The sequence below is a fragment of the Panicum hallii genome, chromosome 3 (assembly GCF_002211085.1).
Source record: "Panicum hallii strain FIL2 chromosome 3, PHallii_v3.1, whole genome shotgun sequence".
Taxonomy (NCBI): Eukaryota; Viridiplantae; Streptophyta; class Magnoliopsida; order Poales; family Poaceae; genus Panicum; species Panicum hallii.
The window spans coordinates 17,357,319-17,424,843 of NC_038044.1; the positions used below are offsets into that span (position 1 = coordinate 17,357,319).

At 51.3% G+C, this 67,525-nt stretch overlaps 10 protein-coding genes and 1 long non-coding RNA gene across 11 annotated transcripts; 7 read left to right on the forward strand and 4 right to left on the reverse strand.

The window, feature by feature from the left end:
* Positions 1-5,629: 5,629 nt before the first annotated feature.
* LOC112883972 (U-box domain-containing protein 29-like) lies at positions 5,630-7,306 on the reverse strand. The gene has a single exon (XM_025949252.1). It carries the CDS (start codon positions 7,277-7,279, stop codon positions 5,921-5,923), a length of 1,359 nt encoding a protein of 452 aa, XP_025805037.1. The 5' UTR covers positions 7,280-7,306; the 3' UTR covers positions 5,630-5,920.
* Positions 7,307-13,098: 5,792 nt separating this feature from the next.
* On the forward strand, positions 13,099-15,265 carry LOC112887248 (pentatricopeptide repeat-containing protein At2g20540). Its single transcript, XM_025953372.1, has 2 exons — positions 13,099-14,767; positions 14,879-15,265. Exon 1 carries the CDS (start codon positions 13,100-13,102, stop codon positions 14,747-14,749), a length of 1,650 nt encoding a protein of 549 aa, XP_025809157.1. The 5' UTR covers position 13,099; the 3' UTR covers positions 14,750-14,767; positions 14,879-15,265.
* Positions 15,266-25,205: 9,940 nt separating this feature from the next.
* Positions 25,206-26,220, forward strand: LOC112887038 (RING-H2 finger protein ATL72-like). The gene has a single exon (XM_025953112.1). The coding sequence runs from the start codon at positions 25,238-25,240 to the stop codon at positions 25,946-25,948; it is 711 nt and encodes a 236-aa protein (XP_025808897.1). The 5' UTR covers positions 25,206-25,237; the 3' UTR covers positions 25,949-26,220.
* Positions 26,221-28,161: 1,941 nt separating this feature from the next.
* LOC112887036 (actin-1) lies at positions 28,162-31,250 on the forward strand. The gene is made up of 5 exons (XM_025953110.1): positions 28,162-28,404; positions 29,195-29,262; positions 29,345-29,738; positions 29,830-30,443; positions 30,946-31,250. Exons 2-5 carry the CDS (start codon positions 29,206-29,208, stop codon positions 31,009-31,011), a joined length of 1,131 nt encoding a protein of 376 aa, XP_025808895.1. The 5' UTR covers positions 28,162-28,404; positions 29,195-29,205; the 3' UTR covers positions 31,012-31,250.
* Positions 31,251-31,776: 526 nt separating this feature from the next.
* Positions 31,777-32,450, forward strand: LOC112887039 (histone H3.2). The gene has a single exon (XM_025953113.1). It carries the CDS (start codon positions 31,893-31,895, stop codon positions 32,301-32,303), a length of 411 nt encoding a protein of 136 aa, XP_025808898.1. The 5' UTR covers positions 31,777-31,892; the 3' UTR covers positions 32,304-32,450.
* A 2,337-nt stretch (positions 32,451-34,787) lies between these two features.
* On the forward strand, positions 34,788-38,058 carry LOC112887037 (fructose-1,6-bisphosphatase, cytosolic-like). Its single transcript, XM_025953111.1, has 11 exons — positions 34,788-35,483; positions 35,826-35,900; positions 36,046-36,107; positions 36,195-36,261; positions 36,598-36,711; positions 36,799-36,885; positions 36,987-37,057; positions 37,133-37,198; positions 37,354-37,440; positions 37,542-37,617; positions 37,779-38,058. The coding sequence occupies exons 1-11, from the start codon at positions 35,277-35,279 to the stop codon at positions 37,890-37,892; spliced, it is 1,026 nt and encodes a 341-aa protein (XP_025808896.1). The 5' UTR covers positions 34,788-35,276; the 3' UTR covers positions 37,893-38,058.
* On the reverse strand, positions 37,920-39,283 carry LOC112887040. Its single transcript, XR_003227476.1, has 2 exons — positions 38,645-39,283; positions 37,920-38,252 (listed from the first exon to the last, which is right to left on the reverse strand). It is a non-coding gene; the product is annotated as an uncharacterized LOC112887040 (long non-coding RNA).
* A 710-nt stretch (positions 39,284-39,993) lies between these two features.
* LOC112886576 (soluble inorganic pyrophosphatase-like) lies at positions 39,994-41,818 on the reverse strand. Its single transcript, XM_025952523.1, has 7 exons — positions 41,534-41,818; positions 41,359-41,387; positions 41,044-41,217; positions 40,847-40,912; positions 40,608-40,728; positions 40,429-40,510; positions 39,994-40,309 (listed from the first exon to the last, which is right to left on the reverse strand). Exons 1-7 carry the CDS (start codon positions 41,691-41,693, stop codon positions 40,267-40,269), a joined length of 675 nt encoding a protein of 224 aa, XP_025808308.1. The 5' UTR covers positions 41,694-41,818; the 3' UTR covers positions 39,994-40,266.
* Positions 41,819-42,575: 757 nt separating this feature from the next.
* On the reverse strand, positions 42,576-45,856 carry LOC112886577 (sm-like protein LSM3B). The gene is made up of 3 exons (XM_025952524.1): positions 45,612-45,856; positions 44,776-44,871; positions 42,576-43,002 (listed from the first exon to the last, which is right to left on the reverse strand). Exons 1-3 carry the CDS (start codon positions 45,726-45,728, stop codon positions 42,922-42,924), a joined length of 294 nt encoding a protein of 97 aa, XP_025808309.1. The 5' UTR covers positions 45,729-45,856; the 3' UTR covers positions 42,576-42,921.
* A 4,351-nt stretch (positions 45,857-50,207) lies between these two features.
* On the forward strand, positions 50,208-51,509 carry LOC112886246 (protein phosphatase 1 regulatory subunit 37-like). Its single transcript, XM_025952074.1, has 2 exons — positions 50,208-50,495; positions 51,052-51,509. The coding sequence occupies exons 1-2, from the start codon at positions 50,334-50,336 to the stop codon at positions 51,208-51,210; spliced, it is 321 nt and encodes a 106-aa protein (XP_025807859.1). The 5' UTR covers positions 50,208-50,333; the 3' UTR covers positions 51,211-51,509.
* Positions 51,510-53,701: 2,192 nt separating this feature from the next.
* On the forward strand, positions 53,702-56,924 carry LOC112886245 (tubby-like F-box protein 8). Its single transcript, XM_025952073.1, has 5 exons — positions 53,702-53,987; positions 54,607-55,160; positions 55,314-55,401; positions 55,665-55,797; positions 55,892-56,924. Exons 2-5 carry the CDS (start codon positions 54,795-54,797, stop codon positions 56,661-56,663), a joined length of 1,359 nt encoding a protein of 452 aa, XP_025807858.1. The 5' UTR covers positions 53,702-53,987; positions 54,607-54,794; the 3' UTR covers positions 56,664-56,924.
* Positions 56,925-67,525: the final 10,601 nt, after the last annotated feature.

The window sequence follows — 67,525 nt, forward strand, 5'->3', positions numbered from 1 at the left end:
TTATATCTCTATCTCCATATATCTATCTATTATTTTTAAAGCAAGCAATGATTCCTTATCCGTCAATCAGAATCCTAATCGGAACTCGGACAAATCAATTGGAATTCAAACCGGAATCCAATCAAATCAATCAGAACCCGGATAATCAATACCTTGCACGGTCATGGCATAGCCTGTATACGGAGTGAAAGAGCACAAAGTTGGTGGTTTATATTACCAGTAGCAACGCACGGGCACCGTGCTAGTGTTATTATAAAATATAGTTTTTATATGCTAATCAATATATTTATATAGCTTCCCGTAACAACTCACGAGCATATTTTCTAGTTAAATTAAAGATGAGACACGTCCTTGTTCATCCCTATTTGTTTAGTATTCTATAATTAGGTTTAGATCATGCACATTTTTCTTTGTTAGCTACTAGAAATGAAGCCAGCGAAATGCATTATTTGGAGTCATGTGTTTATATATGCATGTGCATGCTTCTCTCCCTTTAAAATTTATTTAGGTTTTTAGGTTGTTTTTTTATAATTTTTCTAGGTTATTTTTTCTGGTTTTCAGGCTTTTTTATTTTCTTCATATTTATTAAAATTTGTGTTGGCTTATTTAATACGACCATGGTCAAACCAAAATCCCTAGATCCTTCCAAATGATTGAATTAAGAATTTCCCCCACGTGGAAGGCCGAAGTGGGATCCGTGTAGATCAACCTAGTCTATACATTAGTGAGATCTTCCATGGGTGATTTTCATCTCACGCTGGACAAATTTGAAGGGGAATCCGTGTAGATCAACCCAGTTTACACCTTCGAACTGTTAAAAAAAATAATTTTCAACTTTGAACTACAAAATCGGGTGACGAGGATCATCCAACTGTTTAAACCGGGCAAATTTGGCCTTGAGTGGTTTTAAAGGTAGTTTTATTTTTTGTAAAAATTAAAAATATTTAAGTGTAAATAAAAAGAATTATGAGTAATTCATTTTAAATTAGAAAAACATGAAACATGTGCCAATATTTCTCTAAACATGTAACCTATCTATTGGCACTTTACTTGTCAGGCATTCGAATTTTTTTTTTCATATTCCTAATATTTGCTTTTACTATAGTTATGCATATTATTTTTAAATAAATAAGATTCAAATAGTGCACCAGCCGATATGTTATATTTTTAGAAATTTTTTTGTACCAATTTATTATTTTTCTGATATAAAATGAGTTAGTTTTATTTTTTAAATCTAACTAAAACTTTTTAATATTTTAAAAATATAAAACCACTTTGTTCGGTTTTAACAGTTGGATAGCCTCTCTCCATTATCCAGTTTGGTAGTTAAAGGTTGAAAATCAAACTATTGGGCTATTTCAAGGCTGAAAGTTAGTCTTTTTCCCTTTTTCAGAAACACCAGCACATAAGAGCTTCCGCGAGCGTTGAGCCATCAAACATTGTCCGGAGAATTATAGGATGCATTTTGCCATCGCTTGGCTGGCTCTGAAAGCCCATCGATCAAAGATGTTGATGGCGTTATGTGCGCGTACACCATCAGCACTGCCAGGCAAGATAACATGTCAGCAGCAAGGAACAACGAATGCTGTTTCCTCTCGCTCTCGCGGCATAAATGCGGGCGCAATTCGACGATGGGCGCGCGAAAGCGAACTCTCGGCGTCGCAAGGCGGGCCGGCGGACGGCGACGCGACCTAGGTCGTCCTATGATACCTTCCTTAAGAAGCAACCGGGGCATTCAAGCCAAGCTTCGGCAAACCGCCTAAGAGATGATCGGCCATCGACGGACGCTTCCCTTAATCGAGATCGCCGCGCCAGCAAACAATCAAGACGGGCATTAACACGTACGGCGTGGACGATCTTTTCCCGCGTGATCGCAACCCTGGGGCCTGGGCAGTGTCCGTCCTCGACCTCGTCGGAGCTTCGTCGGCACGCTCGCCGGCCTGAGCCAGCGGAGGGAGGAGTGGCGTGCAGTGCTGCTCTACAACCAGGGAGGGAGGGCCAGGGCGCCAGGCTAGCTAGCAGACGCCGTCGAGGACCACGAGCATGTCGTGCGGACAACGCGCGGGTCGTCGTTGGCGAATCGGCGGGCGCCATTGGCCGATGGCCGGTACGGTTGGTGGGGAGGCGGCCGTCGGGCTACTGGCCGTGCCGGGGCCACGGGTTGGTGGTCGTGCTCCCGGCACGATGGCGAGGGGGCCGCCGTTCTCGTGCGGCCGCCGGCCAGGGCATCGGACGCGCGCGCCCACATCCGCTTCGCTTCACACGCTGACACGCAGCCGCGGGGTCACACTGCCCCGGTGAATAATGGTGGTGGTGCGGTGGGGATTCGATGTACATGTCCGACGCTAAGCGGCTACGAACCTGCAGCTGGTCCTGTGGCCTGTGCCTGCTTGTGGTGGTGGCGACGGGCGACGTTTGGCACGCCACACGCTTGCTCATCCGCTGACCTGGGCTCTGGCAGCCTGCCGAGGCTGGCAAGTTCGTCCGTCGCTGAAGCTGTAAGCCCCGTGGTTTTGGACGAGGGTTTCAGCCTTTGAGGCCGCGGCGGCTCACCTGCCGTCGGCATCGATCCAGGGCGCCATGCAAGCAGCCTACCGGGCTCTGCTGGCCGGCGCGGCCGTGGGCCGAGAGATGCAACCTCCGGAGCAAAATGGAAACCCACACCGAGAGAGACGAGTACAAAATTCTCTGAAATTAACAGATGCTCCATGCCAGGCGACTGGTCTCTTGGGCCAGGTAAAATCTAACAAAACATAACATGAGTCGAGACGGCTTCCATGTGGTTGGATTCATTTCCCCACATCAATCTCCATAGTACGGGCGCCCACGAGACGGCCCTCCGTCGGACGTTCGCTGCTTGCTGTCACGCCGGCGCTCGTAGGGCTCACGACAGGCTTGGCCGCTGCCGCCCTTGCTCCTATCGAGCGCGCCGCCGTCCCGTGCATAGGGTTTGTACGGCCGGTCGGGGAAGTACTCACGGCCACGAGGCGCCTTCCTTTGCCGATACGCACCGCCGTTGACGGGTTCTCGCGGAGGGCTCTGCCGTCCGCCGGATGAGCCGTCCCCGCCGTGCGCTCCGGAGGACGGCCTGAGGCTGGGCGCTTCCCTGCTGTGCTGATGATACCCACCAATCTTCGGGGGTTCTTGTGGACCGTAAGAAGAATAGCCCATGTTTGGCACATCTGGGCCACGAGGCCCATGATGACCCTGATGGACCTGCGGCCTTTCCTGGCCTCGAAGGCCCTGCGGCTTTTCCCAGCCGCGACCCTGCTGTTTCTGAAAGGGGCCCGGGTACTGGTACTCGTGCTGCGGCCTCTGCGGCCGCCGCCGCCGCCGGCGGCGGTTCCTCGGAGGCGCGCCCGGCGGGCCATGCGCATGCCTTCCACCACCTGGCTCGTACTGAGGCGGGGAGGCGAGCTCCGAGCGCTCGTACTGACGCGGGGAACCGGGTTCCGAGCGGCGGCTCCCGCACCGGGACGACCCGGCGTCCTCGTCGTAGTAGACGACGCGACGTAGTTTGGAGATCGCGCCGTCGTCGCGGGGGGCGTACGAGTGCGGCCTGCGCCGCGACCAGCGGGGAGGCGCCGTGCCGCTCGCCGGCCTGGAGGGGCCACGCCGCGCCGGATCCTCGGGCGACGAGAGCCGCGCCGCGTCACCGAACGGCTCCCGCGACGTTCTCCCGCCGCGGCGGCTCGGGGCGAGCGGAAGCTCGCGAGGCGTGTCGACGCTGGACGACGACAGCGCAGGCGCCCCGCCAACGGACAGGCCGAACGGAGGCAGAGGCGGGGGCGGGGGCAGGTCCGCCTCGTCGCAGTCGTAGTCGTCGTCGTCGAGAGAAGACAATGGCGCCTCCAGGTCTAACACCGGCGACGGCAGATGCGGAGGATCGCGCGGCGACGGCTCAGGAGCCGGTGATGGCCGCGGATCGTGCGGCCAGGACTCGGGCACGGGCGGCAGCAGCGGATCGTGCGCCGACAGCTCGGGCGCCGGCGGAGGCAACGAATCCTCGTGCTGTGGCGAGGGCAGCGTCTCTTGCGGCAGCGGAGGCAGCAGATCGCGCGGCGAGGGCTCGTGCACCGGCTCCGGCGCCCGTGCTGGGGAGGCGCCGTTGGCCCCGTCGTCCTCGGGCGGCGGCTCGTTGAGGTCGAAGTCGAAGGGCGGCCCGCATCGTGCCATCCTCGCCTCCCTGTCGCGGCGGCGGCGGCGCGGGAGGATCGATTGTAGCCCTAAACAGGAGAGGAACAGGGACCTATTCTGGGACCGTGTAGGGTTTAGGCTTGGACTTATATTGACGCGCAGAGTCCCCGATCCGGGAAGAAACACGAGGAGGTTTTTCGAGCCAGCGCGGAAGGGCGAGGCTGCCGATTCGAGCCCGGCCGGGATCGAGCAGAGATCCGGTCCCAAATCCGAAGCAGATCGCCATGAGCTGTGACCAGATCATCCATGCGGAGCGCATGCTGCGACCAGACTGTGATCCGGGAGCGCGAGCACAGGTTGTGACCAGGGTCACTTGATCGAACACCTCGGTCTCTCCTCGCCGAATCCCAAAACTTGGAGTTGACCGCGGGCTATAGTTCGTCCCCGAGCCTCGGTCGCCCGGCGGCACGAGCGCCTGAGTCATCAGGCGGTGACCGTCTGCTACCACCGCACAGCCGTGAAAGCGAAGCGGCTGTCCCCGTCCGTTCGAGTCTCCAAGATAACAAGGGGGCGCGCCATGGTTGGACGGAACGAGTTGTCCACCGGGTACGAACTGCTCCTCAACGGATTTTGTCCTGCACCACGGGCGTTCAACCTTGCTAGCGACGTCTTCACACGGAAGTCCACGTTGGCTGGCTGCAGCTTCCCGAGTTTTTATACCATGAAAGGGAAGTCTTTAGGTTGACCCGGAGACTTGTACTGAAGTGAGTTAGAGCCACAGAGTAGTACGGACTGTACAGTTCTGCAAGAATCGAAAGAGCAGAAGCAGCGAGCTCATGAAACGCTCGTTCATAGTACGCCCTCAAATGGGCGGCAAAGTAGCTCTTGCCCTGTTGCCCAAGTGGGGAAGACGGGGCCCAAGTTGGTGGTTCCACTGGCCACTGGGTGCCTCAGCTCCGATCCCGTGACCCGCAGTCCACTGTCACAGATACAAATCATGCAAATAAGGAACTCTACGATGAATCACGAATGCCTGTGCCAGGTTACCGATGGCAGACAATCGGACGCGTGCGCCAGATTTGCCTGATTTAGACTGCCGTCTAATGCCGTTGAGGTCGATTGCATCTACTCTAACAAACACGCTCCAGAGAAAAGCATCCCAATCACTCATATTCCGAACAACACTACTGCCAAAATGCCAATTCAGAGGGAACAAAAGGCAGCATTCTGCTCCGACATGAGCACAGATCAGAATCTCATGTGCAAAAACGCTACTGCCATTCTGTCTTCCTTTTGACTATGTGCTCTCGTCCCAAGCCAGCTAGAATCCGGCGGAAATACTAGACAGTCAAATCATCATATAAGGTGGAATATCTTTTTTATATTGTTGGAATAATTGTTCCAGTTTAAAAAAATTATTCCGCGTTCAAAAAGATATTCTTAAAAAATCATCCAAGTATGATCTTTTGAAAATTTCATTGCAAAGAACACAGTAGTGAAGTCAAATTTTAATTTGAATATACAGTTTTAGAAAATATGATTACGTGACACCTTGGCTGCTAGTCATGACTCATGATGTCCTCCGAATCCGGCACACCTGCCTGCGCGATGAAGTTCTCCTTCTTATTTGAGTTTCTACAACGATTTCCTCATCAGATTCGAGCAGCATATTTGCAAAGCGGATGGTGATCTCATTCCGATCGATCCTTTACATACTACACCACTACGACTGCATTACAGCTGCGAGCTAGGCGCAGGGCGACGGCGTTCCCCGCCGGGCCGATCAGTATGGCATGACATGGATGGTGCGGCTGTCGTAGGCGGCGGCCATGCCCTTGCGCTCCTGCTCCAGCCGCACCGCCCGCAGCAGCTCGCCGGCCATCCGCGAGGTGGTCGGGGCGCAGTCCCCCTGCATCACCACCAGCAGCTTCCCCACGGCCTCGGGCGCGGACGCCACGGCCTCCCGCACCCGCCGCTCCCCGCCGCCCGCGCAGCACGACAGCCACAGCGCCACCACTGCGGCCTCCCGCCCCGCCGGGCCCACCCGGATCATCCGCCCCATCACGGCGGCCGCCACCTCGGCCGCGTCGGCCGCGATGGCCGCCTTCCCGTCGCCGCACCGGGCAGCCTCCGCCAGCAGCCGCAGCGCGGACTCCGCGGCCGCCGTGGGCGCGGCCGCCACGGCCAGCGCCAGCGCGGGGATGGCCCCGGCCCGCACCATCGACGCGCGCGCCGGGCGCCCGCGGACCTGCACCGCCGCGGCCATGCACCGGATGGCCGCCGGCGACGCTGCGTCCCGGAGGATCCTCACGAGGTCTGGGAACAACTCCGGCAGGTCGGCGATGGCGGTCTTGGCGTCGGCGTCCGCCGCGGGGGACGTCAGGATCGCCTCCAGCACCGCGGCGCCGTTGGCGCCCGCGCCGAGCAGCGTCGTCACGACGCGGCCCAGGTCCTCGGCGACGAGAGCAGCGACGAGCGCATCCTTCGCCTCTTCCGCAACTCCGTCCGCGGACAAGACGGCGGCCAGGGCCTCCACCGCCATGTTGACCCTCCCGCGCTTCTCCGTCACATCCCCCGTGAGATAAGCGACCAGCTCCTGGGCCACGGTAGCCAGGATCCTCACGGCGTCCACGCGCGCGTCGGCGCCCGCCCCGCCCTTCGCGAAGGAGAGGAGCGCCGGCACCGCGGAGTCGAGATCGGCGGCGACGGCGGACGCGACGGACTCCCGCTTCCCTTTCTCCGGCGCGATCTTGGCCGCGAGCGAGCGCACGGCCTTCTCCGCCGCCGCGGGCTCCCCGTCCGCGGCCGCGAGCTGCGACAGCACCTGCTCGGGCGACGGCGAAGGCGGCAGCGTGGCGGCGTGCAGGTGGATGAGGCGGCGCAGGAGCAGGTTGGGGACCAGGTCGGTGGACGCCAGCGGCAGCCGCGTGGCGGGGCAGGTGCGGTGGCCGGAATCGAGCCACCGCTGTATGGACGCGCGGTCGTACGTGGCGCCGGTGGGGAGGCTGACCGGCGACCGCATCACCTCCAGCGAGATCGGGCACCGGAACGCGGCCGGCGTCGGCGGCGCTGCGGCCATCACGAGCGGTTCCGGCGGCCGGATCCGGCGCCTCTCCTGCTGCGCGGCGACGGCTGCGTCCATGGCGAGCGACCGGATGAGAGCTGTTGGGTGGGACGGGGGGAGGTGAGAGAGAGAGTGGCGGGCCTTAAGAATGGTGGGAGTGACGTCGGCGAGTCAACGGTCAAAGTCAAGTGGCGTGGGTGGTGGTGGTGTTGACGTTTTCTTTTGGAAGGATGGCCCCCGCGCCGGTGCCATCATGGACAAGCGCCGCGGGGATGGAAGGTGGGTGGGCCGAAGATGCCAGTATACTCCAGATTTTTTTTCTGCGCGTGGGTCCCACTCCAGTGCTCCGTTCCGGTTGGATTTTTGGATTTGAGTACGCATACAAATTTCGGATGGAAATGGAAATTGTTCTGGATGATCCGTGCGCTCAATTTGATGGTTTTCTTGTGGGAGCACGACATGATAATTTGGATGTGTGAAGAAAAAGACCTTACACATATAGCCAGAATTTCTTTTTTGGAAAAATAGGACTTTCGCACGATTTTCATGTATGACTCGCACCCAATTTGCACCAGCAACTCAACCAAAACTGCTCCACCAAAAATGTGTAGCAAATAATCTTAGTACACGGCAGCATTCTACGGGACCAAAGAATAGGAAGGTCAAGCTTTTACAAGATAAGAATCTACTTTGGAAGAGAGAGAGAAAAGATCTTTTTATAAAGTGTGTGAGAGAGATATCATATATATCAAGATACCAAAGTTAGAAACTGCAGGGAGAAACATTCAAAGGGACATTAGTCATCACAGAAAACACCACAAAAGAGAAGCTAGAGACACGTTTTCCTCCAACACGTAGTACTCTGCAATCGGCAGATGCATGCATGCAAAAGCGACGAGCCAAAGCTAACCACACTCCGCACCAGCCTTTACCTGACTCCGAAACTCAATTCAAAGTAGCCATTTTTCTTTTCCTCCCCCGCCTCGGAGCCGCATCAGCTGGAATCCGTGATTTTGACACCGGGGTGGGGCGGCAGGCCACAAGAACGCTGGAAATGTGGCCACTTCTTTCCCGAAAAGCGCCACGCCGACGAATCCCACAAAGCCGGCATGATTGGGCAATGGGCAGCCGGCGACACGCGCGAAAGCGAAACAAAGGCGCGGGGGCGGAGGGCACATATCCTTCTCTCTCGCGGCCTCGCCCTCGCCGGCGGCGGCGAGGCAGCCCCAGGCTTGACGATCGGGGAATCGCGATCCTCCTCCTTTTTGGCGCTCGCAGTCCACGTTAGGAGAAAAGGGATGGAGATCTAAAACTGCCGCACGAGGTTAATCGACCATTTGGGGGCGATGTTATGGCTCGGATACCTTTGTTTGGGCCTGCGAAATTGAGGATCCGGCCGGGGAATAACCTGCCTTTTGACGGAGGATAGCGTCACGGGGAGAAGAAAGTGGAGTCAAGAAGAGGGATATGGAAGGGGGAAAGCAAATATGCTTGGCTTGGGTTGTGCTGAAACGCGGCTGCTTTTCTAGTTCTTTATCACGAACCAGGATGTGACTAGCACAAGTCATTCTGTTTTTTTTTTTGGCCCCCTTGGTTCTTGATAACAATCGTTCAGATGGAAATTAACTATGAAAAATAGAGCAGCTAGATTTCTGTCTCATTTGGATGGGCTATAACGATTAGTGCTTCGGCAGGGGACGTTTCTTCTTTCCTGAGATCTTTGACGAGCTTCAAAGTCAAAGTGGCTTGGACCGGGATTAATTAACTGGTTCCAACCAATTTAGCATAGCAGGGTGGATCTTGGAATTTTAGAGCAGTAGCTTTCTTTAATATACGAGATAATCGTGAAATTGGTGTTTCAAGATATGTACCCAAGTCCATTGGTGTGACAGAACAACAGTGATTGTGGATCCGCTCCTAAGAAACGCCGATGATAGGGCAACTGTGTGGTAAGGTAATAGTGGTGTTGTTGACCATAGCTCGAAGTTGTACGATGTGAAATGTATATCAACTTAGACGTAAATGGTTTTGTAAACCAATTGTATATCTAGTGGAGTAGATCATGTATTGCAATAGAGCAACTTCAGCAAAGTCTCTACTTGAACCTCTACTTAAAAATAAAGACCAGGAGCAAAAAAAAAATATATACTTCAGCAGGATCCCTGCTTGAGTTCCTAGAGTAGGGAGGACCCCAAATCCACCTCTTCTCCCACGGGTGGCTAGGGAGGCCTCTACTTTTTCCCTACTGTTTCTCTCCCTCGCGCCACGCCGCTGCCACCCCGCGTCACCGCCGCCCCGAGCTCGAGCACCCCCGCCTCCCGAGGTGCAGCTCCAGCGTCGCCGCCGTCGCCCCTAAGCTCGAGCACACCACCGCTCCCCAAGCTGCACAACCCGTGCCGCTGCAACCCCTGACCTCGAGCACCCCGTTGTTCCCCGAGCTGCAGCACCACCACCGCCACCCCAAAGCACCGGTACTCCCTCTCCTGATGCGTGGTCCCGCCGCGTCGGGGCCCTCTCGCCCCGTCCCGACCCGGCTGGCGCCTTGTCGGGGAGTTGTCCCGCCGTTGGTCACTTGCCTCACCGAGCTCAACGCCCTCTCCTTTCCCGCCCCCGGGCTCCACAGCGAGATTCCTTAGGATCTCAAGCCGGACCAGCGCCGCCGAGTTGAGTCTGCTGGCCACTGGGGAGCTCGAGTGTTGCCACTTGGATCCGCTCTGAGCTTGATTCGCTGCGCCTCGACCTCGATTCGCCGTGGCCCGAGCTTGATTTGCCGCGTCGCCCCCTCCTTCACCCCGGTGCTCGAGCTTCCGCTGTGGCAGACATGGATTAGCTGTGGCGCCCCTCTTGATCTGCCCGTGGAAGGCCAGATCCCACCGACCCGAGCTGTTGCAGCCGCACCCCTCCTCTCGCACTGAATTTGCCTTGCCCGTGGCCTCACAGCACTACCGGAAAAAAGATCTTTGCCGAGTGTTAAGTATTTTGCCGAGTGTTTTTTTCGGGCACTCGGCAAAGAGCGTCTTTGCCGAGTGCCGAAAACGACACTCGGCAAAGACGTCTTTGCCGAGTGCCTTTTTCAGACACTCGGCAAAGAGCTTCTTGCCGAGTGCCTTTTTCAGACACTCGGCAAAGAAGCTGACAGGCACTCGGTAAAGAGGTACCTTTTTCAGACACTCGGCAAAGATAATTTTCAAATCATATTTTGAAGTAGTAAATTAATTCAAATAAAAATATTTTCAACTACAAAGTTGTATAACTCGTCAAGATGCACAATTCTTGTTTTGGATATTTTTTTCATTTGACAAAATAAATGTAAATTTGTTCACAAAATATATATATATCTCTCTCGTAGTTTATGAAACTATAAGAGAGATATATAAGATTTGTGAACAATATTAGAATTATCATGTCAGATGAAGAAATAACAAAACAACCAAAATAAACTTTGTAGATCTTGAGAAGTTATAAGATTTTACAGTTGGCAACATTTTAATTTGAAGTCATCTTATCAACAAAAACTACATCTGAATATAGAAAATTTAAAATTTGAATTTTGCAAATGATCTTGAATGGAAAAACTATCAAAATTAAAGTTGTTGATCTCAAAAAGTTATGAAAGTTTGTAGTTGACAACTTTTTGATTTGAAATCATTGTATCATATTAAAATACGTTTGAAGTTTTCAAATTTGAAATTCAAATTTTGTAAACGATCTCGGATGAAGAAACTACCAAAATAAAAGTTGTAGATCTCGAAAAGTTATGCCACTTTTTAGTTAACAATTTTTTCATTTAAATTTAGTTACTATCTCAAACAAATAATTTACACTTGGTTAATTATAATACGTGGAGAATAAAAATGTAATGTTGACACGTGGTTCAATGGTGCAGTGGTAGAGGGAGTTGTTTGTGTGCAGGAGGTCGTGAGTTCGAATCCTATCATTGACAACTTATGGAAAATTGCTGAAAAAAATATGCAACCTATTAGATGGGTCACTAGCTGGCTGTGCATGCCTCCCATAATAATTTTTTTTCCCGTTTCATCTTTGGATTTTTTCCGATTTACATTTTGCCGAGTGCTTCTCTTTGCCGAATGCTTTTTGGCACTCGGCAAAGCCTTTGCCGAGTGCCCGACAAAAGGCACTCGGCAAAGATGTCTTTGCCGACGAAATCTTTGCCGAGTACCCTTTGCCGAGTGTTACACTCGGCAAAGCCTTTGGCGAGTGTAATCGGGCTTTGCCGAGTGTCAGACACTCGGCAAAGCCCCTGAATCCGGTAGTGCTGGTGAAAGAGCATGCCGCCCTGGTGCTGCGAAATCTGCGATACAAAGGAAGGAGAGAGAAGAGAAAGAGGAGGAGATAAGCTTTGACTACAAGCCCCATATGTCATAATGGAAATGGTGGATGAGAGACTGACACGTAGCTCCCACTTGTCATAATAGGAGTAGGGGGCTGAGCAGTAGGGGCTGTTGTTGGAGTTGATGAAAAAAAAACATACCCTAGAAAGTTGGGGCAGGCTCTACTCAATACTTAATAAAGTAGGTGCCGGAAGTACGAGCTGTTGCTACTAGAGATGCTCTAAGAGTTGAGAATAAAGGTATGAAATGATGATATAACAACTAAGACCACCCGATCCAATCTCGTATGCTCATTTTGTCTCTTTTTTGTTTTTTCTTGCATAAAGTTTTGTTCAACCTCAATTTTTGTATGAACATAAATCCTTGCATCGTCTATCCATCCGCATTTTTTGGTTAAATTTATCATTTACTTTTTGGTGAGTTATTTTTGTATGATCTTTACTTATCCTTTTCCTCCTTTATACCCAGCATAAGTGTATCCTGAATTTGATATTTGTTGGTCAGATTTTGGAGGGTTTTCATTTACTCACTTTGTAAAATCTAGCTTTAGGAAATAGAAGTTTGATACTTAGTGCAAAGTATCTATTGGCTACTAAGTATTGGGAGAGGAGATAAATGGTTCTCGGTAAGCATTGTAGAATTTTGGAGGACTTCAAGAGGATATGCCGCATCATTGACTCTTTTGGTTGTTTGATTTGCATTATCAAATGTTATCGTAGTGTTAGCACAGGCATTATACTAGTATACGAAGGGTGAGAAGCACGAGAAGTGTTCTCTCGGAGATGGACATATGCCTCGTAGGGCCATATAGGCCGAATGCCATTTTATTTTACTGAACGGTAAGATTATCTTCAATAATAACATCTAAAATGCAAGATTCATTTCACGGTTTGCATAGCGCTGCAGGCAAAGGATTCAATATCTATTTTTGGTCTTCTCCAACAATAGATAAAAAATCCTTTCTGCAAATGGATCTTCAGGGGAGAGGATACTCAGATTTAGGTTGTGACTCTTCTAGCACGCAAAATGGGTCTCCTATATAGTTACTCTGTTGGAGACTAAAACAGTACCGTAAGGATCTATTTTGGATCTAGATGCCTTTATGGATCACCTGCTGGAGACAGTCTAAAATGCTGTGGTTTGCAGCGTCCGTGTACGAGGGGAGCTTGCAAACTAACCCTTTATGGTCTCAAAGGCGAAGCAAAAGTGGAGGGACTCAAACAAGGACAAACAGGAATGTGAAATGGCAATAGTACAATGCCAACATAATCAATGGACGGCTATTTTAGATAAAAGCAAGATCATTTTGTTCGAATGTAGGTTAGAATGGCGCCAGGATTGCTACTAAGAAATGTGATCAACGATGCACATTTCTAATTTCATTGACTTTGTGGTGCTATGGCTATCCAAACCCTTCACATCTCGTTTACTAGATTTGCCCCTTGTCTAATGCCAAACGCAGCAAAATCTGAATCTTCCCGCGGAAAGGCTCACAAAAGTACCCCCTGGACGGCCAATTCCTCAAACACCTTTGCTTGTCTATGCCATGGCGGCGCCGTCTCCCGCGGTGCGACAGCTGGAGGACGCGGTCATCGCGAGGCTCCGTGCCTGCGCCACGTTCCGGGACCTCCTCCGCGCGCACGGCCACGCCGTGCGGCTGTGCCTCTCCCGGAGCAGCTATGTCGCCACCCAGATCGTCCACCTCTGCAACGCCCACGGCCGCGCCGCGCACGCCGCGCGGGTTTTCGCCCAGGTCCCCGACCCGAACCTCCACCTCCACAACGCCATGATCAAGGCCTACGTGCAGAACCACCTCCACCGCGACGCGGTCGAGATGTACGTCCGCTTGCTCAGGTGCACCCCGCTTCCTTTGGGCGGCGGATTCTCTGCCGGCGACCGGTTCACGTACCCGTTCCTGCTCAAAGCCTGCGGTGGCCTGGCGGCGGTCGAGCTGGGAAATCAGGTGCACGCGCACGTGGTGAGGTCCGGGTGCGAGGCACACGACATCGTGCAGAACTCCCTGATCGAGATGTACACGAGCTGCGGCGACCTGTCGCTCGCGCGCAAGGTGTTCGATGAAATGCGGAACAAGGACGTGGTGTCCTGGAACACGCTCATCTCAGCGCACGCGAGGCTGAGGCAGATGAGGAGGGCACGGGCGTTGTTCGATTCAATGCCTGATAAGACGGTGGTTTCCTGGACCGCGTTGGTGTCCGGGTACACGGCAGTCGGCGACTTCGCCGGTGCAGTCGAGGTGTTCAGGCTGATGCAGATGGAAGGCTTCGAGCCAGACGACGTGAGCATCGTCGCGGTGCTGCCGGCCTGTGCCCAACTCGGCGCCCTGGAGCTAGGCAGGTGGATATATGCCTACTGCAACAAGCACGGCATGCTGCGCAAGACATACATCTGCAACGCGCTGATGGAGATGTACGCGAAGTGCGGGTGCATCGACCAAGCGCTGCAGCTGTTCCACGGCATGCCCGAGAAGGACGTCATCTCGTGGAGCACGGCGATCGGCGGCCTCGCGGCTCACGGGAGGGCGCGCGAGGCGGTCAGGTTGTTCGAGGCCATGGATGGAGAAGGAAGGGTGCGGCCAAACGGCGTCACTTTCGTGGGGCTTTTGTCGGCCTGCTCCCACGCCGGGCTCCTGGACGAAGGCCTGCGCTACTTCCAGCGCATGAAGGACGCCTACGGCGTCGAACCCGGCGTCGAGCACTACGGCTGCCTAGTCGATCTCCTCGGCCGGTCAGGGCGAATCCAGCGCGCGCTGGACACCGTACGGGGCATGCCGGTCCCCGCCGACGCCAAGATCTGGGGGTCGCTGCTCAGCGCGTGCCGCAGCCACGGGGACGTGGACACTGCCGTGGTGGCGGCCGAGCGGCTGGTCGCGCTGGAGCCGGGCGACGTTGGTAACCTCGTGATGCTGGCCAACGTGTACGCCACGGCGGAGCGGTGGGGCGACGTGGCGAGCACAAGGAAGGAGATAAGGAGACGGAGCACGAGGAAGACGCCGGGGTGCAGCATGATCGAGGTGGACAACGTGGTGAGGGAGTTCATCGCCGGGGAGGACCTGGGGCCTGAGCTGGGAGGCCTTGCTGCTGTGCTGGATATCCTGGCCTCGCAGCTTGCTGCCGATGATGAAGAATTCGCTAATTCAGATTGCTGGGTTAATGCGAATGTGTTTACCGGCGACTGATCATTGCCAAAATGAGAGGTAACCAGGCTCATTTCAGCGAGCAGTGATTTTGGCTTGTCAGCTTTTGTAACCCTTTTTTTTGGAGATTTGATTCCTGAGAATTCTGACATGCGCATTTGAGGTGTCCAGGTTTCAGAAATACTCCTCTATTCACGAGAAAACAATTCGGAGATTGTGAATGAGTTAATTATAGGGGAATGGGATGTGCAACTACTACATGAAACTTTTTGGCCGGAGGATGTTACTGAAATCCTCAGGATACCAATTGATGATCAGGAGGAGGACTGGCCGGCATGCCACTTCGATGCAAAGGGACTCTTTTATGTAAAATCAGCATCCAAGGTGGCACTGGCAAACAGAGATGCAAGTGCTAGCTGCGATGCCTCTGGATCTGATGTCTCTGGCTCCAGGTGACGTGAGTTTGAATCGCACAAATTTGGCAACTAGAAGTCCCCAACAAAGTTAAGATGTTTAAATGGAGATTACAATAGTCTCCCGGCGAGAAAGAATGTGCCAAGGCGTTGGGGTTTTCTGGACGCTATATGTCCAGTGTGCAAGTGCAGCAAACAATATTGGCGCATATTGGACTTGGAACATATCAGAATTGAGCTGGTAAAATGCTGACCAGGGAAAGAATTTCTGAACATGGTATGCTACTATATAAGAAAGAGCAACTGAAAGTGATCATCCTTCTACGGAAATGGTGGTCGGCTAGGAGCAAAGCTAATGAAGGTGGTGTTAGCTAACTTAAGCCTTGACACGTAGATTAGCTGCATGCATTAGTGGTCACGTTTCTGTTTCCTGCATGCACGCGTGAGCTCCGGATTGTGGACGCTGTGCACGCCGTGGCGAGGATAGCTCGCGCACGCCAGGGCTTGCGGGAAAGGAGCGTCGTGCGAGCGTGGGGATGAACGCGAAGTACCGCACGACGCGAGCCAATTTTGGGCGCTCTGTTAGTTCTTCTTTTCCCAGCATGGTTCCCTTCTATAAATGAGAGAAGAAAAACCCGAAAACGCTGCAGCTTCATCTCAGCACAAAATCCACTTGTGTTCGAGCCCAGTTCGCGTTGTGTTGAGTTTGTTCGTGTGGCGTTTGGCCGTTCTCCGGCATTCCGGAAGGTCCAACAAGTGGTACCAGAGCCAGGACAGAGACGTCCGGTGCGCAGACGTGGGCCAACATGCCTCGGCCACGGTCATCTTCTCCACCTTCACGCTCTGGCGGCCGCTTCATGGCGAGTGGTAGCAGCGAGGGCGATCGCGGGCTGGTTGTGTACCGCGTAGTCAAGGAAGCAGGAGGAGGCGGATCGGTGAACTACCCCACGCTAACCAAGACGAACTACAACGACTGGGCATTGCTGATGAAGATCAAACTGCAAGCGCGGAATCTCTGGTGCGCCGTCGAGTCCACCAGCGACGTCGACATGCAGCTGGATCGAATGGCACTCGATGCCATATGCAGCGCCATCCTGCCGGAGATGATCTCCACGATCGCGGTCAAGGCGTTTGCGAAGGAGGCGTGGGAGAGCATCAAGGTCATGTGGATCGGTGACGACCCCATCAGGAAGACGAGCGCGCAATGACTGCGGCACCAGTACGAGCAACTGGCGTTCCGGGACGGCGAGGGCATCGAGGATTTCGCTCTGCGTCTCACGGGCATCGTCAACCAGCTGGCCACCCTCGGCGATCCAGAGCCTGATATCAAGGTCATCGAGAAGTACTTAGCGCATCGCGCGTGGCAAGTATAAGCAACTAGTGATTTCCATGGAGACTTTGCTCGACACCTCCACACTCTCTGTTCAAGAGATCACCGGTCGTCTGGCAGCGTCGGAGGACGACGGTGAGCCAACGTCAGCTTCCGATGGCGGGAAACTGTACCTCACGGAGGAACAGTGGCTGGAGCACTACAAGCAGAAGGAGCCGGAGGGCTCGCACGCCGGCGGTGGATCCGGTACTCGCGGCAAGGGACGCGGTCCGAAGAACAAGGCGCGAGACGGATCGGGCAGGACGACAGCTCGCAAAGGCGACAAGTGCCGCTATTGCGGCAAACTTGGCCACTGGGCCAAGGAATGCAGGAGCAAGAAGCGGGACAAGCAGGCTCAGGCTCAGGCCCATGTGGCCTAGGACGATGAGCCCAGTCTCATGTTGATTCAAACCAGCGCTGCAACGGTCACTTCGCCGCCACCACAGTCCAGCTCCGGGTAGTGCCGACAGCACCGGTCGTCGTTCCCGATCCCAATCCTGAGGTAACGGCTCCAACTGAGACACCACATCCATTGGCGATCGTGAAGCAGGTGGACCTGGTGGAGGCCAAGGTGTTCGCGACCCTCGACGGCCCGGAGGCTAGGGACACACGGCGGTGGATCTTCGACACCGGGGCCACCAATCACATGATGGGGTCCCGGGCGGCGTTCTCCGACCTCGACACCGGCATCACCGGGTGCGTGCGCTTCGGAGATGGCTCCGCGGTGCGGATCGAGGGATGTGGCATGGTACTCTTCGCATGCAAGAACGGCGAGCACCGCACCCTCTCCAACACCTACTACATTCCGCGCCTCACCGCCAACATCGTCAGCTGCGGCTAGCTGGAGGAAGGCGGGTTCCAGATCCTGATTGAGGACGGACTGATGCGGGTCAGGGATGAGCAACGGCGGCTCCTCGCCAAGATTCGTCGGAGTGCGTCGCGGCTGTACGTGCTCGACCTCGACATCGTGCAGCCGGTGTGCCTTGCTTCCCGGACTGGAGAAGACGCCTGGCGTTGGCACGCCAGGTTCGGGCACGTCAACTTCGCCGCGCTGCGGAAGATGGGGCGCGAGGGGCTCATTCGAGGTCTACCTCTACTGACGCAAGTGGAGCAGGTGTGCGAGGCGTGCCTCGCCGGCAAGCATCGTCGGATGCCATTCCCGCACCAAGTCGACCGCCGTTCCACTAAAGTTCTGCAGCTGATACATGGCGATCTCTGCAGCCCAATTTCCCTGGTGACGCCCAGCGGCAAGCGGTATTTTTTCCTTCTCGTTGATGATTACTCACGGTTCATGTGGGTGGCGCTGTTGTCCACCAAGGATGCCGCGCCGGACGCCATCAAGCGCATCCAAGCCGCGGCAGAGCGCAAGAGTGGGAAGAAGGTGCGCGCTCTGAGGATGGATCGGGGAGGCGAGTTCACGGCGGCGGACTTCGACAGCTACTGCGCCGAGCTGGGGGTATGGCGCGAGCTGTCAGCGCCGTATACGCCTCAGCAGAACGGCGCCGTCGAGCGGCACAATCAGACGGTGGTCAGGACTGCGAGGTCCATGCTCAAGGCCAAGGGACTCCCGGGCATGTTCTGGGGGGAGGCGATCAACACGGCGGTGTACATCCTCAATCGCACCACGACGAAGGGCACTGCGGCAAGACGCCATACGAGCTCTGGAACGGCAAGGCGCCGGGCGTGCATCATCTGCGGACTTTCGGCTGCGTCGCGCACGTCAAGATCACCGCACCCCACCTCAAGAAGCTTGACGACCGTAGCCGGCCGATGATCTTCGTCGGTTATGAGGCTGGCTCTAAGGCGTACCGCGTCTACGACCTGGCAACAAAGCGGCTGCACATTAGCCGTGACGTCATCTTCGACGAGGAGGCCCAGTGGGACTAGGGCGGTGATCAAACTGAAGACGAGTTCTCCATCAAGTACACTACCGTGGCACAGTCTGAGATGATCATCATGACCAGACGGGAGATGGGGGCCGGCACGCCGCCGGTCCCACCTGCGGCACCACCATCCGCACCGCGACAAGAAGGAGGGTCGCCCACGCCGAACCAGGAGCGCAACCATGTGGAGTTCGCCACACCTTCGTCAGAAGCAGAGGAGGGCCTGGATGCAGAGCACGACGATGACGTCCCTCTTCGGTTCCGCACCATCGACAACCTCTATGGTCCATCGACGCCGGTCGGGCTTGTGAGGCGGAACTTGGCTGGGGAGCCGCTCCTAACAAGCGCCGGCAAGACAGCAACCTTCGACCAAGCCAAAGAGCACGAGTGCTGGAGGCTGGCCATGCTCGACGAGATGACATCGATCGAGTCCAACGGCACCTGGGAGCTGGTCGACGCGCCGCCTGGAGTGCGGCCGATCGGGCTCAAATGGGTGTTCAAGACGAAGAGGGACGCCACGGGGATCGTCACCAAGCACAAAGCCAGGCTCGTGGCGAAAGGCTACGTTCAGCGACAAGGGATTGACTTCGACGAGGTCTTCGCGCCGGTGGCAAGGCTTGAGTCCGTGTGGCTCTTGCTTGCGCTCGCGGCGAGCGAGGGCTGGGCCGTCCATCATATGGATGTCAAGTCGGCCTTCCTGAACAGGGAGCTGCGGGAGGAGGTGTTCATCGCTCAACCGCCTGGGTTTGTGGTCGCCGGCAAGGAACAGAAGGTACTGCGCCTGATAAAGGCGCTCTACGGTCTTCGACAAGCCCCGCGCGCCTGGTACGCCAAGTTGGATGCCTCCCTGGCGTTGCTCGGGTTCCAGCGCAGCGCCTCTGAACACGCGGTCTACGTCCGTGGCACGAGCGCGCGTCGACTGATCGTGGGGGTGTACATCGACGACCTCGTCATCACCGGGGGGAACGCCGCCGAGCTCAGTCAATTCAAGGAGCAGATGAAGTCCACGTTCTAGATGAGTGACCTCGGGTTGCTCAGCTATGAAAGCATCTAGGCCCCTAATTCGAGTTTTGGTAATTAATGACAACGGTTTGTGGATTAACAATTCCTTTTGAGAAAATGAGTATAGGTTGATCCACGGATGAATGAGTGTTATTTGTGAACGTGTGGATTTTTGGAGACGATGAACAAAGCTTGAGCTCAAGGCAAAGGTATAAAATAGGGTCTTTTGAATTTTACCGGTCACAAGGTGTTTAGTGGATGAAAAGTGACCGGATTTGTTGGATAGATAGCCGTACTATCAAGAGGGGTCATGTACTCGTGCTTGACGGGTTTCTAGTGCTATTTTGCTCAAAATATCTAGATGCATGCATGAGGGCTAACAACACTTTGTTAGGTTTTGAAAAAGAATAAGTTAGAGAGCTAACTGCTCAAGAGCGGACGATCCGCTACCGTTACAGAAGGTCTGGTGGAAATCTTATGTGGCTGGCGGACGGTCCGGTCCTCATGGGCGGACGGTCCGGCCCTCATGGGCGGACGGTCCGCCACTCTAACTCTCTTCGTTCCAGTAAGGGTGCTCTCTGGTCAGGCTTGTGGTCTGGTCTGCGGACGGTCCACCGCTAGGGCGCGGACAGTCCGCAGGCTTTTTTTTGATAAATTGAACCAGAAACATTGTTGTCTCTGTTTGTTCTTCTAGGATGAACTGCGGACGGTCCGCTCTTTGGGAGCGGACAGTCCGCTGGCTAATTTCAGTGTTGTTCCAGAGACTTTTTCGTCTCTGGAGTTGTGGAACTTTTATCTGCGGACGGTCCGCTAATTGTGCGCGGATAGTCCGGCAGGGCTGTAACAGCTAGTTCTGACACGCATTTATTGCACTCTGTCTCTCTGGCTTATAACGGCGGACGGTCCGGTTTTTGAAATCGGACGGTCCGCGATCTCGCAGAATAGACTGTAACGGCTAGTTTTTGATGGGATGTCTATATACCCAATGCCCGGCCATTGGGTCTCTCTCTTGGCCATTTGGACTGCATTCTTGACACTCTAGAGCTAAGACATCCCTCTCTCACACACACTTGGTAAGGATTTGTATTTTTGAGAGTGAGAGAGCTTCCTAGTGCATTGCATCAAGAGTTTGAGCTTTGGGGCACTAAGGAATCTTCAAGCAAGAATCATTGGCTTGTTACTCTTAGGAGTTGCCGCTCCCTAGGCGGCTTGGAGAAGGTGATTTCGTGGAGCTTCTTGAAGGAGATTGTTGAGAAGCCCCGATTTCGGTTGTGAGAGATTTTGTGCTCACCTTGCCGGAGTGGTGAAGAGCAAGTCTAGTGAAATCGAGGTGTGGAGCGGTTCCTTAGTTCAAGCCAGCTCATGATCAAGAGGTTCTTGATAGAGGAGCGGTTGATTCTTGTAATCCACCTCAACGTGGATTAGGGGTGACCGGCAAGTCATCGACACCACGGGATAAATTTGTGTGTCAAGCTTGGTTATCTCTCTTGCTCACTTTAATTATTGTTTTATTTTGAGCAATTTATTTTACTAGAGCTTGAATTGTATCTTGTCACCCTAGGTTGCAAACCTCTCTAGAGATAGTAGTAGCATGACATAGGATTTTCTTTTGTTACTAATTAAATTTCTCTAGTATTGTTGGTTTTAGTTTTAAACCGCCTATTCACCCCCCCTCTAGTCGGTGTTCTTGATCCTACAAGCTACTATCTGGGGCTGGAGGTGAAGCAGAACGACGAAGGCATCACCATCAGCCAGGGCGCCTACGCAAAGAAGATTGTGGAGGCCGCGGGACTGGCAAACTGCAACACCTGTCTCACGCCCATGGAGTCGCGTCTCAAACTCAGTAAGTTCAGCACTCACCCAGCTGTTGATCCTATCGAGTACAGGCGGATCGTGGGCGCACTTCGATACTTGGTGAACACAAGGCCGGACATAGCCTTCGCCATGGGCTACGTGTCGCGGTTCATGGAGAAGCCGACGACAGAGCATCTGGTGGCCGTCAAGTGCATACTGCGCTATGTCGCAGGGACGGTTCACTTGGGCTGCAACTACCGGAGGAAAAAAAGGATCGTCGCACTACTCGGCTACAGCGATAACGATCACGGCGCGGACGTCGATGGCCGGAAGAGCACTTCGGGAGTCCTGTACTTCTGCGGCGACAATGCAATCACGTGGCAGTCTCAGAAGCAGAAGGTGGTGGCGCTATCCAGCTGCGAGGCAGAGTACATCGCCGCCGCGACGGCATCGTGCCAGGGCATCTGGCTGGCTCGTCTTCTGGCGGAGCTCAAGGGAGAGAAGCCGAGCACCATCACACTCAAGATCGACAACCAGTCCGCGATCCAGCTGAGTAAGAACCCTGTCTTCCACGACCGCAGCAAGAGGATGCGTCAAGGAGGGCAGGGTGAACATCGAGCCAGTCGACACCAAGCTTCAGCTGGCGGACATCTTAACGAAGGCTCTTGGGCGGGATCAATTCTTGCTTCTACGGTCCAAGCTCGGCCTGGTAGAGTGCAAGGCTTGGGGGGAGATTTGTTAGCTAATTTAAGCCTTGACACGTAGATTAGCTGCATGCATTAGTGGTCACGTTTCTGTTTCCTGCATGCGCGCGCGAGCTCCGGATTGTGGACGCCATGCACGCCGTGGCGAGGATAGCTCGCGCCCGCCAGGGCTTGCGGAAAAGGAGCGTCGTGCGAGCGTGGGGATGAACGCGAAGTACCACACGACGCGAGCCAATCTCGGGCGCTCTGTTAGTTCTTCATTTCCCAGCATGGTTCCCTTCTATAAATGAGAGAAGAAAAACCCGAAAACGCTGCAGCTTCATCGCAGCACAAAATCCACTTGTGTTCGAGCCCAGTTTGCGTTGTGTTGAGTTCGTCCGTGCGGCGTTTGGCCGTTCTCCGGCGTTCCGGCGTTCGTCAGGTCCAACAGGTGGGAGGATGGCAGGTGCAACAGAAATTCAGAGCTCGGTGTTGTATTTTTCTACTGAATTTGGAAAGCTGGAAGCAGCTGAGCAAAAATGTCAGGTACCTTCCAAAGTAAAATGGGAGAGGCGCCACCAGAGGACTTCTTACACGACCAACATCACGGAGCTTTCTTTCCAGAGACCAAAGGGGGAGGATTGGGTTTTGTTGTCCGGGATAAAAATGGAGATGTGCTGGCGGTGGTGGGCTGGAGATATTAGATGTGCAGCATCGACGTTTCAAACAGAGTCGATTGTGGCTCACAGTCACAGAAGCATTCAGCGAGCATCCGAATTGGACATGACAGGGATCATTTTGGAAACTGACGGTATTGGCAGGCGCCCTAAACTCAAAGGAGATTGGTTGAAGTCCCATCGGCTGTTTAGTGCATCAGATTAGAGACGTCATGTGATCTGATTTGTTGTATGTAATGTCTCTGTCTATTGTAGTTGTTTAGCTGCCCATGGAGCGTGTGTGTTGGCCTCTGACTTCCATATGTTTATGAATCAAGACCCGGAATTTATAGCGAACTGGTATCCGGCAATTTGCCGTCTAATGGAATCAAGAATTCCCCTAAAAACATCGGAGATTGTGAAGAGGGCTGTGATGGTGAACCACTGAACCTTTACAGTAGAGGCCCAGTTTGGTGCTGGCCGGACATATTGTTCCAAAGGTACTAATTGTCATCGGATGATCTGACATACTTCTAACATTATTATCCTTCTTCTTTGGAGTAAGATTCCACAGTACACCAACAAGTTCTTAATCTCTTTCTTATGAAAAAGCAAAACAGTATATACTTCATGGTAAATTTGCTTATCCTATACCTGTCTCAAAGCGTTAAGTTTTATTCACAGTGTACCAAGGCCTCTGACCTCAGTTTCTCCGTAGAAAACAAGATCAAGGTGGTGATAAACATCAGTATGGACTAGGATTCTTTGGCGGCATTATAAGCAAGTTTGGATTAAACTAAGAAACTTAGCTGCGGCTAAGCAAATGCATCTTTGCACTCCCTTCCTCACTTGCATGCGCAGATCAACTTCGTCTTCCACTTTTTCCCTCCTTCGAATATAAAATGCATGTCGACTTGGAGATGTGCTTGGCTAGCCGGCCAGGGAATATGATCGACATGGTCCAAATGAATATTTCTTGTGCACAGGGGGTTTGGTTTTGTGCGCTCCACGCTGTTCCGCAATGCCACTGGACAGCGCCGACGTGTCTGTGTACGGGAGGTTACCGCGGGTCGTGTAGGCTCAGGCGCCCAGCTGACATGGCATAGCCGTGATCAAACACGCAATCTGATTCAGATTCAAGAATGTCCGCATGGAGCGAAGGCTCCCTAAGTCCAACAAGTCTGCAACCGCCTGATCATGCCATCACCAATGAACCATCACCGGTGGGACCAAATTGTGTAGTCCAATGAAGATTGACGCTGAAACATTCTTCTATTATCTAAAATATATTACCAGTAGGACTTGAAGATTTTTTTTTCTTTTTGCGGGGGACTTGAAGAAAATCTGACACAATTCAGATATTTATCTAGTTATCTATGTGTTGTTAATTCTGATAGTGCAAAGCTTAAACCTTCTTTTATTTCACGAGTGCACTGAATATTTTCGCTCAGGTAGCGAATCCAATGTATTTCGTTGCAAAATGTAAGAAGTTTTAGTTCAGTTCTAAGTCAAACTTTACTCTCATTCACTCTTCTTACATTTGGAAGTGATGGAGTATCAACCAAATGATGGTTGAACCGTTAGAATATCTGGTTGTAGCTCAACTGGTTTTGGGTGCTGCTTTTTTAAAACTAAACTGTTCATTTTGAGTTGCAATTCAAATTTTGTTATCCGACTTCGCTTCTCCGTGTATCAACCACAGTCCATAGGCCCCGTAGTCGTGTATGCCAAGTTCCACGCCGCCAGAACAGCCCGGCCCACTTAGGCCCGCAGATTCAAAAAGCTGCCGCATCGCCCGCCGGCGGGCGAGACAGGGAGCCGCGAAACCCCCCAGGTACAGACACGTCGGACTCCACGCAGGCCGACATGGCCGGAAGGAGCCACTCAGCCGTTGACAAGCCACCGCCGGCCTGTCCGCCGCCCCGGCCACGTGCGGCCCCGCCGTGCGCCGACGAGTCGCGGTTCGTGGCGGGGCCCCGGGATCCCCGAACGCTGGCTCCCCAGGGGTTCTTCTGGTCGCGGAATGACGGAACCGATTGGGTGCGGGCTCCGGAGATTGATGACCCCTGCGAGTTGGTGCAAGCTCCCGTCGTTGTTGGCGCATTGGGAAATGGGGGTGGTGCAGACCTGGCCCCGGAAATTCTAGTTTAAGCGGGGTCGCTTTGCGGATATGCTCGCTGTTCTGTCATGCGTCCGGGGACACTCGTTTGACATTTGTATCAGCTGCAGGCAAAATAGGCCTGATTTCTCGGATTCAGATTAACCGGTTATGATTCAGTTCTGTACCTGTGTTCCTGAGTGAACCTTGCTTCGCTGACGATATGAGCTAGTTCTGGGTTCTTCTCTTCCATCAGATGGTCCAACGGGGCTTCTCTCTGACTGCCTTCATGATCCACGGTCACCTGGTCCGTCAGTTCGTGCACCTTTGCGTGCGTTGGTTCCCTTCTCCTTCGTGCGTCTTATCCTGCGCGCACACTGATAGCAGCACAGCATTAAGGCCGTCCCCAATTTGCAGCTCGCCGACTAATCAATCACGCCAAAGATAGCGACTTCAGTCAGATATGCGGACTAGTTTATCCCATCCGGCCCTCCCGGTCTAGCACGAACCCACATCGTAACCTCCTCATACATGCCCCCCTCGCGGTGTATATATACGCCTCCCATGAGATCACAAGTTCAGGAACTCTCTCACTGCACGCGCTGGCTTCTCGGAGAGAGCTCGACCCGGCCATGGAAGCCCGGCTGCACTACTCCAGGCCGCTTCTCCTGCAGCTGCAGGGACCGGCCGTTAGCCCGGCGCCCGCCCCCGCGACGGCCGGCGCCGCCGTTCCGGACGCTCGATCAGTTCCGGTCCCGGCCTCGGCCGACGCCTTCACCTTCCTCAACGCCAACGCGATCCTCGTCCTCGCGCTCCTCGTCTGCGGCCTCGTCGCGTCGCTCGCGCTCCGCGCCGTGCTCCAGTGCGCGCTCCGCGTCACGCGCCAAGCGTTCCGGTCCCGCAGCGGAGGAGCCGGCGGCGCCCCGGAGCAGGACGACCCCGGGCAGGGCGCGGGGCAAGCGGCGAGGGGCGGCGGGAAGCAGCCGCAGCGGCCGCCGCGGCGGGTGACGAGGCTGGTGCGGGTGCTGCCGTGCCTTGCCTACTCGGCGGGGCTGGCGCAGGAGCTGGCCGGGTCGTCGCGGTCGGAGTGCGCCATCTGCCTCGCGGCGTTCGCGCGCGGGGAGGCCGTGCGCGTGCTGCCGCGCTGCGGCCACGGGTTCCACGCGCGCTGCATCGACCGGTGGCTCGCGGCGCGGCCGACGTGCCCCACCTGCAGGCAGGCGCCGTTCGACCAGACCACCGCGCTCCTGCAGCCGGCGGACGGCCCCGGGCCGGCCGTCGTCGCGCCGCTGGTGCGCGTGGTCGTAGTCGGCGATCGCGTGGCCCGCCTTGTGGAGCCGTAGCACTCGCGCTCGCGGGACCGTTAGAGGTAGTGCCTGTACATTTGCAAAACCGTGTAAGCGCCTAGCGGAATATAGGCCTGGCACTTTGGACATGTCACGCGTACTGGGGAATTGATATGGGATACTGCGATTAAGGTGTTCATTTCCCTAGTTTTTTCTTTCCTTTTCTCTCTTCCCGCTTTATTGTTTGCGTCGAAGTCGTCATTCAGGGACTAGCTGGTATTGCACATGCAGGAGACGCTGGCACGAAGCTGAACATGTTCTCTTTTATACTGAAGTTGCATAAACTGTGACGTAAGTGGCCTCTGTAATCCTTTTTTAAAACAGACAAAAAGGATTACAGAGAGCAGACGCTATTTATTTCAAAAAAAGAGAGCAGACGTTATTACAGCACGAAAGGCAGGGAAAGCAAAATTCTGAGCCAGCTAGCCGTACCAAAGCAAATTCAGACGAGGTGTAAATTAAGGCCGTAACAGAGTGAGGTCGGTCCGTGACGGCCTTCCAAAGCCCGCGCTGAAAGCCGGACTGAGCTGGGTAGAAGAAAATTCAGTGAGCACAACTGAAGCCCATTTCTTCATCAGGCCATCCTACCAATCAACCTCCGGGCTCCCACTGTCCCAATCGTCGTTACTGGTAGTTTGTCAGACGTCCCTGACCGAGACTCACTGATCATTCTTCCTGTTTCAGGGTTTTCCCGGACTTTTCCTGCCTTGGTGAAAAATTGCCATGATCACAGCTTCACGTTAACAGACCAAGACACGAATTCAGCTACTCAATTTTGCCTCATATAGATTTTGCTGTCCGATTTATGGTTGTAATGACCATACGAGCTAGTGTCCAGTCCCATTCCCATCCCTCCGTTCTAAATTACAGTTCGTTTTAGTAAATCTAGATACATAATTTTTAATATTTATTTAGACATAGTGTATATCTAAATACATAACAAAATCTATAAATCTAAATTTGGCAAAACAATCTATAATTTGGAATGAAGGAAGTACAACAGAGTAAAACTATCATTGAGATTTCTCCTACAAACAGCAATGGTGATCCTATCCCGAGTGCCGTACGTGGCGATAGGTAGGATGTATAATTCAACCAGTTAGGCGTGGATGATAAATTCTATACGTAGGTGCGGGTACATTCCCATATTCCACTAGCGGACGACTGAAATACGACTATCCATTATAATGGTAGTGTAGCCTACCGATGTCACAATTGATAGATACGAGTCGTAAAAGAATATACTTTAAGAACGGAGTTTTTATTTTATAAAATTTTAAGCTAAAAAAAATACATGAACTGGATTGTCAAGATAAGGTGTAAAATTCTGCCCTTGGGAGCCAATGAATCGTGGGCAAATTTTTCATCCATCTGCATTTTATCTGGCGTTTTGCCATCCCCATATGTATGTGCTAGTTTTGTTCTCTTTAGCACTAGAGAAATATGAAGGACATTGTTCACAGCCAACCATCATTAAAATTTTATTTGTTAAAGATAAAAGAAGAGTAATCCGGCTTCAACCATATCTGTAGAGAAGGAATAGGTCCACACTTATTCCAGCAGTAGCCTGCTGCTACACCTACACGAATAATATTTTATAAAAATTAATCAAAATTTCACTTAGCCTTCTTTGCAGTAACTGCAGAGGCACCCTGCCACTGCCACGTGGATGGCACGAGTCCTTCCGTAGCTACTGCAGAGGAGATCCGTGCTCAGCACAAGCCCACCTTGTCGGCCCATGTGCTAAGTGCTAAGCCCAAACCCCCGTGCTGCGCGAGAAACTCCCCGACAAAGTTTTGGGAAAAACTGTGCAGTGCGGCCGGCGTCAGGCGCAAGCGACGGGCCGGAAGCCGGCGGCCGCCGCTTGGCGCCGGCGTCGGGGGCCCTACCCAGCAGCCAAAATTCTCCGCTGGCGCCGACGTGGTTGTTCCGGCTTTGGGCACCGAAAGTTCCTCGCGACGGCGACGGCCCGACCGGACCGGCGGCGCCTTTCGGGCCCTTATTTTCTGCCGGCCCCCCGTACCAGCAGGCCGGACCGGCCCCAGGGACAGAGACAAGCTAGCCCTGCACGTCTCAACTCTGCGGCGGTACACAGTACGCTCGGACGTGTCCACGGGGAGCGACACGTGCCGATCCGGTAGCGTTACGTGGAATACAAGCGGCTGGGGATCGGAGCAAAATAAAAAGGTTCGGGACGACGAGCCCCCGGCCGTTTTCTACGGGCGGTGCGTGTAGCGCACCCTTGTTTTTTGTCTTCGAGAAGACGGCGGAGGCGGCGTGTTGTATAAACCCCGAGCCCGGCGCCCCCGCCCGTCACGCCGCCCCTCCGTGCGTTTTCCTTCCTCTGTCTCTTGCTCGCTTGCTCGCGAGGCTTTGCGTCCTCTCGCCGATCGAGTTCTCCAGACTCCACCAGCCTCCAGAGGCCGAGGCGATCGGCGCGCAGCCTTGCACAGGTGATTCTCCTCTCCCTCGGCTTGTTCGGTCTCAGATTCTCAACTCCCGCTGCTCGATCGTAGTGGTTCTCCTCCGACGGATCGCCTCACCAGGTCTGGATTGGCGGTCTCTGGTGATTTTTGTTTTGGGGGATTCCGCGTCCGGCGCTGCTGATTTATCGTTGGTTTATTTGGTGCGCGGCCGATTCCCTTGCAGGGCGTAGAAATTCGCTGGGATATTTAGCAGGCCCATCTGTTGCCAGTCATGAGCTAGTAATTAAACTTTTTTACCGAAAAGAAAGAATCTAGGAATTAACTTCGAGCAGAAACTGCTGCTGTGGAGCTTTTCGGTTCCTGCTGATCTCTAGTTGCCAGGGGTAGTACTGAGTGTATTGCTGTGCAGTAATTATTTGATGAATACATACAGCAGCAGCTAGGCCAAACTGCGCATGGATAATTCTTCGCTGTTTTGACGAATACCCCCAGACGATGTTCTGAGTTCCTTGTGAACCCTGATGTTCGGTGGATGATGATATCTGCTTACTTTAGAAAACTAAGATCACCCGAGAGTAGAATTTATCTGACTCTGCATCTGTGTATACACGCGAGTACTTTTAGGTATTTGGTACTTCAGGGCTCAGGCTGTTATACTCCGTCCTGTACAGAGGTCACAAGTAAAACAGGATAATTGTAGGAAGTTTCCTTCTAAATACGGGTAGAACAGTTATTTTGATTACTGGTCCAGTATACCACTACGCAAAGTTACTGCAGTTTACTCTGAATATGTACTGAACATTGATCTCTGTTACAGAGTACTAGAGAATGGCCGATGAGGATATTCAGCCTATTGTGTGTGACAATGGCACTGGAATGGTCAAGGTTGTTATCCCACACAAAATTCTTCAGTAAAGCAACTCTACTACCATCAACTAATTGTGGATCAACTCCTTGATATTAACAGGCGGGTTTCGCCGGTGATGATGCACCAAGAGCTGTCTTCCCCAGCATTGTGGGAAGGCCACGCCATACTGGCGTCATGGTTGGCATGGGCCAGAAGGATGCCTATGTGGGCGATGAAGCTCAGGCGAAGAGAGGTATCCTGACACTGAAGTACCCGATTGAGCACGGCATCGTCAACAACTGGGATGACATGGAGAAGATCTGGCATCACACCTTCTACAACGAGCTCCGGGTTGCGCCTGAAGACCACCCTGTACTGCTGACTGAGGCCCCTCTCAACCCTAAGGCCAACAGAGAGAAGATGACCCAGATCATGTTTGAGACCTTTGAATGTCCGGCAATGTACGTTGCAATCCAGGCCGTTCTTTCCTTGTATGCTAGTGGGCGAACAACCGGTAAGATTGTTGTCATCTGGGAAATGGAATATTTACTACAAAGACCACAGGGTAGGAGTAGCGCTGACTCCATTTCTCTCTGTGTGTTCAGGTATTGTGCTGGACTCTGGTGATGGTGTGAGCCACACTGTTCCGATCTATGAAGGATACACACTTCCTCATGCTATTCTCCGTTTGGACCTCGCCGGCCGTGACCTAACTGATCACCTAATGAAGATCCTCACAGAGAGAGGGTACTCCCTCACGACAAGTGCAGAGCGTGAAATTGTCAGGGACATCAAAGAGAAGCTTGCCTATGTTGCGCTTGATTACGAGCAGGAGCTGGAAACTGCCAGGAGCAGCTCCTCTGTTGAGAAGAGCTACGAGATGCCTGATGGCCAGGTTATCACCATTGGGTCAGAAAGGTTCAGGTGCCCTGAGGTTCTGTTCCAGCCCTCTCTCGTTGGCATGGAATCTCCTGGCATACATGAAGCTACGTACAACTCCATCATGAAGTGCGATGTCGATATCAGGAAGGATTTGTATGGTAATGTTGTGCTTAGTGGAGGATCTACCATGTTCCCTGGGATTGCTGATCGTATGAGCAAAGAGATCACGTCCCTGGCTCCTAGCAGCATGAAGGTTAAAGTGATTGCGCCACCTGAAAGGAAATACAGTGTCTGGATTGGTGGCTCTATACTGGCCTCTCTTAGCACTTTTCAGCAGGTAGTGTTCTCATAGTTTCTCATCAAAATTTATAAAAGTTTGGTTAGAGAAAAAATTATAGCAGCTTGCCCCCCAACATCTTCCTTTTCCTTCTTGTGGGCTAAATAGAAACAATCAGTGATGCATCAATTCCATGCAGTTCATACTTGTAGGTTATGCTTTGTCCGATTTTCATTAATTCACCTTGCATACACATGTCCATGGTATATATGATTTCCTCATAAGTTGTAATGATAGATGTTCTCACCCTGGGCATTTTAGATATTGCTCTATCCTAGGTTAGTCAGAGAAGTAGTGAAGTGCCATCTGAGTAGAAACTAAATGTACGAGTTGAACATGGTCATTGCTACCGCTTGTTTTTGCAATAGACATTAAGCAGAAAGTGGAGTATAACACAATTAAATATTGTGATAGTGCTGTACATTTTTCTTGCAGTGTATTCCTTTCCTTCATCTATTCATATACTTCAAATCAGCTCTGACTCTGGGTAATTTTTTGACAGATGTGGATCTCCAAGGCAGAGTATGACGAAACCGGCCCCGGCATTGTCCACATGAAGTGCTTCTAAGTTTCTGGGAGAAGCTTGACATGGCTCATCCAAGAAGGTTGCAGCCTTGTCAGTCCGTTGCCCTGAAGCAATACAGAAGAGGCAGACGCAGAGTATAAAGTGGACAGAAATAAACAGTAGCCGTGTACCCTAGGTCGTTGAAGTGAATGGATTGTTCATATATTTGGTTTGCTGTTTCCTACTACCTAGTTTACGTTTTGGTTCCGGCTGATATCTATGCGATCCTGAGATAATAATTAGCATCTGCATCCTTTTTTTTTTGAAAAATCCTGTGCCTTCTTTTCATGTCGTACAGTCTCATGTTATGTATCAAAATTTCATCTAGTTGATGCATCAGATGCTATGATCATCATCTGTACATCGCACTTGCAGTCTCTGTTATTTTTTCTGAAATATAATTGAAGTCGGCAAGTCGCAGTCTTGCAGAACACTAAATTTTCAGTTGTCCAGCGGTCGGCCCCATAAAGGATCTAACCACAGTGGGCCTCTAGGCCCAGAAGATGCGAACCAACAGTAGCCAGCCCACGCCACACGGCCGCGTGGGGCCCTCGACTCCCATCGCGGAACAGCAACCAACCAGAACGCAAGAAATCCCCGCCCACGGATCACCCCCCACGATCCGCGTGCCTCCCACCGAAACAAATCCAAGCCATCTATTCTCTCCAAATCCAACGCTTCAAACCGCGCCGCTCCTCCCAAAACCATGCCCACCACCGCCGAAAATACGAAATTTTCCCAGCCTCCCGCCCACTCGCCGGCCGCCGCCTACATAAACACCTCCCTATCCCCACAGCCTAATCACTCCGATTCCCCAAATCCTCCAGCAACCTCGCGCCCTCCACTCCAGCAGTCCCTAGCCTCCCCCACCCTCTCCGTCCCCGATGGCCCGCACGAAGCAGACGGCGAGGAAGTCCACCGGCGGCAAGGCGCCCCGCAAGCAGCTGGCGACCAAGGCGGCGCGCAAGTCCGCGCCGGCGACCGGCGGGGTGAAGAAGCCCCACCGCTTCCGCCCCGGCACCGTCGCGCTCCGTGAGATCCGCAAGTACCAGAAGAGCACAGAGCTGCTGATCCGCAAGCTCCCCTTCCAGCGGCTGGTGCGGGAGATCGCGCAGGACTTCAAGACCGACCTCCGCTTCCAGAGCTCCGCCGTCGCCGCGCTGCAGGAGGCCGCCGAGGCCTACCTCGTCGGGCTCTTCGAGGACACCAACCTCTGCGCCATCCACGCCAAGCGCGTCACCATCATGCCCAAGGACATCCAGCTTGCGCGCCGCATCCGTGGCGAGAGGGCCTAGGGGGTTTATATATCGTAGTGCCTGTCTGATCCTAGGAATTTGTAGAGATGTGTTCCGTTGTCGCTTAGCCTTTGTTATGTCGTGGAGATGTGGTGTGGTAGACGTTCAATTGTTCGTGATGTGGCCGTGTTGTTCTGGTGTGATGTAACTTCTGATGTTACCATCCCACTATCATCAGCAACGGAAGAAGTTAGTTATCTTCAATCTGTTCTCTTTCAGTTTATTGTTTGTGTGCATGCATGGGCGCATGGATCTGATTGTATCGAATCAGCTTGTTACGCTTGATTCAGAACTTGAGATCTGGCATTTTGTAGATGTGTTCAGCTTTTGAGTTTTTCTAGATAATGGAATATTTCAATATTTCCTCTAAATCCCAGTTCTGGGGATTACTCCCCAAAAGGAGTTTCCCCACCCCGGGCGAGCGGGGGAACTCTAGTACTGCAAGCGTTGAGCTATGCTCCGCAAAAGGGCGTAGAGCAACGTGGACTTTTGTCCTGCAGTCCTGAGAGAACTGGGCCCTAGTAGTTTGGATCTACAAGGCTCGCCTCCCTTGGATCTGCGTTCCCCACATGGGGAAACACTGGGATTTTATTATCTCATTATGGAAATTGTGGCTGCACGAACTTATTTGCACTCTTCAGTACCTGTTTGTGTTTCTCTATCTGCGTATCTGGGAGCACATGTGAAATCTCCTCATATTTTCAGGGTAAACGAATTCTTGACTCTGTCAGGTCAAATCCAGTTTCTTTTACCCCTTGCCTTGCCTTGCTGAAAGCATGAATCGCTCTGTAGTCTGTACCGTAAAGGTTACCTAGATGGCTAGGTCTGCTTTGGCGTCTCAGATTCTGAACTTGTTCGGACCCAGGGCATGTGTATACGTATACCAGCAGGGTAGTAGGCCAGTAGCACTGTAGTATGTTAGTAACGTTCACGGATGCGATTCTTGTAGTAGTCATCTATTTGTTGGGCTGGATCGCAAATCACACAACAATCCCTGATGTTTCCAAACCATTGTTTTTAGAGTTCCAGGGCATACATATGTCCCAGTCTGAAGTCTCTGAACGCATTGCAACGCAGGCCAGATAAGAATCTCAGTACAAATCATGGCAAAACAAACTATCATTCTAGATCACTCCAATAGGCATACCACTCATCTCCCTAACTGAAACTTCCAGCGCACTGCCCAGGAACAGCCTCACAGCTTGCTTGCAAAGTTGCAATCTTCAGACCACTACCCAAGCCAAGACGTCTCCACTTGCAGCCATCAGGTGATGCGCAGCAAAAAGGCCGGAGAGATAATGTGATGAAACAAAACATTTTTCTTTCAGATAGTAGTATTGGGGCACACAGCCGTACAGGTCTCCTGGCTTAATTCAGAGTCCAGCAACAACGTCAATTTTGGGTATCCTTTAGGAATCAAGTCCTCAGCAGACTCCCATTTTCTTGCTTGACCAAGTAAACATAAGGATTTGCCAAGTAAATTTCTGAAAATGACCCAATGCCTGTCACAGGTTCACTGCAGCCTGTTATTAGTGTTTCAGGCTTTTCAGCAGATCAGCTGGAGCAGCGCGAACAGTATCTTAATTTTGCTTAACAACCATGGCATTTGAAGTGACGTGAGATTCAATCAGCTGCTTAACTGCCCCAGAAGGTTTTTCTTTGAAAAGAAACTACTCGTTAACTGGTGGTCCCTAGTAGGCTAGTACTATGTGTTGACTATCAACCATCCGGAGTCCCAAAATGATGCAGCACCACTGAAGAAGTGCGTGCAGGCCATGAAACTGTCCAACCGGCCGATGATCAGAAGACCAAGGAGTGGTGGCTGCCTATGGCTCCATCAGATCAGTAGCAAGCAGCCAAGCACTGCCGCTGCGTTTCTTCTCTGCACATCTTTATCTGTTCTCTACCCACTTTAGCCGGTTCGTCGTGAAACGCGTTATCCCATGGCATCTTCAGTACGTCAGCCAACTGGACGCGACGCATTATCGTTCTGAGGAGCGATTGCTTGCAAGGTTCTGACTGCAACCCGTCAAAGAAAAAAAGGTTCTGATTGCAGGCTTAAACCTTTGAAACTTTTGCAAGCACGTTTTTGTTGTACCTTTGCTTACTGCTATAAAAAAAATCAGGTTTGATTTGGTCAAATTTGCAGCCTGAGGATAGAGATGCTTGGAAATGGACCCGGCAGGTCCAGGGAATCTAACGGCGTGGAGCAGGTCCAGCTTGATCGGGATCGCATAAAACACGTCTCGTTCCGTCGCTGCCAGGGGCAAAGGCGCCGTGTCCCGTGGCAGTATGCGCCAGAAGAGGCTCCAGCGAATCATCGTCCACCCAACCAGGATTCCAGTCATCCAGCCAGCCCAGTTGCAGTTGGCCTCCCCCTCGTCTCTCGGGCACGCTTCCTCTGCTTCGCCTGACCGCGCGGCGCGGTTGCACAAGTCAGCTTCCGTTGCCGAGCATATCACGGTGGGTATCCGCGCCCATGCGGATCAGATCAGACGTGGAGTGAGTCCGCAGCCTCATCCTCGTCCTCCGGCCAGCACCAACGCGCCGAGCCCGGCCGGCCCCTATTTCAAGCCACGGATCCTCCGTTGCTGCTCACTTGCTCACCATCCGCCGCCCCCAAGTCCCAACAACTTGCCAATCCGCACCGCGAGAAACGGCGCCGCCCCGCCCCGCCCCGCCCCGCGACGTCGTGACGCGCGCGCACCCGCCCGCCCGAGTCAGTCCGTTCCCGTCGCGCCACCGGACAAGGCGACCCAACCGCCGCCCATCTCCTATCGTCATCCGCCGATCGATCCCTCGGCTCCTGGTCTTCCTCCCACCTAGCTAGCCCGCCTCACCTCCCGGCTCCCTCCCCACACCAGAGCCCAAAACCCGTAGGCTAGCGCGCTCCGGCAGGGGCACTGCGATTCGGGGTTGATCCGACCTCTTATCAGCCGAGGGGAGAAGGCAGGAGGAGAGCGGAGAGCGAGGATGGACCACGCGGCGGAGGCGCAGCGGACGGACCTGATGACGATCACGCGGCACGTGCTCAACGAGCAGGGCCGCCACCCGGAGTCCCGCGGCGACTTCACCATCCTCCTCTCCCACATCGTCCTCGGATGCAAGTTCGTCGCCTCCGCCGTCAACAAGGCCGGGCTCGCCAAGCTCGTCGGCCTCGCCGGGGAGACCAACGTCCAGGCAAGCACAGCAAAGCACCACCACGCGCGCGCTTTCACGATCACGGGCTGCCGCTCGGTCATCACCGATCCATTCGTCGCCTTTCATCTGCAGACGCGTACTCCGAATTACTTATCAGTAGCTATCACTACTACTGCTCTACCCTCTGAGCCTCTGGCGGGGTGGGGCCACGGTGGCCATTTGAACATTTGACGTTCCTTGGTTGCAAAATCGAGCTAACTTACCATGCTCGATTAATCGCTTTTTCTTCTTAATTATGCATACCTGATCCAAAGTGATATATTTTTGTCGCTTAGTTTAAATTGTCTTAGCCCTCGTTGACATCCAAGAGCGCGGCTGCAGGGTGAGGAGCAGAAGAAGCTCGATGTGCTCTCCAACGAGGTCTTTGTCAAGGCGCTCGTCAGCAGCGGCCGCACCGTAATGCACTCTCCTACACATCCGTACACGTCCCCATGTTTTCCCTATAGAAAAAAAATCATCAACACTTCAGCTATGAACTTTGGCATTCGCATGTTCCGGGGGAAGAAAAAACTTACGCATTGACTTTTGGGCTTGCGTGCAGTGCGTTCTTGTGTCTGAAGAGAACGAGGAGGCCATATTCGTCGACCCGGCCCTCCGTGGGAAGTCAGTAACTGTTTCGACTTGTAGTTACACGAGATCATACTGTTGCTTTAGCTGATTGTGACATGCACGGGTTTCCTACCTGTTCAGGTACTGCGTTTGTTTCGATCCGCTGGATGGCTCCTCCAACATCGACTGTGGTGTCTCCATCGGAACAGTAGGTGTCATTATCGCTCTCATTATTGCTCTGAGATTTTTTTTTGTCTACTTGTGGCCTGTGTAGTACTGGTAAATGAGTCAAAAGAGATTAGAAAGCAAAGGATGTACTGATCGATCTGAGTTCCAATGAAATGGATCATGTTTACCTTTCTGGCGACACTATATTTTATCTGCAAGTGCGGATCTTAATTAGTCGATGCCCTACTCCAATAGTTAATTAGGACTCCTATGGACTTTTTTTTTCTGAAATGAAAAACTCTGTCGACGTTTTAACTAGTTTTTGCTACAAGAGCTCTTACTGTCATTACTTGTTACATTATGTTTGGTTCTACAGATCTTCGGGATTTACATGATCAAAGATAAGGACAATGTGACTTTGGGTGATGTACTACAACCTGGAACAAACATGCTTGCTGCTGGCTACTGCATGTACGGGAGTTCCTGCACGGTAACTATGTTTACTGAATCCCTTTTACCTTCAGAGTACTTATTTTACTCTTTTTCCTGAATTGACTGCTGTTATGAATTATGGCAGCTTGTGTTGAGCACTGGGAATGGAGTCAATGGTTTCACTCTTGATCCTTCCCTTGGGGAGTTCATTCTGACTCATCCGAATATCAAGGTTACTAAAAAAATATATATATTTCTCCCGAATAGCATGATCATGCAAAAAAACTAATGTCTCTTTTTCATACTGTAATTTATGCTTATTTTCTTGTGCAGATACCCAAGAAAGGGAAGATTTATTCTGTCAATGAAGGGAATGCCAAAAACTGGGATGCGCCTACAGCAAAGTATGTAGACCTTGTCTTGTTTACAGATATTGCAGTTTCTTAAGAAGTTGGCTAAATTTCCTGCCAACATTTCAGGTATGTGGAGAAATGCAAGTTTCCCCAGGATGGTTCATCGCCTAAATCATTGAGATATATTGGAAGGTACTCATTCTCGACCAATGCATATCAGCATTTCACAGTTTACTTTCTTTTGGTTATGAACTGCATGTCTGTAGTTATTTGAATAAGGTTGCTCTTTCTTTCGTTGAACTAAAATGGTTGAATTCTGCTGTTATGGTCCTCTGAATGGTTCACAGCATGGTTGCTGATGTCCACCGTACCTTGCTATATGGAGGCATATTTTTGTACCCAGCAGACCAGAAGAGCCCAAACGGAAAACTCCGGTATACCAAAGCCGACAATCTTTTTCTTGGTATATCTAGAACTGTAGTTCAAGTGCTTATAAAGATGCAAATCCTAAACTTGGTTCTATGTGGAATGACAGTGTTCTGTATGAAGTCTTCCCAATGTCATTCCTGATGGAACAAGCTGGAGGTCAGGCTTTCACAGGAAAACAGCGGGTGTGTTTCCGATCTTATTCTCAGATCCCAAATTCCTCCTGTAATATTGGTGCATTCTAACCTACAAGTAGAACTTAATGATAAAAAGGCATCATGGCCACATTTTTACCAGTAGTTGGCATGCTATCACTGAAAATGCTGCTCTGAAATTTACAATGCAGGCCCTTGAACTTGCTCCTGCTAAGCTTCATGACAGATCCCCAATATTCCTGGGGAGCTACGATGATGTTGAGGAGATCAAAGCATTGTACGCTTCAGAGTCAAGCACCGTTTGATCTGTCTGCCTGAGTGCATCATTCTCCTGGGAGAAAATTGTAACTGTATTGATCAGTTATTTATGTTCTGTTCTTGCCTTCTTGGCCTTATAATGTAAAATATTACACTATACGGACACTGTACAAGTCAATAAGCAACCGAGGCTTATGTTTCACACACATTTTACTTGCTATTGTGATTCCTTGCTAACTCAAATCTGAACTCGAAACATATGAATACATGTTTTGAAATGTGGCAGGTGAGCTGCCGATTGTATTAAAAAGCTGAAGGCATGTGACATTGTCCTTGGTTGCTGCTTCTGGATGTCTTGTTCATCATCGGATCTGTGATGGCCTCCAACAATCCTTTGCATTGATCAACTGCATGGCAATCAGATTATTACTGTCAAGGAGTACTAAATTTTTGGGGAAATAATTGATTTATTACTCAATTCAATTTCAAAGTAGCCAGTAAGGGCAACGCCAACCGAGCTCTTTGTTGCACTCCTACCTCATCTACGAGGGCTGAAACGCAAAAATCTCCCTCCAACCGGTCTCTTATCCCACCCCCGACGGATGAGGCGACCTCATTGCCTCCCTCCGACTCTCACTCATAGGAGCTACTCTACCGAGCTCTCATCCGGCAACGGCCGGCCCTCCCGCGCATCCACGGAGCTTTCCCCGCGCCGTCCATGGAGGTTTCCCCGCGCTAGGTATATCGATTTCTCATCTCCGCCGACCATGCAGTCTAGAGGAGGGAGGGGAAAAAGTACCTGTAGATCCGGTGGCAGCCTGTTGTCCGCAGCCGCGGCCATGGGCCCGACGGCAAACCACCCCGCGGCCGCGCCCGAGGGGGCCGGCGGCGACCCGCCCCTTGCGCACAACGCCTGCCGTGGCCAGCCCGCCCCTAGCTTTGCACGCCGCCTGTCCCTGGAGATCGAAATGACTGGCTGTTGTTTAATTTCTTTTTATTCATGCTCAACTGCGGGAGGTCGAGCCATTCTAAACCTGAGTCAAAGAAACAAGAATAAAAAATATGTTGGACAGGTGGAGCTTCATATTGATGGATGCAGAAGGTGAGAAAAAAAGGACAATTTTACACACCTGCTCGGAAAGATAGAAGCATCATATGTTAGAGCTTTTGAAAAATAATCATTGTACAACCTCCAATGCCCAGCTTCTCTATCGCGATGAATATATTGACGGCCAGGTACAGAGCCCTCCATTATGGAGTATACATAGCCAGGTATTAAGTATGAGCTTGATGTAGTGCACCAAGGATGAGTTCGGGATTGTCATCATCATCCAACGAGAACGACGAGTCTAAGCGAGAGAGTCTACTCATTTTCAAATGGAGAAGCACAACGAAGTGAATGGGTCATTGCAGAATGCGGTGAATGAGCCTATATATAGAGAGATGGAAGATATTGTGGTTTGAAATATATTCATTCGAAATATAGCTGTTGCCAATGTAGTCGTTGTTCAAATAGTCGTTACCTGCCAAATTATTAAAAGACTAATAGTTATAAATAATTTCGTTCAAAAATTATTAGTAGGCAATACAGTTATTCATAAAATCGTTGTTGGTAACAAACACCGTTTGCATTTATAATAATGCTTAGATTGTTAGTTACATGATATCAATAAAGAAAGAGGTCCATAAGATATAAGAAGGTATATGAGAGTTCAGTTGGAGTATGAAGAAAAGTAGAGGGCTGAAATCTAGATGAGAGATTCTAATTGAGGGGAATAGGGGCTCAAATTTGAAAGTTGAGGGGAATAGGGGCTCAAATTTGAGAGTTTTATTGAAGTTACCCTAATTTTCCTATAAAAAGTGAGAGAAAGGCTGGATGGTAATTTTTCCTCAAAAGAAGTGAGAGAAAGGCTGGTGGCTGCAGTGCGCATTGATATGATACAGAAAAGAAATTAAAAGTAAGCAATGATCCAAATACGAGGTACACCCAGAACTGGGGCCCAAATAGCACCAGTGCACTAAGAGATGCTGTTTGCTGAAACTCTGTAGATGTCTGTGTGAACAAGTGACTGCAAGTATGCAACTGGTTCCAATGTTTTTTGTACCATCAGCAATATGGAGACACATGCAGGCCAGAAGCAGGTCGAGGGAACAACAAAATGATACACTATTAATTAATATTTATTCGTTCTGTAAGAAATGTAGAAGAGGAGTACATAGATCAAACCACACCGTGGACAACTCTCAAAAAAACTAATAAAGAGGAAGATACAGACTAAAATATCTCTGGAAAAAGATGATCAACAAGCATGACAACTCATGTGACTTGGCTGTTCATCAGATTCCAAATGCTCTGATGATTTGGTGCTTTTGCTTCAGATCGCACAGGATCCGGTAGGGAGAGAAAAAACGGGGCACGCTCTACCGCCTCAAGGTCTGCATAATGTACTGCCCGTACAGATCCCTGCACAAAACACCAGAAATCATGTCAGTTCGAATTCAAAGTTCCAGACTCCAATCCGATAGATATGTCTACACAGTTTTTCAAGCCATCCTCCAAATGAAAAAGAAACCAGTACTTACATCGAGTACTGGATGGCTTCGCGGGCAGCTGCAGCGGGCAGGAACGCGTCGACTGCCACCTCCTTGTTCTCGTTCTTCTTGTCTGAAAGATTTGGACAAGAAACCGCACAGTTGAAGGGGGCGTGCAGCAAGAATCAGAGAAGTTTAGCGATTATGGAGCAGTGAGACGGCAAGCATACAGTCTTCGAAGAAGCGCCGAATCTCCTGGAGGCGGTGAGGGGAGAGCTCGCTGATGTCGTTGTAGTGGCGGTACTCGGGATCGTCGGCGCAGACGGCTATGATCTTGTCGTCCTTCTCACCCTGTTCCGACATTTTCGGTAGATCAGCAGACAGTAAGATCGGTGCAGATACTCGCATCTCAAAATCGAATCGCGCAGAGATGGAATCATGCGTGGAGATGATTCGTGTATTTGCCTACCTGATCTATCATAGGCATGAGGCCGATCGCCCTGGCCCGGAGGAAGGCGCCGGGAAGAACTGGTTCCTGGTTGCCAATGTCATGCGGTTGTTGTTAGAATCTTTTTTTTAAAAAAAATAAGGCGGATAACGCAGAGCACGATTTGAGGTTATGCTAATCCTGCTGAAACAATAAAGCCTGAGAGCGAGCGGTCTCACCTGCATGAGGACGAGGACGTCCATGGGGTCGTTATCCTCGCAGAGCGACCGGGGGATGAAGCCGTAGTTGTGAGGGTACACGACGGAGGAGTAGAGGATCCGGTCCACCTTGATGAGTCCCGTCTTCTTGTCCAGCTCGTACTTCACCTTGCTCCCCTTGGTGATCTCCACAACCTGGCCATCGGAGAACAACGCGCACCGGATCAGTCAGTCCATCATGCTTCAGGGTGGTTGCAACAACTTTGGCTGCCCCTTTTCAAAAAAAGAAGAACAACAAAAACTTTGGCTGCGGAGAAATGGGATCCGGATGCTTACCACGTTGAAGACCGCCGGAGCTTCAGGGCCTGCAGGAACGCACGCACGGTCAGCCAGTCGATCTTGATCTCGGCCCGGATTAAAAAAAAAAATCTGCCACGCCTCGTGTATCTTGCAGCCGTCTCCGGTCAACGAGGAAGAAGAGGTTGGGAGAGGAGAGGGACAACGGGCTCACCGATCTCGAGGTCGTGCCAGGGGTGCGCGGCGACGGACCTCCGCGACAGCGAGGAGAGGATCCGCTCGTTGAGCCGCGGCGCCCGGCGCTTCGGCTCCACCTCCATCACGTCCTGCTCCTCGGCGGGGTGCCCGTTGGTGGCTCCGTTCTCCTGGCTCATATCCGGATCCTGCCTGACGGAACGAACTGGAAGGCGGCAGCTAGCTGGTCGTCGATGCCGCTCGTCTCACGTCGTGGCTCGGCAAACGTTGGAGGGGGTAGGAATGGGATACGGCAAGCACTCGAGCGGCCAGCGCGCATATATAGGGGAGGGGAGAGGGGTCGCCGCGCCGGAGCGGTGGCGTGGTGGTCCCCCGTGGGTTGGTGCCTGGGTGGTGGGGGAGGGGTGGGGCCCGGATCGACGCGGCTGGGGCGTAGGCAGCACGTGGGGAGTCCGCGGCGGCGGTGCCAAACTGCCCGATGCGGAGCCGCGCTGGCGTCGCCGCGTCGGAAGCATCCCCTTCGTCGCGTCGCGAGTTTGGCAGCGGCTCCGGGTCCCGAGCTGTTCTCAGCTATCCGTTCCATCCGGCGATCTGGTCTTCCCGAAAGGCGGCGCACCGTGCGGGGACGTCGTCCGGACCGACAGGGCTCTTGGGGCCCAGCTCCGCTTCGGCTTGTCGAAGTCACGCCATGGATAAGCAGGGTTCGGCCAAGCCAGAACGCGTGTTCCACCTGAATGCGAATCGCGAAGCCAGCGTTTGAAAATCCAAATCTGATGCTCTGGAAAGGTTCGTAACAGCAGTTTAAGAACGGACCTTCAAAAGAAAAGGATAAAGACTGGCTCGCATCCGATCTGTTCAAAGCCTTTTGAGATCGTGCTGCACATGTCCATGACACGGCACTCAGATATTATTAAGCATAAAGAAACCAAAAGGTGGTGCACATGTTCGTCAGTGCCGGCCGTCGTGCTACTTGCCTACGGCTAACGATGTCTGGCCTTATCCAACAAAAACAAAAGATGATGCCTGCCATTTGGGCTCGACATTCGAGAGACGGGTAATGGTAAACGGTAGACCAGTAGCTGGCAGGGAACGCGATCACATGAATCAATGCCAACTCAGTTCACACAGTCACGCAGCAAAAAGCGAGAGCTTATGAAGAGGATCAGAACACCACCAGCCAATCCACGACTTACTGGAACGATTGATCAAGTGATATCGTTCACCGTACTTTACCGAGCCGATCCCTGCTGACCAAACTGGGAGGTAGATTCAAATACACAGCCATAGTTGAAGTACAATGCACCTCTCTCATAACCTGTCCAACATCTCAGATACCTGCCGCTTGCTTCTCCCGGTAAAACTTCCCCGACCACTGCTGTAGGACTGCGGAATGCATCACCCCAACTTTCAAACCGTCCGCAAGGGCGGAGAAACCAGTATCACACCATCTCCTCGGACAAAAAGGAAGGGGATAGTGCGTTTGCTCGTCTGGAAGGAATACAAGAATAGTTAATTCAATAAATATAACATTTCTTCAGTGACAAAGTATCTGACAACAACATTTTGTGTTGGCACATAAAATCACCCAAACGACACCGATCATGCAGAATTTAAGGTTAACAAGAACGGATGAGCAAATTTACCAGATAAAACATGATAGCACAAAGCAAAAGATCACAGAAACTTCTTTCTAAAAAAAATAATTGCTTTCATAAACTGTATATATATCATGTGCACAGAGGAAATTTGGTCACAAATAGTATGCACACATAGATGCTTATCCAGGAATTAAAAATGATGTTGGCTTGTCAAAGGAGAAGCACAATTCATCACTAATTTATTCATCAAATATCGATCCCAAGTACCAACAACGCAGTCATATGAACTAATTTTTACTAGTACATCGCAAATAATCAGTGGCTCTATAATTGCTGATAATGCAACAATATAATCTACCTCATCAACATCACACTGTGTCACATTAGTAAAGATGGCCTATCACACTAGTGATTAATAGCATGTTATGTAACAATCTGGAGAAACAAGGCAATGTTGCAGGCAAAACAAAACAAGACACTCTTGCATGCGCATATCATGCATGTACCAGCAAGGCAGCAAGTGGTTGTGATCGCTATTGTTCTTTGTTTGGGCCAGGGATGTCCTCCCATATATGGCCCTTAAACTGAATGGCCCAGAATTTTTGACTGCCTGGACGCCAAGGCGACGCCTTTAAAACCATGACATCACCTTGTTTCTCCATAGGGTTACATGTTGTTATCTAGTAACTACCAAAATAGGAAGCAACGGTAGTATCTTGAAAAATGTCAGGCAATGCGATGCTGATTTGGTAGTTTTTATTGATGTAGAATTAGCCGCGTGCACCCGGAGAAAACAAGGACAGCCAGCTAGCTTTAATACATTCCAAATGGTTAACACTTCACACAGAACAGGTGCTACTTTTTTTGTTTAAATAAAAAGAGAAAGAACAGATGACTTTTCAACTCTATGTCTCAGCCCAGCAGTACAAGAATTGAGAAGGCAAATCCATCGATCAGTTAGCATACTGGCATGGTGAATGAAAAATATGAGGTGCATATTAATAAGACAAACAATTCTTTAAATTTAATAGTGTTAGCCTAAACGGTAGACGCTGAACAGTCGGTCACCTACCGTTTAGCTATTTATTCGGACTAAACGGCCATTTAAACGGGTTACACGGTCATTAAATGGCTGATTAAACGGACCCTAGCCACTTGTAGCGTTTAGACGGCGTGTAAACGGGCTAAACGGCCGTGTAGGCGAACATTGGAATTTATACAGTTTAATCAAAACCCATGGGCATGGCCCAATTACTAACCAAGAATTCGACTAGTGACCGGGACCTTGGCAAGGTCAATTGCACGACAAAACTTGACAGAATTGGAACAATCTAAACTGCGAACCTCAGACTCTTAGCTGTTGATATGGCTAATAACTAAAACATACAAACAGCAGTGTAATTGTTATGTTAGGCACCATAAAGCAGAAACTGGTGACATTGCATTGCCAAAAGCATGTGATTGAGAATGTTGTGTTTTGTGTGAAATCCTCAGTAAGGTGCTCTACACATATTTCTAATGCAAATCAAACAAAGATACTGCAATTTCCCCTAGATAAACTATAAAAATTATTGATGTGTAAACTTAGAAATCAAGTTTAACCCCCATAATAAGCTGCTAAAAACATATAGTTGAAAAAAGTAAGGAGTCAAAAGATACTTACACGAACGATCTCCTCATAAGTCTCATCATCAATTTCTACAGTAGTTACTGTCTCTTCAACATCTCCAAGTATCATATTGAGATGCTGATCATATGCCTGGATCAGTGGAAGAATAAAGGCAACTTAGAAACAAACAAAAAGAAAGAATGCATACAGTAGCAACAGAAAACCAGGGTGGATCATTACATAACCAATACAAGCATTCAGACGAATCAGACAAACGATCATATAGAAATCAGACAAAACATGATAAATTACACAAGCAGATATGAGCTGCTAAGTTATATGGAACATAGCAGTATAGCACAAAAGAAATGGAAACACAGGACCAAATGCCCAGTGGACAACCAGTTGACAAATGTGCTGTTATGCAACCCCGCTTATTATAATGAAGAAGTCAGCATGATTTGCTACTAATATGCTGCGTATCATTAATGTTTTCAAATTACATAGGACAATCACTAACTCTACTGTTTACATCGATGCGTATATGATAGCTTGTGCTGGATGATTGCATCAACAGAAAATTGATTGCATCAAAGTGTGAAGTGTTTCAGAGATGACGGCAATAAACTGTACATATATGCGTCCAACAGAAAAGGAAGCAGAAGTTTCTTAGAAAAGGTTCTTAAACTGTAAAATCTTATTTTGTTTAGTGCCTAAAATTTGCCACTAAATTAAAATTCCAATATGTCTTCAACATATTTCCTACCCAGAAAAATTACAAGTACATTTTTACTTCTTCACTAACAACTATGCCCAACGAAGGAGCTTCTGGGTGACCGGAAGCCACTCCACGCGATAAAGGAAACCATGAAGGGAGAAGAGAAACCTACATGGAGCTTGCCGCGGAGCTCGCGCTCGGAGCGGAGCTTGACGTAGATGCGCTCGTCGAGGCTGAGCCGTATCAGATCCAGCGGCTCCTTCACCGCCATGTCCTCCTCCGCCGCCATCGCCGCCGCCGCTCCTACTCCCTTCCCCCTTCTCGATTCGCAACGGAAGCCTAAACCCTAGCTTCGTTCCGGATCGAGCTCGCGGTCGCGGTACCAGCTTTCGCTGCGCCGCGCTTGCTTTGTCGGGTCGGATCCATGCCAAGAACCCGAACTTGTTTCACAATTCTACGGGCCTGAATTTTGGCCCAGCAAGAACTTTTTGTGTGTGCTGGTTCTCATGCGGGCCCAGTAAAACGCACTTCCTGGGGGCCCAAGATTTGTACTGCTGCTCTCACTCATTAATTTGGCCCGTCCATCCCTCAAAAAAAATTTTTTGGCCCGTCCTTATCTGTCCTTCAAACAAACTACAAATTGCCAATACGCTGATAATTAGGAGCATAAGTTATCTTCAGTGACCAGTTAAGCAACCTACAAACAGACAAAAATCACAAGCCAGCATAATCTAGAAATAACCCCAAACATTCATAAGCCAACGACCAGTTCATGTGCATTCAACCAAATCTGGCCGTCGTAAACTCCAAAGCTTTTCGCCAGGTTGCACTTGCACACCAAGCCGGCGATCACCGAGTTGGCTATCCTTCAAGAACCACCTATAAAGAGGTCTGCCCTGCGTCCTTGTCCGTCAGCCTCAAGATCGACGCGTAACGCCTTGTGCCATGCTCGTCATTCGATCGTCGTTCCCATTCACTCCCTGTTGAATCGCCATGCAGCTGACACCCGTCGCTCGGCCACCGGCCGGCCATGTCCTGACACCGCTGGAACTGAAACCCGTCGCGGCGAAGGGTGCGGTTGCGAACATGACGTCCTACGGGCTTCTCCGCCGCCGCACCGACGACTCGTCGTCGCTGCTGCCTGCGCCCTGCAACGTGCGGCGAATGGGGCGCCGCTCGTGCCCAGCGGCGAGGACGAAGGCGCGCGACGAAGCGGAGCCTGAGCCCCAGCCCCAGGCGCCGGCGAAGGAAGGCGAGGAGGCGGCGCCGGCGGGAGGCGGCCGAGGGGAGCGCAGCATCGCGTACGGAATCTTCGAAGGTGTCTACCTGTGCGCCTACGTCTTGTCCTGCAGGATAGGTGAGCTCATCGTTGCGAATGCCCAGGATGCCATCGAGAGGCTTCGTCGATACGTTCTCGATAATTTCAACCAGAAGCGCTGACATGTCTGTAGGTTCTTCGACAGCCGATTTGTATTTTGGTTCATCTTCCAATCCAACAAAACGTGCCACGTTTGTTCTACGAAACGGTGTCGTACGCATGTGCCTGGAATGTGTTGTGTATGCTCGATTATTCAAAAATTTCCCCTACATGGGTTGTTGTCATACAGGTTCTGGTTTTGTTCGAATGGAGATATATGTAGCAAGCACCGATACAGATATATGAAGTGTGATACAGTGAGCCCGTGATCCGTGCGTGATGATATTTTGCACCTGCGGTGGATCGGAGTGAACCTCGCATTCGCAGGAGCCCATTTGGAGGGCAAGAACTGCACGTGAATTTTACGTGGCATTTTTGTAAGAAAAGTTTTAACCCCTGCAGGGAAAGGAAAAGGAAAAGGAAAAGATTCTTGCGTTCCAAACGAAGCCTGATTACACTCCTCGCATGCTAATCCATCGACCACGTACTGATGCAAAGTCACCGCCGAAGTGTTTAGCGCTGATTTTCAGAAATGGATTGTCCGACATTCTGCACAGAGAAGAAATAATCAAGCAAGCGATGAACTGCTGTTGCAGCCTGTAGCCTCCATATTTTCACAAGCACAAGGTAAAAAAATGTCAGCTTTAGTATTATTATTACCAGATAACCCACCCTATCTTGAGTACAACTTAATCGACACGAATCGAAGCATGTATATATACAACTAGGTGCATTTTATCGGGATCATAATGGAAACCTTATCAACCAAACTTCCTCCGTACTCATAAGGACCGTATAGTAACTTTATAGCATTGAATAGACAGGGTCTATATGGGTGGGACCTGGGTACGGGATGGAACCGTGGGGGCATGTGTGCCTGCACTGTAGCAGCTAGCAGGATGTTGGTTCCCTAAAATATTAGGCCTACTCGACAGGGGCGAAGCTAGAGCAGATAAGAGGGGTTGAACCATTAGCACCAGATTGCTACGAGGATGCATAGATGCTAATTTGAAGGGTGCATAAATGGTGAAAATTTAATTGTAATAGGTAATTTTTATTTTTTCTGGGCGCATAGGCACCCACTTCTTCCTATGTAGCCCCGACTATACCTATACGTATGTTTAGGGATTTTATGAGAGATGTGATGCGGTAAGATTATAACATTGCATGAGAAAAATGACAGATTGTTTTGCAGCCTATCTTAATAAGCAATGTAGGTGTTGTATGTGATTTGATTGCTGAAATAGAAGGTCAACGACAAGTTATAAGAGGACCTTGTTTTTTCATGTGGACAAATGGAAAATATCAGGTTATTGAAAGCATCGTAAACCTTTTGCTCAGGTCTATGCGAGACATGTTACATGTGTTGGTTTTTTATTGATGTTCCTCCAATTTTGCTAGTGGGGGTGGGAGGTGGGGATCGATTGGTTTTGCGGATTTCCGTTCGGTTTTGTGCTTCTTGCGTGATGGAGGACTGAAACATTGTTTGCTAATTGTTATAGAAATAGTAGCCATTGTGGTCCTTGTTGATTAAATCATGGAACGTAAAGCAAAAAACTTGCAAACTGCATTTTCAAATAACTCAAAATATTGGCATACTCTGCGTTATAACGTGTGCATATGTGAACCCTAAATATATAATTACTTTATTCTTATTAGAATTATCTTCTAATGTCATCTCCAACCTTTTCCCCCTCAAAACACGTTACAAACACACGCGCACATTCATTTCTATAAATGTATCTGCACACTCTGTTCCTATGAATACATTTGAGACAAACATCTAGTTATCTACGAACACATCATCCGCTACGAAGAGAATAATCATCAGCCGGTGTAAGTACATGTGCTTAAACAACCTTATGTACATGTAACCATACTTTTAGTAAAATTGAAATCCATGGTTAAATGAAAACAGAAGTAAGGAAAACATAAAGAAATGAACAATTATGCTAACTTTTTTTTGGCAAAGTAACAGAACATATATGTTATATTGTAAAATTTGCGCTGTTCCATTATATTCCACCTAGGAATCACCCACAAACGACCATTTGCCAGCGACCAGTTCCTCGTAAATACCAAAAGCGGGTATGTTTAAGCCGGCAAGCTAGCGATGTCATACACGGCCTATATATATTGCCATTACAACTAACGTCTCCTCCTGTACTCACCAACAACACAAGACCACTGATCAGCTATGTCATTTCGTGCTCTGCTGCGCCTGAGACTGAGATCCGTCGCTCTGCAACCAGCTGCTGGTCGCGCCCTGAATCCGCTGAAGCCAACCGCGGCGAGCGCTATGGCTCCGAGCAGCCCTGCCGCGCCCTATAAGCTCCTCCTTCCTCGAATCAGTTACTCTTCTGCGTACAAGTGCACCTCGCTGGTGCCGGCGCCCCGTAATAGCTTTCTGGTGACCACGGGTCACGGCTCCTTCTCGGCGGTGAAAACGACGACAGAGGCAGCGAAGAAAGGCGAGGGCATGGTGGTGGTCGCTGCGGGAGGAGACATTCGAGGACGCCGGGGCACGCCGCCGGCTAGCCGGTCCGTCGTGCTGCGCAGCAAAGCGTACAGGATCTACGGCGAGATGTACGCCTGCGTCTACGTGCTCTCCTGGATGGTAGGCAGGCTCATCTTCCTAGATGCCCGGGATGGTCTCAGGTGGCTTCGCAGACATGCATGTTCATGAGAAATTCAGCCGAAAACACTGAAAACATGTACTAGTTAGATTCGTCGTCAAACTTTCACCAATACGGATAGTTAGCTCGTCGTTTACGAGGTTTTAGTGTACAAGAATTGTATGCGCCCAAATATATATCCAAATGTTCTTGAATTCAATCCTGACACGTAGAGAAGGTGGCCTCGTCCAGTTTTTGTGCAGTGCCCCTTCTGGATGGCTTCCCCTAATCTCATTCGGGCCAATATTCTGTATCTGACGTTTAAGTTGCCTGTGCATCGAGGAATCACGTTTACAAATCATGTTTTTTTTCTCAAGCTGTTCAACAAATGTATGAATGGATGCCACGATCGACATAGTGATTAGTGAAGCCCGCGTAGTGACGCCCACGAATCCGTGCTGCACGGATCCCGTATGACGATTTCCCAACAAGATCAGACCTCTTCGATGCCATGTAGTAGTGGCAACTGCCCAGCTCCCGGGTATTATCTTACGAGATAATTCCAGCGGCGCCAATGATCCTGGCCGCAGCCATATGTCACGCTCACACACACACACCCCAACCGAAAAATCAACGCTGATACCAAAGCTTTCGCCAGCTGCACTGACCGGCCGTCCACTCCGGGCCGAATCATCGAGCGGCGCAGCTGCCTATTATACACCGTCGACTTCGTCCGCGTCACGAAGTACTTCTTCTGAGCACCTCCGCCGCAGCATTCCCATCTCGCGTTCTTGCTCGATTGCCTCTTGTTCGTTGCTTTCTTCCAGCACACAACCGGCGAGGGCGACGGGCGGAGACGACGATGGGGAACTGCGGGACCAAGCCGAAGACGAGCGAAGGGGACGACGCCCCTGCTCCGGCCGAGCCGCGGACGCCGGCGGGCCCGTCCGAGGGGGACCGGAAGGACGAGGAGGTCGCAGCGCCGGGAGAGGCGAGCCAAGCCGTCGTGGCGCCACGAAGTGAGGTGCGCAAAATGATCTCAACTTTCACCCTAGTCTTTCCCGGTAGCTAACGTCCCGGTTGGAAGTTTTAGAAACTCCATATGGAAATTTGTGGATTGCTTTGTGTGGCAAGATGGTCAAAAGTTTCGTGAAATTCATATGCTCTTGCAGGTATCTTGTTTTTTTTTTGAGAGGAGCTTGTTGTTATTCATATGCTCTTGTATTCATATCGACGATAATTTCAACTTTTGCAACCCTTTCCAATTGAGTGTGAAAGCCATTCGGGTAAATAAAATGGAAAATGAAGATTTTATTTGGACCAGGCCTCTACTTCGAAAACATGGGCCCTCGCATTTCGTCTTTTTCTGTAAGATGTGGCCCATATTATCTACAGATTTTTACAAGGTTCTCATGAAGTAGGCCCAGTTATTCAATAGTGATTCCCGGTGGCCATAGTTCTCATTTACGTGGGCCTTGGCTCTTTGCTAAATTGCGTCACTTTCCCTTTTCTTTCATGAAATTATGTCATGGAAATTTTGCCATGTTGATGAGCCTCGTCTGACTGTCTCCGTGTGGCAGGAAGCTACGACCACAGCAGCTGAAACAAAAGAGGACGGTGAACCAAAGGAAGAGGAGGCTGTTCCCATGGAGGACGCCGATCAGGGCAAGGAGAAGGAAACGCCGACGACAGAGGCGGCCGGCGAGCTTCCGGCATCCGCTCCGGCGAGCGTCGCCTGATACACCATTGCACCCAATCATCACGCTAAAATGACGGCGTTCTTGCGAGTTCAGTTTTTGCTTCCAGATTGCTTGAGGCATGGCACGACCCTACCACTTCTTTGTTATTTATTTCCTCGCCATTTCGGCGATGAAGTTCCTTTGTTTGATTCGTATGGACAGGGATTATTGAACCTTTCTTCTTCTTCTTTTTTGTTACGCGGCTGTTGTTGGTGTGGAGAACGTATGGAACTGAGCTACCTTTTTTGTTGGTTTCCTGGACAGATTGGGGATTGCTATTTCCAACCTACTAAATCAAATCATGGTGCGCTAGCCCCCTCTAGTTTTGGCTATTTCGTTCGATACATGAATTGCATGCCAAGTTTGGTACTCCCTTCGTTTCGAAATATAGATCGTTTTACAAATCTAGATACATAATTTTTTATATATATCTAGATATAATATTTATTATATATAATAAAATTTATATATCTAAATTTGCTAAAACAATCAATATTTTAAAACGGAATGATAATAGTTTCCCAGCCTCTTTCTTCTTCCAAGGACACGTAGGAGCACATCACGGCCGTTATCGAGGTCACCTGTCACCAGGTGCGGACGAGGATCGCGCGACCGTGCGCACGTGTGCCGCGTCCTAGTTTGCACGAGACAAGATCGGCGCCGCACCTAACCTAGATCGGCAGCGGCGTACTCAAGTCAGTCGGTTTCTTTTCTTGAATGGAAAAGTCAGTCGATTTGGAGGAGAAGCTGCCGCGTGTAAGGAGTATTCCTCCTAGATGCCATCATCGTGTCCGTGTGGCACGAGGGCGGTTCGAGGTTGGTGTGCCATGATTTTCGTGGAAGTTGTTCTAGCTAATTCCGGCACGCGGCTCCGTTTTGAAGTGCTACACCTGCACTGCTACCATCTGACGAGTCGCATTGCAGCAGTTTCTTATAAGAAGAGAAGCTGCAATTCGCCCAGTCTCGCAAGCAATTTCGCTGGAACCGAACCAAACCTACCTTTTTTTTTTGCCATGCGTTTCCGGTTGACTCGAGGACTACTGTAGCACGCAAACCCATTCGCTCCCTTCCATATCCATCCGGAGAAGGGAGAACCGAGAGTCCACTTCGACAGCACAAGCAAGCACACGCACATCGCGGGGATTGACGAAAAAAAAAAAGTGGCAGCAATCCAGTCGCGTGCCGACCTGACCTTGTTCGTTCGTCGTTCCCAGCGCGACAACCCGGGCACACCGCGGCGCCGCCCCAGCCAGGCGGAGCCTGTGCGTATGCAAGTGGGGCCTGGACGATAGCGGACCGGACGCGGCCGCCGGTCTCCCCGCCGCGCGGCTCATCTCCGGCTCCGAGCCCCCCCGACCGGCCCGGCCCAAGGCCGTCCCCGTCCGCGGCTGGCGAAAGGGACGAGGCTTTACTACTCGGCCACCTCGGACGCCGACCTGTACCGGCCGCCGCGGCTTCGCCTCGGGTTCTCGTCGTCACGCTCTGCCTGGTCCCCGTGCACCGTCACATACAGGGCGAGAACGCGCGAGCCGGCCGCACGTTTCGCATCCAGCGGCGAAGGTGAAGCCACCTCTAGTCACGTTTGAAGCTCTTGCTGCTACCTTACAGTCAGCGAAACAATCTCTGCTTTTAATGGCGGCTGTCAATGGGAAAAGGAGCCTTTTTTTTTTTGTGGCTCCGGCCGCGGCTAATGAGTGAGCGCCGGATGCCGGTCGAGCACCACGGCGTCGCGCGCGTCTTTTCGCACCCGCGCCGCGGGCGCCGGCCGACCCCGTCAGCGCCGTGCATTTATTTTACCGCGCACCGGCAGAAAAGGGGGTTTGGCGGCGGCATCGATGGCGAACCAGAAGCAGCAGCGGCAGCGGAAAGCAGGCGCGCCACTGTGAAAAGCTGCGAGACTGCTGGAACTGCTTGCGGCTCTTGTCCGGTGCCCACCGCCCGTCCTGTTCCCAGCTTCAAGCATTCGAGCTCAGTGTGTGTGCGAGGAATGATCCAAATGCACGCGGGCAGAGTGCATGTCAAAGCATATCGACAAATGAGATTTTTTTTATCCGCATCACAACATGAATGGATTGAGCAGATTCATTTCAGGCTCAGGCTCCAAATGTTTTCTTTTTTTTGAAAAAGAAAGATAAGTTTGCCTGACGGGATGCTAGCTGTACCTCACTTCAAACAGACGACGGTACAGGACAGACGTTTACGGTAGACCCGTGCTTCGGCCTCGACGAGCCGACGTGCAGGTCGTTAGCGTTGGCGTGCAGCTGCCCTCCCCTGTCCCTGCCACGGTAGGAACGGACCAACGGATCGAGTACACCAAAGACGACCCGCGTTCTGTGGCTCCGGGCACCGGGCCGACCAGGTCGAGAGGGACAGGGGCCGGGGCCATCGCCTCCCTCAATCCCAAACGGAACGGAACGGAACGGAACGGGATAGTCAACCCCCCGCCGTGGACCGGGGCGGATAATAAACAACACGCACGCCTCCTGCCACCTCCTCCTCCTCCTCCTCTCTTTCTCACCTCCCTCGCTCCGCTCGTCTCCCTCGCTCCGGGTCTCCGTCTCGAGCCTTCCCCAGTCTCCACACCCACTTCCACCTCCCGTTCCTCTTCCTTCCTCTGTTGCGCGTTCACCTCCCCCTCCTGTCGCCCCCCTCCTGCTCCCACCTCCCCGGTTCACCTCTCTTCTTCTCGGTCGTCCTTTCCCGGCGGCGACGACTGGGCTTGCGGCCCCCTTCAGCACGTCTTCGCCGGGTCCTTTGCCAGCGGCGAAACCCACCAGGTATGCCCCGCCCCTTCTCTTCCCTTCCTGCCGTGCGAAACGGAGCGCCCCAAACCCTACCGTAAGCTATTCGTGTTCGGATCTGACCCAGACCCAGTTACAATATACATGCAAGTATATGCTGGCGTCCGCCCCTGCTTGCGGACCTGCTAGATCTCGCGTCCATCTCTTCTGAGATTCTGTAGCCCGTCGATTTGTTACTCGATTTGTTCCGTAAAAGGTTTCCCCTTTTTACCCCACACTCCCACCTTTGTCCTTTGATGAATCGGGAAAAAAAAGGGTCCCTTTGATCTTTCGACAAGCGCCTAATTTCTAGCATAGGAATGGGTTGGCTGTACCTTTCTCGAAATGTTGCAACATGCCACCAGAATAGTTCATGTGTGATGGACCTCTCCGGAACTAAAATGTTTTTTGGTCCTTCTCTCGCAGCCGCGCTCTTGAAATTCTGTTGTAATATTAGTTCAGTCTCACTCTCATAGACTCTCGCCGTCTCCCGTGTGGTGAACAGTGGCGAGCTGTTCTTGGAATTGGTCTATTATTCCTATCATAAATATGTCGCTAGCTCTATTCATGCTAATATTACACGCTTTCTCATCAAAAGATTCTTTTCTTCTCGCAGGAACAAATCGGGCGACTGCTTCTGTGTAGGCACACCCAAAAGCAGCAATCCCCTCTGGGGTGGCGTGATCTCCACTGTTCCATAAGTGGAGCCACCAGGAAGGCTGTTGGAGACCTTCCCTGATATATATTCGCAGGCTAAGCCCCAAGGTTCTTGTAGGCCTTACTGCCCTGTTCTAGTTGGCGTAGATGTCGTTTCGCAGTATTGTTCGTGATGTTCGGGACAGTTTTGGTAGCCTGTCGAGGCGGAGCTTTGAGGTGACCATCTTTGGCCTTTCCGGACTCACCGGGCATCACAGGGGCAAATCTCAGAGTACGGTGCATGAGCTCCGTGATACAGATCTCATAATCCAGGAGAGCCGTTGGGCTAATCTCCCTCCTGAGCTCCTCCGGGATGTGATCCGGAGGCTGGAGGCCAGTGAGAGCACCTGGCCAAATCGCAAGAATGTTGTATCCTGTGCTGCCGTTTGTCGGGCATGGAGGGAGATGTGCCGGGAGATCGTGCTCAGCCCGGAGTTCTGTGGGAAGCTTACCTTCCCAGTTTCTTTAAAGCAGGTAAGCTTTACATTCTCTAATGAAAGAAATCCCTGACCTGATTACCGGAATGCTTCTAGGAATGATATTGTTCACCTAATGATGGCATTTCCGAATACTTATTCTTACATCTTTCGTAGTATTAATGACATTTTGTAATGCTTGTCTTCACAGCCCGGGCATCGAGATGGAATGATTCAATGTTTCATAAAGCGAGATAAATCAAAGTCTACATATCATCTCTACTTGTGCCTGAGCACTGGTATGTTGCACCTTTCTTTTGCTTGTACGAGTATATCCTTCCTTTACTGTTTTAGCATTGCCTCAAAAAAATATTTTGGTAAATGCCTGCTATCATCAAGTATTCATTCTGGTACTTTGTTCTGGTTGCGTGTTTCCAACAGTTCTGCCAATTATTTTCATTTTTGGTTTATGGCCCAGCTAAAACTTCTGCTACATTTTGTTTCATATGTTTGAAAAGTTGGTACATTGTTGACTCATTTTTTGTGTGTTTTTGGGGACCAGCTGTACTTACAGAGAATGGCAAGTTCCTCTTGTCAGCTAAAAGGAACCGCAAAACAACCTGCACAGAGTATGTTATCTCGATGGATGCTGACAACATCTCGAGATCAAGCAGCACATATATTGGAAAACTTAGGTAATTGAAATGCATGCGGATAGCAAACCGTTCTACTTTTTATCCAGTTTATTTGATTGTGCAAGCTAATTGAGGTGTTTCTTGTCATTTCCAGGTCCAACTTCCTAGGCACAAAATTTATGATCTATGACACACAGCCCCCTTATGATGGGGCTGTTGTCCCTCACGCCGGACGGACCAGCCGGAGATTCAACTCCAAGAAAGTCTCCCCTAAGGTGCCAACTGGTAGCTACAACATAGCTCAGGTGACATATGAGCTAAATGTTCTCGGCACAAGGGGCCCTAGGCGGATGCACTGTGTCATGCACTCCATACCTGCCTCCGCAGTTGAGCCTGGCGGCATAGTCCCTGGACAGCCCGAGCAGATTCTGCCTCGAGCGTTAGAGGAGTCTTTTCGCAGCACTACCTCTTTCTCCAAGTCATCCATCATGGACCGGTCCATGGATTTCAGCAGCTCCCGCGACTTCAGCAGTGTCCGTGACTTCAGCAGCGCCCGCTTTTCTGACATTGCCGGAGGCACCATGGTTGGTGACGAAGAGGGACAAAATAAGGAGAGGCCGCTTGTGCTTCGGAACAAGGCCCCCAGATGGCACGAACAGCTGCAATGCTGGTGCCTTAACTTCCGTGGCCGTGTAACCATTGCCTCGGTGAAGAATTTCCAGCTGATCGCCGCATCAAGCCAGCCCCCAGCCGCTGGGGCTCCAACCCCATCGCAACCTGCTCCACCCGACCAGGACAAGGTCATCCTGCAGTTTGGCAAGGTGGCGAAAGATATGTTCACCATGGACTACCGCTACCCGCTCTCAGCCTTCCAGGCTTTTGCCATCTGTTTGAGTAGCTTTGACACCAAATTAGCATGTGAGTAGATAGACGCCATGGAATCGCTGGACTCGGAGCTGGAAATGCACAAAAGAAGAGATGCATCTAGCCCTAGGATTCTAGCTTGATGCTTTTGCATTTTATTGTGTTCTCTCATGGTTGTATTGTGTTCTGCTTCATGTTGTAGCCTTGGAACCGGACTTCTGAGCATGTATGTTTCACCTGCCGGCACCACGGTTGGTGGCATTCGTATGATATGCATCAGATTCCACCCTTAACGTGAAAAGGTTCCCTTGATGAATTGTTTACAACTTTCGCGTGGGTTCTAAGGCATGCTGGAGCACCAGATCAAAGTGATCACAATATTTTTCAAATCTGTTGTGCACGGGTGCTCTGCATTGTTATACAGGGTGAGCATCACTCATGCATTGCATCCCGTTGTCTCGCTCGCTGGAGCCTTCCTACCTCTTTTTTACCCTTTCATTACGGTTGGTCAGTCAGCAGCCACCATGTACCATCATGGCATGATCTGCGGGTGCACCCTTGTTCGGCGCGTCAAGTGCAGTGGTTATGCGGCTATGCCCCTGATAGGAGAATCATGGCACATGTGTGTGCCCCTTTATCTCAGCACAAAGTTGTGCCTTTCAGCTTCTTTAGGTTCAGCTATTTATTTATTTATTTTCACTTTTTTTCTTTATATAAGGACAGAAGGTTGAACACTTTCTGTGTGGAGGAAGAGTGCATTTTCTGTAGTGACAGCAAGGAGCAGCACAGCTAGGAGATGTGATAAAAAGTAGGAGGAAAGGGCGCATCTGATCTGGGCCCATGATGAGTGTGACCTTGTGAAGGAATGGAGTTCTTTTCTGCATGAGGGTATGTGCCTGGGTACAATTTCTGAAAAATAAAAAGCAGCATGTGTCTGAGTATGATTTAAGAAAAAGAACATTGTGGCACATCGTATGCGTCTGCGCTGGAATGCACAGAACTGGACGGTGAGTGAACGGATCCCAAACCTCCGATCACTCTCCTTCCAGGAAGGAAACAAAGCATACCGTGCCTTGCTTTTGCTTGCTCGGACGGCATGACCTGAAGAAACAACCGGGTACACGGCGGCCGGCAATCATTCCCGGCGCGCGCACACGACGACACGAGGGCCTCGCCGCGGCTCCAGGACGGTGGCGGCAGTGCGCTGCGCACGCACTACCGCACTACCGGGGCAGGGCTCGTTGATGTGCCATGCCACGAGTGGCCTCATCACTAGACCGGCAGTGGCAACCGGCCGGACCTGGTGCTCGATATGATTCACGAGGATGATTGGTCCGTGTCGGCCGCTTCGGCAGTCCGGCTCCTCCGAGGAGAGGGCACTTGATCTGATCGCGTGCGTTTGGGTTTTATAAGTGTTTAACTGAAACGAACTGGATTCCCGAAACGAGGAATCCGACTCACTATATCATTGTGATAATTCCTGGATTAAACGTTATCACATACAGAACTTATTTCAGGCATAATATCATAATCATACTTCGCATAAGGTCAAACACGGGTTTAATTATTATATAAATCCATAGGATCTGTAGTACGGAAGTTATTACAAGCCTCCCGGCTAGAACGAACAAGCAGAAAGTGCAAAAAGTAGCTAGGTCTTCAGCCATTCTTCATCTTCTGGAACCTTCTCCACAGACAACTTGAGCGTAGCACGAGCTTCAGTCGTACCATCCGTCGTCGTTGGGGTTGAACTCGGGGTCGGATCCTGCATCGTACCAGGCTATCCCCAAGATACGGGATAGGTTCACGTCACCATCCGAATGCAAGCTTTATAGCGGACTAGTCTAATGGGAAAACAATTTCAAGGAAAAGTTGGGATTTCCTAAGCATGCAACATCGTATATAAGTACACAAACACTTCTCCAGCACCGACACGGGCTCTTCCGGCATCCCGGACTCCCGGTCCAACACACACCTTCCAACATCACCAAGTCGATGCGAGGACTCCCTCTCCTCGCATCTCAGCTGCCCCCTGGCAGGAAGTCATTCTAGAGGGAGGTAGAATTCATGAGTAACACTAGCTAATAAGAGCAATAGAAGAGTAGGGATGTCCATGATCGAGGACGCGGCTATACGTATATTTTTCACCCTGCAGGGGTTGTACACCTGGTCCCACTCGAATCGACGTTAGTCGGGGATCAGCCGATTTAGCGACGAAACACCGGTCTACTGTAACAGGACTAGGAGCCACGGCACCATCCGGCTTTCCCGGGTCTTGGGCGCATCCTCTCGCAAGAGGTCGCCCCAGGACCGTGAAGCCTCCCTTGCGTCTCGAGGAACGTGAGGTTAGCAGCTCCTCCCCCTGCACCGATACTCGATCCTCCTGTCGGCTTGGTACCGCACCTGCTAGCCCCGGACCGGGCCCACCCTCATAATGGGTAAATGGTGTGCACGTTTACAAAGTCCCACCAATCATAGTTACTCTCACCCGGTCCTCAACTGCCGAAGCGGGCATCTTCGTCTCGTGCGTCTCCATCGCAATGGTCCGCAACTGCACCCATTACGGGTGCCCCCAGCTCCTCAACCAAGTATCTACTAAAAATGTGCCCGCCACAGGTACTCCGTAGAGTGTGCCAAGATACACACTCCAAGCCCTCGATCTACGATCAAGTTAAATTCGCCCGCTTCCGGCTAAAATAGCCCTAATCACCAACTCCTAGAAAGTGTATCTCCACTCACACCAAGACTATCCATCCATTCCCACACATACACATGCAACGCATAGCAAGACATTTCATATTTCATTGAGTGTAATAGGATTGCAAGGAGCATAGGTAAATAAAATAGGCTATGCAGGCTCATCTCATAATAACACATTAAGTAACGATAACATATCTAGTAAGCAATGCCTAATAGGTATTCAGATCGTAGATGGGCGTGAACCTGGCGGCTCTTCGAAGTCCTCCTGAGCTTCCAGGTGGTCCTGGTCGTCGATCAGCTCCTCGTAGCTGGGTCCTATTCGTAAATACGAGTAAGGGCAAGGATCAAAGTGCAAAAGTGCACAAAAGATGGCAAATAAGATCCAAAACACCACGAATCCTATTCTAATGGGTAGTTCATGTTTTTAAAAGAATTATGGAACTAGTTTCATAATTTTCGGAGGCCCGGTTGATTTATTACGAATTTTCTAAGGAAAAACCTATTTCTCAAATTAATATAAGAATTTCGGAAAAGAAAAGAAAATAATAAATCAGCAGCGACACGTGGCAGCACCAGAGCGTGCCACGTGGCATGCTAACATCAGCATGACGTCACTGGTGGGGTCAGCCCCTGCTGACGTCAGCAGTGGGCCCTGCTGACATCAGCGTTGACCGGTCAACGGTCAACTGGTCAAGGGTCAGTGGGGCCCGCTGGTCAGCCTCACCCCGAGGCTGACAGGTGGGTCCCTCGGGTCAGGCTGGGAAAAGAAAAAGGGTCCGGTTTGGCTCTGGGCTCAAAGTTAGTTGGGCCGGCTCAGTCGGCCCAACAAGGCTTGGCTCGGTTCGTGGGTCGACTCGGCCTGCGGCTCAGCAGGCCGGCTCGGGTAGTGGGCTGGCTAGGCGTGCAAGCCAGCCTCGGCTTCCAGTCCTTCGCGGCCGACGCGTCTTGTGTCCCGATTCCTTCATGGGCCGTTGGTGGGCTGGCGGCCTTCTCTCCTTCTCTTCCTCCTCCTCGCTGGCTGGGCTGCTTCCGCTCCTCTTCCTTCTTGCTGACAGGTCGGCCCCACGCGTTAGTCTTGGCGGGATCCAGTGTGGTGGGGCCTGGATCCGGTGCGGCAGGTGGGCGTGCGCGTGTGCGTGTGGGCGCCGTGGGTGTGTGTGTGAGGCAAGCGCCCAGTGGGTGCTCGAGGAAATGCCTAAGGGGTTTGGCCGCGACGTCGCGGCCGCGTTGCGTGGTCACTGCACACGGCGAGGCCGTGGCGGGGTCGTGGCGCGGCGACGGCGGCGGCGGCGTGGCGAGGCAAGGGCGGACAGAAGCAGGCACGGGCCGTGTCGGTCTGTGCGTGTGTGCGTGCTTGTGACGTCCTGGCCTCCCAGGGTCGCGGCTCGCCGGTCACGGCGGTGGTCTCGGGCCAAGGCGGGGCTTGGGCGACGGCTTGGGTTCATGGCGTGGGTGTGCACGCACGCGCGCGGGTCCTGGCTTCCCAGGGCCGCAGCGTGGCCGTACCGTGCGCGGGGCACCGGCATCCCGGGCCTGCAGCACGACGCAGCGATGAGGGGCGACGGCGGTTGCGGGGCACGGAGGCGGCGCGTTGGGTCCCTGCACGAGAGTGGCACCATGGCCGGAAGGGAGAGGGGATCCCTAGGGTTTGCTACGGATGGCTCATCGGCGGCGCTAGGCATCACGGCGGCAGCAGGAGGGTGGCGGGAGCGAGGGAGGTGCTCACCGGCGGGGCTGAAGAAGGAGGCACTCAGGACAGTGGAGAGGTGAGGCAGGCGGGTCGAAGCCGTGCAGGGTGCGCGGCTACGTCGGCGTCGTCGTACGGGCGCAGGCGCGATGAAGCTCCGGGGCGTGGCGTCGTCCTCCTCCTCGCTCTTCTCCTCCTCTTCCTCCCCTTCTCCTTTTTTGGTGCGGCGACGGCGGAAGTGGAAGGGCAGAGGGGTGGCTAGGGTTTCTAGCTGCGGCCGAGGGGATTTATAGGGTAGCGCTAGGGTTTGGGCGCGGTTGCGGCCGGCGGGTTTCGGCGTGCGTGCCGGGACGCGTGGCGGCATTCCGGCGCCAGCAGGAGCAGGGCTAGGGCTAGGGCGGCGCGGGTTGGTGGCTTGATGGTCTCCTAGAGCCCAACAATCTCCACCTGCTCTCTAATAATTGTTTCCCTAAATTGTATAATCCTAGCCAGATTGCTCACACCTCTGATGTTCCAAATAAGGGCTTTCATGGTTAACCAATTCTCTTCAGCTCCTTGCTCAGATGCGTCCCCGTCTTCTTCTTTGCTGGTTTCTCCCCTTGATCCTCCCCCCCCTCGAAACTCCCGATGCTTGTTGTCCACCCCTTCCAGGAGTAAATTCTCCCTCTATAGAGTGTGATTTTCAGCCAAGACCTTCTCTCTGTGCATTTTGTAATTTGATTCAGCTAAGGCTGCCCTGGCTTCTTCTTCCAATTTTATAGCAGCAATGTTTTCATGTAAGATCTCATTATCCACCCCTAGATTAATACCACAGTTATAAGCTACGTATTCTAAGTTATCATCTTCACAAGAACTAAGAATTGAAAAGGAATTCAAAGGGATGTTGCTCATACCTCTAGTGTCCAACGACAGCTTTTGTGTCCTGGTACTCTTCCTGGAAGCGACAACTAGCCTGAACTTTCACTTGGGCGAGGCCTTACTGTTAAGCATCACAGCTCGGTCTTCGTTTTCTCCCCCCTTCGACTGTTTCCTCGAGCCATCCTCCACGTTTGTCAACAGTTCCATTTGTTTCTGAGACGTGTTCAATTTCCCCTACCCCATAGATTCTTGTGAGGACTGGAGCACCTCCTTGGCAGCCATACCATCAGCCGTGTCAACGGGGTTTTTGATCACCAGCACCGGCCATTTGCCTTTGCTTACAAGCCTGGACCCCCCATCTTCCGTGTGTACCAAAAAATGATTGTCCGGCACCGAGTCTTGCTCCCCACCCTCAGTCTTTTCCTGCTCCTCCACACCTTTGTCTTCAGCCTGTCCTTCGATGAGATTATTGCACACCTTAGTTAAAGTGCCTGAGATAGGATCAAACATAGCCAAAGGGGTGTTCATGGCGTACTGGGCTTCTGGGACCTCCTGTCCACCCTCCGCTTCATCCCCTGACACAGTTCGATCACTCGTCTTGTGTTGTCGACCTCCCTTCTTCCCCTTCACATCTTTGCTACGCTGCGCTGCAGCCCTGTCCCCCTCGCCCCTCTCCTTTACTTTCTTGATAGGTTCCTCATCAGAATCAAATAGGGTGTCTTCATCCTCGTCCTCCTCCAAGTTGTCATCATCGGTTTTCCTGCCGGGGGGGGGGGGGGTTCCGGGACAAATTTAATTTCGTATCCCACTCCGTCGATGAAAAATTCAAGGAAGCCATTAATTTTTGCAACGTCCCTAGCCTTGATCTTCACCCTGATCGGCCCAACTCTGATGAGTGATACCTCATCAACCACTACAACTTTCCCAGCCAATTCAGCCATTGTTGTGACAGCATCTGCATTTCTAGCCTGATCTGGTACGTTGAACAACTGAACCCATCCATTTTGCAGAGTTGAGGACACAGCAGGATCCATAGTTGAAGGCGAGAAAGTAACTGAGATCTTGTAGAGAGCCAATTCGAGACCAGTGGACTTGTAAAGTGCCTCTAAGATCTGTTTGTTGGGAAATGTAGCTAAGTACTCCTTGTCAGCAATTAGTTTCACGTCCCCGTTCCAATTGTTGTCAATCATATTCTTTAGTTCATGCTCCACCCTTTCTACAGTTGCAACTCCACTTTTGATCTTTATCAACCCCGCATGATTTGATTTCTGTTGAGGTTTGGCTATCCCTGGGATCTTCAGACAGTAGAAGCCTTAGCCAGGAAAACCAAAGCCATACATTTGCACCGAATTTCCTTTGGCACTAGGGCACTTGGCTGCTAGGTGACCTGATTCTTTGCATCTGGAGCAGAAAGGCGGGTTAGTGCAAGTTCCTTGGTGATGCCCTTCCTCTCTGCACCAAAAACAGACATCCATTTCCTTCTGACGAACAAGGTTTTTTCTCATCTCCCCGCAAATTGATTCAGCCCCAAGATTTTCTGTACTACGGAAAGAAGAATCTCTGTGCTCTCCACCTCCCAGGCGGTCGCAGATCTGGCCGCAGTGCATACCTTGTGAAGCTCTGGATTGCTGGTATTCAGCTTGTTTGCCGTAGCTCGTGCCCCATTGCTCATCTGGCCTTCTCTTGCCTCCAAACTCCTCCTCCTTGGAAATCCTGTGCCCCCCCCAGCTTGCATCTCCCCTCTCTCCCTAAATGCACAATCTCTAAGTTGAGATTCCCTTCGGAGCTCGTATTCTTCCTCCTCGCGCCTCCAGTTGGGGTTGTCAGGGAAGAACATTCCACCCGTACGCTCCTCGTCGAATCTCCCCTTTGGGCCTCCGCTGGTACCGGGGTTTCTCGCCATCCCGGCCTTGACGGCGGCGGCGAAGGACTGGGTGAGGGGTGGGGGTGGATGGATTCTGATTAGCCTGCGAGCCTTCCACCCGACTCACCTTATCTCATCAGGTCGGGCTGGATATTCCACACCCCTGAGGGCTATGGGCTTGGGCACCCAAACCCAGGTTGCTCCCGGCTCGGCCCGCCATGAGTGGTTGTACACGTCAGCAATCGTTCTTCCGAAACAAGATCCCTCCTGCTTGATTGCTTCAGTTATGATCGTCTATTCCCCCTCTGCCATTGACCATCCATGGCTGTGCTCTTTGGATTGTAGCGAATCAAGGTCACCCCCTACTGGATTTGGATCGGCATACTCCCCTCGATCGTTCTTAGATTCCTGAACTCCCTCCCCCCCCTCTGATCTTTCCTCATTTGCAGGTTGCTCCTCATGTAGGAATGTCGAACTCGATACAGAGCGAAACAATTTCCTCTTGATTTCTCGGGCAATGCTCTCGCACTCTTCTTCTCTGTCCCATCCTGTTCACCTCAATCTCACCCCCTGTCTTTCCTCTCTCTCAATTCGCCAGATTACCTCCGATCGCCCCCTCTGATTCAGGCCTTTCCTTCTCCCTCCATCATCAGGAGACGATTGTGTCTGCTTCCTGGTCTCATAAAGCTCCTCAACCCCGGGGGATCGTGGCACCGACAAAGGCGCATCACGAGGATGAAGCGGTGTTGCAGTCCTGTAGCCGGGGCATCTCCCCTCAATCAGCGGATTCGGGTCAGCCAACGCACTCTGAGCTACCTTTGGATCCCAGAAAGTCAGGAACCCAGAGCCCTTCGATCGACTAGAGATGTGATCAGAGATGACAATCGCCCTTCTGACGCTACCATGGTGCTCTAAATGTAGCTTCAACCCATCTTCAGTAGTTTCCCAGGCAATCCCGCCGACGAACACCTTTCGTGGCCTCCGATCTCCATCCCCGATGGTGGCGGAGAGAACGAGGGCGGTTGTGGTGGCGGTGGTGGTTGTTGGGATTGCGGTGGCGACGGCGGTGGCGGCGACGCCAGGTGCGGTTGCGTGCAAAAGCTGCTCATCTCTTAATCAGACAAGGTTGGACTCGCCTACATGGTTGGGTGCCATTTTAAAGTAAAAAAGGATTTGTACCTACCATTTTAGATAACTTGTCTGTAACATATACTCATTCCATTGAAAGGATTTGTACTTTAATGGTAAAAAATATCCCTAAAAAGACATCATTCAAAACTCAATAAAGTACAAGATAAGGTTGAGTCGGATCAGTTGTGCCATTTTAAAGTAAAATTTGAAAGTAGTACTACTAAGGTGATTACATAGCAGCATTCTTTTTCAAATGACATTACCACATTATGCATGAAAACATGATCATTTGTTGAGAGAGAATGACTCTTAAATGATTAATCTCCCATGTATTTCTACTGTGGGAATTTTGTAGAGTGGTCCTCGCAAAGATTAATAAATTGCAAGCATGGATGCTATTAGTCATAGAAAATTTGTAGAATATATAAATAGATGGTTCTAGTTGATGGTGATGTGGTGTCTGATATAGTGGGTTGTGATGTTGTTGTATAGCTCACATGTTGAGAGAAATAGATGTAATGACCCTTAGTGAGGTGCATTTATATAGGTTATATAGATTTGTTCAGGCTTTGCTAAGGTACTTCCAAATGATTGTGGACCGTCGATCTAATGACATATTAGTTGTAAGGAGGTAATATGTTTAATATTTATTATATGTATTTTTAATCCTAAAATAGAAAATATCTTCACTGCCCTAAACGCCATGCATTTAAATCTATTTTCTCTCTTTGATGTGATATGCTGAAGAGTTTTCTACCCTTCCCGTCATCTAAACATGACACGTCCTACACATTTTCTCTCCTCACGTGATATGTACCAAACTATTAAATTTATGTATGCCTATAAGTTTTTATTTTGCAAAAATAGGAATGTAAAATATCTTGCCATTAGATCTATTAGGAAACATAGATTGCAATTAGCCATAATGTATTACACCCTAGCCATATAATGTGGTGGATCCAAACGTGCATACATGTAACATTTTTTTGGTTTTTTACGTGTAGAGACGTGATGCATACTTAGCCTACTGTAGTCTGTAACTGAATCTTCTATTCGGAAAACATAATGTCTGTGTATATACATGTTCTACTTTATTTAGAAAAATAAATTGTAACGTGACACGCGCTTGAGCTGTAACATTTTTTTTCCCATAATTTTTGCCTTGTACGAGCATAATTTATTGGAAGACTTTGAACATGAAAAATACACTTGTTCTTGAGAAAACACACTAATCCAAATGTGAAAATCAAAAATCTAGTTCTACACTAGTACATGCCTACACGTACAACTATACACTAGTACATGCCTACACATTATAAGAACCTATCCCTACTTTTTTACATCATACGAAGTATCTTGAGGGCGTTTTGGTACATTCACACTGCCCCCACAAACCCTAACTTATAACTCGTCACTTTACAGCCTGGAGCCCCACACGTCTATCCTAGTCATCGCCTTGCCTCATCATCTCCGCACTCAGACGCCACACTGCTCCGTTTCAGCATCTGCACCGAAGAGGTTCCTTTACGAGTCTTCCGCGCACCTCTTCGGTCATCCGCCCCGGGTCTTCGGGAGTGTCCTTTCTCCGTCTTCGCCCGAAGAGCGTAGTGGAAGCAGTCTTCGACTCTTGCGCTTCTCCGTCCACGAGTTCACTTACGCTTCTCCTCCGCTTACTCTTCGGCGAGGCCCCGGCCGAAGTGTCTTCAGGGTGCTGCCTTCGCGCCCTCATCTTCGCGTAGCTAGCCGAAGAGTGAGGCTGAAACGGGTCCGGCGCCGTCTTCGCACGTACGCCCAGCGAATCCTTTTCTTCCCCTTCTTCTCCCTGCGTACAAGCGAACACTGAAAGCCTTGAATCCCATCCCTCCCAGCCGAAGCTAAGGGGAGAGGGGGTTAGGACCATGGTAAATTTCCCCAACATTCAGCCCCTCGCTGGCGAGAGCACGTCTTCGGCGAGCCGAACAAGCGATTCCGAAGAAGGGGAAATACTTCCCTAAGCGCCTCCCCCATCTTCGGCTCGCCGTAGTATCTGTTTGTACGTTTTGCAGGTGTTCCTATTTTTTCACGTTCAACTCTCCCTTTTTTCCGTGCCACGTTCTCCTATTTTTCCGCTCCACGTCGCCCGAAAACTTCACGCCCTGTTCACCGAGATGACCGCGCCACGTCCTCCTAACCTACCGCGCCACGTTCTCCGAAACTACCGCGCCACGTTCTCCGAAACTACCTTGCCACGTCCTCCTTTTTTACCGCACTCTTCTGTCTCCTTACTGCCTATATAAGGCTGCCACCCCCGCGGTAAATCCTTACTCTTGCTCTCCGCCGCCCCTGCTTTGACTGCCTGCTCCTGACCTGGTGAATTTCCTTCCTCTCAACGTTTTGCCTTGTCCCCTACTTCTCTTCTTCGGAAATATTCCTTTGCACTTGCTTATGCTGCTTTCTTCTACCCAGCCTTTAAGCGAACTTGCTTCTTTGTTGCTGTTGCTATTCTCTTCGCCCCTCTGTGACACCATGCCTCCGAAGTCGGACAAGCTTCCGGCCACGAAGGTGTTCGGCCGCAGCCGTGTGAGCGAGCGGCTCGTCAAAGTCTACGAGAAGATGGGATTCATTGAGGCCGGCCGCGGGTGCGCTCCCGACAAGGAGACCGTGCCTAGCCCCCGCGCGAAGGAAGTCATTGTGTACCGCGATCT

Coding starts and splice junctions, on each gene's coding strand:
- LOC112883972 (XM_025949252.1), bottom strand. CDS start 7,279: ATGGACGCAGCCGTCGCCGCGCAGCAGGAGAGGCGCCGGATCCGGCCG.
- LOC112887248 (XM_025953372.1), top strand. CDS start 13,100: ATGGCGGCGCCGTCTCCCGCGGTGCGACAGCTGGAGGACGCGGTCATC.
- LOC112887038 (XM_025953112.1), top strand. CDS start 25,238: ATGGAAGCCCGGCTGCACTACTCCAGGCCGCTTCTCCTGCAGCTGCAG.
- LOC112887036 (XM_025953110.1), top strand. CDS start 29,206: ATGGCCGATGAGGATATTCAGCCTATTGTGTGTGACAATGGCACTGGA. Junction 29,739..29,829: donor TGCTAGTGGGCGAACAACCG/GTAAGATTGTTG, acceptor CTGTGTGTTCAG/GTATTGTGCTGGACTCTGGT. Junction 30,444..30,945: donor CTCTTAGCACTTTTCAGCAG/GTAGTGTTCTCA, acceptor ATTTTTTGACAG/ATGTGGATCTCCAAGGCAGA.
- LOC112887039 (XM_025953113.1), top strand. CDS start 31,893: ATGGCCCGCACGAAGCAGACGGCGAGGAAGTCCACCGGCGGCAAGGCG.
- LOC112887037 (XM_025953111.1), top strand. CDS start 35,277: ATGGACCACGCGGCGGAGGCGCAGCGGACGGACCTGATGACGATCACG. Junction 35,484..35,825: donor CCGGGGAGACCAACGTCCAG/GCAAGCACAGCA, acceptor GCGCGGCTGCAG/GGTGAGGAGCAGAAGAAGCT. Junction 36,886..36,986: donor TGACTCATCCGAATATCAAG/GTTACTAAAAAA, acceptor TTTCTTGTGCAG/ATACCCAAGAAAGGGAAGAT.
- LOC112886576 (XM_025952523.1), bottom strand. CDS start 41,693: ATGAGCCAGGAGAACGGAGCCACCAACGGGCACCCCGCCGAGGAGCAG. Junction 40,729..40,846: donor TCATGCCTATGATAGATCAG/GTAGGCAAATAC, acceptor ATGTCGGAACAG/GGTGAGAAGGACGACAAGAT. Junction 40,310..40,428: donor GAAGCCATCCAGTACTCGAT/GTAAGTACTGGT, acceptor TGTTTTGTGCAG/GGATCTGTACGGGCAGTACA.
- LOC112886577 (XM_025952524.1), bottom strand. CDS start 45,728: ATGGCGGCGGAGGAGGACATGGCGGTGAAGGAGCCGCTGGATCTGATA. Junction 44,872..45,611: donor AGCTCCGCGGCAAGCTCCAT/GTAGGTTTCTCT, acceptor CCACTGATCCAG/GCATATGATCAGCATCTCAA. Junction 43,003..44,775: donor CTTATGAGGAGATCGTTCGT/GTAAGTATCTTT, acceptor TATTCCTTCCAG/ACGAGCAAACGCACTATCCC.
- LOC112886246 (XM_025952074.1), top strand. CDS start 50,334: ATGGGGAACTGCGGGACCAAGCCGAAGACGAGCGAAGGGGACGACGCC. Junction 50,496..51,051: donor TCGTGGCGCCACGAAGTGAG/GTGCGCAAAATG, acceptor TCCGTGTGGCAG/GAAGCTACGACCACAGCAGC.
- LOC112886245 (XM_025952073.1), top strand. CDS start 54,795: ATGTCGTTTCGCAGTATTGTTCGTGATGTTCGGGACAGTTTTGGTAGC. Junction 55,161..55,313: donor TCCCAGTTTCTTTAAAGCAG/GTAAGCTTTACA, acceptor TTGTCTTCACAG/CCCGGGCATCGAGATGGAAT. Junction 55,798..55,891: donor ACATATATTGGAAAACTTAG/GTAATTGAAATG, acceptor TGTCATTTCCAG/GTCCAACTTCCTAGGCACAA.